Source organism: Pituophis catenifer, unplaced genomic scaffold (assembly GCF_029215685.1).
Source record: "Pituophis catenifer annectens isolate HBS135680 unplaced genomic scaffold, rPitCat1.0.hap2 SCAF_3, whole genome shotgun sequence".
Lineage (NCBI taxonomy): Eukaryota > Metazoa > Chordata > Lepidosauria > Squamata > Colubridae > Pituophis > Pituophis catenifer.
This window is the reverse complement of record NW_027256883.1, coordinates 113871350-113943438: the sequence shown is the minus strand read 5'-3', so window position 1 is coordinate 113943438 and position 72089 is coordinate 113871350. Positions and strand designations below refer to the sequence as shown.

Genomic DNA, 72089 nt, shown 5'->3' with positions numbered 1-72089 from the left:
TACATCATGAAACTGTAGCCAATACAGTTTCTGTCCTGACTGAAAAGAGTTTAGATAATCCATTTCCCCCAGAATCCTTTGTAGCTACCACAACATCATCTTCTCAACCACTTTCCTTATAAAAAAGAACTTGGAGACTGGGCAGTAGCTGTCGGATATATCTGGATTCAAGGTCAGAACCTTAAGAAGGGTTTGGCAGGCCAAAGCCTTTTTCAGGGTTTCCAGCATCTTCCATTCCCTCAGTGAAATATCCACTACAGTCTGGATCCAGGCCTCCGTCCCATATCTGGCAGATCATGCAAGCTCAATAATAAGACTGAAACTTATTAATATGTCTACTTGTAGATGGTGTTTCTTCAAGACAGGACTTCATAAAAGATGGAAATGCAACGCTGATACATGATTGTCTCCATGCTGGTGTACTTTCTCTTCCCTTTCCACTTCTGCCAAGAATAGAAATTCATCCATATTCATCCAATTTTGGTCTACAAATAAATCAGTATTGCAAACCATGATCAAAAATCCAAATAGCTTGATATACACCTAGTCTTCAAGCATGTACCATGTTTTCCCCAAAATAAGACATCCCCTGATATTAAGCCCAATTAGGTTTTTGAGCACATGGCAATAAGGCCAAGCACTTATTTCAGGGTTCAAAAAAATATAAGACAGGGTCTTATTTTCAGGGAAACACGGCACCTAGCAGAACGGAGGGAGGAGAAAAATACTGAAAAATAAATGGAGAAAAAAAGCTGACATTCTCAAAAGGAGGGACTGTGGGATGCAAACCATAAATTTACTCTGGTCCATATTTATCTTAAACCAGTACTTGAAACAGAACATATCCCCTGGGTGACTCTTTCACTAGATCACCATTTTGGCTGAAACATTTATGGCGCCCAGTTTATGCCAATCCTGCTTTGTTATTGCCATTGCAAAATGATCCTAGCTCTGATCCACATGCACACACATTTATTATGATGACATCACATTATGCAGTAACCGCTAATATTATCATGCTTTCCAGCCTGTCTGTTTTCTCCCTCTTCTCCTTATCAGTGATTGATTTCATTGGTCAAGGGAATTTTTTAAAAGAGAGGGTTTACGCAAAGCACAAGGGTAAAATATAGTTGACTAATTCATGCAGAGGTGGTATTCAGCAGGTTCTGAACAATTCTGGAGAACCGGTAGCGGAACTTTTGAGTAGTTGGGAGAACTGGTAAATACCACCTCTGACTGGCCCTGCCCCCATCTATTCTCTGCCTCCTGAGTCCCAGCTGATCAGGAGGAAATGGGGATTTTGCAGTAACTTTCCCCTGGAGTGAGGAGGGAATGGAGATTTTACAGTATCTTTCCCCTGGAGTGGGGTGGGAAAGGAGATTTTGCAGTATCCTTCCCCTGTCACACCAACCAAGTCATGCCCACCAAGCCATGTCACGCCCACCAAGCCACGCCCACAGAACTGGTAATAAAAAAAAATTGAATTCCACCACTGAAGTCATGGCATAGTGTCTTTGCAAACTTAGTACATAATTCAATAAATCATGATTGCATTATCCATGACTTAGTATATTGCACAAATATAACAAAATGTATAAGATTATGGGGAGAAAGCATCAATATATTTACTTACAGGTTTCATATTTGTCTCCTGCTTTTCCCTCATGAAATCCATATAATAATGCATATTTCTTTCTTGCCCACTTTTATACTCGCAATAACTCTTATGAGGTAGACTGGCCTGAGGTAAAAAAATGTCCGGACCAAGAGAAGCTTTTGCCACCCTTCACCAAGGGAATGGGATTGTTACATGTTTAAACTTCTCTTCTTAGATGTATGTAGGAGAAAGTGACTGAAATGCATAAAATTTAGGAAGTCTTCAGGCTGCAAAAGAATTGTAATAAGTGCTAAGATGATTATATTAGAGTTCTGCCATTCTTCCAGAAGAAAAGTGTTGCTCCTCTTCACCATTTTCTTTTCCCAAATTACTCTCTGATGTAACTTAGATTGAAAGATGGCAATTAGCCCAAGATCTTCAAAGTAGTTACACAGCTCAGGAAAGAGTTTAAAACCAGATTTTACTTTCCAGCGGAAGTCCAAGTAGGCCTTCTTCAATCTGGTGCTCTTCTCTGATGTTGGATCGTAGAGCACTGCACACCAGAACAACTAGACACAAGAACAGTTTTTTCCCGAACCCCATCACTCTGCTAAACAAATAATTCCCTCAACACTGTCAAACTAGTTATTAAGTCTGCATTACTATTAATCTTCTCATCGTTCCTGTCACCCATCTCCTCCCACTTATGACTGTATGACTGTAACCTTGTTGCTGGTATCCTTACGATTTATATTGACTGTTTCCTAATATGATTTGATTGCTTATTTGTTCCCTATGACTATCAATAAGTGTTGTACCTTATGATTCTTGACAAATGTATCTTTTCTTTTATGTACACTGAGAGTGTATGCACCAAGACAAATTCCTTGTGTGTTCAATCACATTTGGCCAATAAAGAATTCTATTTTATTCTATTCTAAACAAGCCCCCATTTACCTCCCAGTCATCATGACCTAATATTGTTGGCACAAATGTAGAAGGTTCACTTCAGTCAGAGCAGAGTGATTAGGACATTATCTAGTCCTTATCACAGTTTTAGGAAAACTACTATACATGGAACTTTGATAAGCTCTCTCTCCCTCTCTCTCTCTCTCTCTCTCTCTCTCTCTCTCTCTCTCTCTCTCTCTCTCTCTCTCTCTCTCTCTCTCTCTCTCTCTCTCACACACACACACACACACACACACACACAGAGAGAGAGGGGGGGAAACTTTTAGGTTTAGGATGGGTGGTGTTTGCTTGTGTGAAATGACTCTTGGATTCTTGCATGGGCCAAGTTTAGATAGGGTGGCATGTACCCCTAAGTACCAGGTTGACCATCTTCACCCCTGAATTTAAAAGGTAGAAGGGAGGGAAACTGCAGAAGTGAATAAATCAAGATCATTACAATACCCATCAGGCAAAGCTTCACCCCACGGAATAAAATGCTGATCTCCTGTTTCCAGGACACACCACTGGGCCCCAGCTTGAGCCATTAACCTCAAGATTTTACAGCCTCCCATTTACTCACTAGAGAATAGCAAAATGCAATTAGGCAGACCAATGTCCCACTACCTTTTAGCGGGTAACCTTTTCACCTCATTACCTATTGGTGCTATTTATTTTTACAGCATTGCCTCCTAGGAACTCTTGAGGTCTATCCTTCCCCCTTCCCCCAAGGCGCCTCTATTGGATGATGCATCAAATATTATTATGACCTCAACTCCTTTACAAGAATGTCTCCCAGCTTTCTCTTTTGCACTAATCCACCTTAATTGGCTTTTTGCCACCACCACCACCACCCGTTCCTCAAATCAAGGATGCATCACCGTGCATCAATCAGTTCCAGACAATGTGTCATTGCATCCCCATCTGAACACCAGAATAGGAAGGGAGGGACAAAAAAGACATTTATTCATCAGCTGCATCCATCCAGGAGGGCCATTTTGAGATAAACTGCATTCCCAAAGAATGATCCATTTGAAATGTCGCAGACAGACAGAAACATAATTAACAGAAGTACAAATATTAACCTGATATACCAGGAATATAACATAACACAAATTCTGCACCAGCAATATTTTAATCCATGCCCATGGTGTTTAATTTTATTAGCATTATGCTAATAAGACATTAAGCCCATATCACCAAAGGGCTCTTTGTAGGACACAATAATGAAAAAACAGTCCAATTTATGCTTTCAGTCTTCCTATAGTCTTTTCCTGAAGTTTTCTCAGGAAACCTCAACATTCTGAAATTATCTGATTTTCCCACAAAGTCATTCTGAAAAGTCATCAACCCACCTGAACAGAACAGAGTTGGAAGGAATCTCAGAGATCTTCTAGTCCAACCCCCTGCTTAAGCAGGAAACCCTACACCATTTCAGCCTTTTTAATTTTTTGCAACTCTCTCTTATGCTGTTGGAAATTAAGGTTCTAATAAAAATTATATAGGCCTGAAGGCTCCTCTCACCTGCTCCAAAGTTGATAATCCTCCACAGAAATATGCATAGCTTTAAAAAGTGGGAACTATTCCTTTATCTAACCTCTTTAGTAGAAATTTCCCATAACAGAAGTTTGATGGTGGCTCCAAGAGGCACAGTCTACTTATTTAGGTTTGCAAATATACATGCATGGTTTTGATGTTTCCGGCCTGATTTTTTAAAAGGAATGTGTTGGAGAAAGCAGTGTCATTTTAAAAAATGTAATTACTTAAATTCAATCCAGTTTCTAATCCAGTTTTGGGAAGGAAAATTTCTTAGTTGCCCTCCTAAACATCTTAAGCCAGAGGACTAGATGCAATGGTGGGATTCAAATAATTTAACAACCGGTTTGCCCAAGGTCAGTTTGACATCCTGGGGGGTGTGGCCCATCCCCGTCCTCCAGGTCCGCCACATATTTGGGATAAGCCTCCCGCGACGGCCAACCTGACCCCGGCCGAACAGGTTGTTAAATTACCCACCCACCCATTCACCCTCCGCTATCAAAGTGGATCCTGGGCGCTGCGCTTCAATTGAGAAACAGGAAATGGAGCGGTCGGCACGAGGGAAGGAGGAGGAGCAGGCAGAAGAAAGAGGGAAAGCAAACTCCTTCACTCCCGCTGGCCTCTCCATTGTCCGTTTCTCCAATGCAGCGGAGTGCCACACTGTGGAGCTTGCCCCACCCACCACCTCCCAGATGCCCTCACTTCCCCCAAGCATTTCTTTGCCTACCTGATTTCCAGGTCCCTCACATTTCTCCGTCGCATTTCTCGCCGTTGTGTGCAGAATTGATTAATTGAATTTTTTTTTTTAGTCCCACAAACTTTTGTTTCCCTGCACACGACAGCGAGAAATGCAACGGACCTGGAAATCAGGTAGACAAAGAAATGTTTGGGGGAAGCGAGGGCAACTGGGTGCCAGGTGCTGAAACAGGCCCATCCCTCTACAGCAGTTGCCCAGGCCCACACTTAAAGACAGCGGCATTCCAGCTCTGCCCGGGAAGTGGCAGCCGGCATGGGTGCAGCAGGCAGGACACTGCTTGTTTCAACACCCTCCCCGACCCTCTGGCACTCTGCCAGTGGTTTGGCCCTGGGCTGCCGCCTTATGCGCAGGCCCTGCCCCCGCCACCTGCTGTAAAATAAGACAGTTTTCACCTGAGTGAGGTGATTGAAGGTTTCCGTCACTCCTTTCTCGGACTTTTGGGGAGAAGTTTTTTTTTCCCTGCCTGGAAGGAAGTTGAATAAAAACCAAACGTGTTCCAGAAAACACAGATTTTCCAGAACACGTCTAACTGGTTCGCTGAACTCAGCAAAAAATTAGCTATTGGTTCTACCGAACCGGTGCGAACCGGCTGAATCCTACCACTGACTAGATGTATGGAGTGTAAACTCAACTGATTCTTGTAGATTAGCAGTTTTCAATATCTGTGACTCTGATGTTCTTCTAGACTGCTATGCCATCTGGAAGTCATGGCTTATAGGTAGTCCTCAAGGCCAGAATTGGGACCAGAATTTCCACTACAGTTGTTAAGTAAGTTGCACCCAATTTTATTAACTTTTTTTTTTTGCCATGGTTTTAAGAGAATCACTACAGTTGCTAATCAGAGAGCAAAGATCTTTAAGTTGTTAAGTGAATCCAGCTTCTCCCATTAACTTTGCTTGTTGTAAGCTGGCTAGCAAGGCCACAAATTAAGATCACATGACACTAGGATGCTGAAACTGTAATAAATACATGTTGCTTCCCAGGTGCCTAAATTTTGTTCATGTGACTGTAGGGATGCTGCAAAGGTCGTAAATGTGAGAATCGGTCATAAGTCATTTTCTTTAGTGCCATTGTAACCTTGAAGAGTTGGTAAAGTAATGGTTTTAAGCTGAGGACTATCTGTAGTTAGCCTTCAGATGTTCTGGGGTGATTTGCTTCAGAAAGTGATATTCTGAAGCTTTTACTTACTGCAATCTGATCTCAAGTTTATTTCTTGAACTCTGTGTTATATAATATCTGTATGCAATAATTGTAGGAATAAGTCATGCAGGAGTTTGGACTACAGTATGTTGATACCAGTGTACACTGCAAACAACATTTTGTTCTGAACATAAAAGTATTTGAACATACTTTTCTACCTGAAAATTCTGGGTATCTGAATAGTTTGGGGAGAATAAGAATATACATTCTAAAACTTAAAACAAGATGGCTGATACGTATGGAAATTGCACTATTAGTTCATAGCTTGGATTTTTTTTTATGGTCTTGTTGCTTTAGGGCAAGATACAATTGCAGTCAATTGCATTGACTTATAAATAAATTAAGAACCTATGACTGAGTAATCAGATCTCCTTTACTCAGTATCTGTTCATCTCCCGGTTCAAAGATACGTCACCTCATACACAACACAACCATCTCTGGGGCCAGATGATCAGGCATGTAACTCTAAGTTGCCCTGAGTACCAGTATATTTTCAAGCTGAATTCAAGAAATTCTCCCTAAATTACAAAGCTTTAAATCGTCTGTAATCTGATCCATAAGCATGTATAGAATCATAGGACTGCACTCTACAATTTGCTGAAAAACCAATTAATCATCCATAAGGGTTTCTTCAAAATCTCAGCTAATAAGTGCACCATGTAGAGTTGCAGGCTAATCTTAACACACTTGATGGCTGGTAGACCATAATTACTATAAAGTAGTGAACAGGTCTTGATGGCTAGCTAATAAGTCTGATAAACTGCTGGAGAGGAATATAATGGTTGGTATTTCACTGCCAATAGTAGTGGGAAATTTCCACCATACATCTTGAAGAAAGTTTTAAGTCTCTTTACTTCCTTTTCTCTTAGTAAACTTGCCTGCTGGTTTCCCACTGCCTTTGCTGAGAGTGGAACTCAGCTTCACACCTATCTTCAAAAGACTCTGCTTAAAATTGATAATTTCCCATAAGAATCAAACTGCAATCTGGGAAATGCTCAGTGTTTCCTATTACTCTCAGCCAGTGCAATGGAATAGTGTGGCAAATGTGTGAAGTGTGTGTGTGTGGGACGGGGGGAGGGGGGGAGGGAGAACAGTGAACATATCATAAGTGACTCCCGATTATGACCTAAGAATAAAGCCCTACTGAACTTAGAGGAACATACTGTATTTTAAGTAAATATGACTGGAATCACCAAAGCAAACTGTTGGAGAGTGTAGCATGACAGAAGCCATGAAATCTTTGAAATGTTTCCATATATTTATCTACATGGATTTGAAAGCGAATACAATGAATTCTTGAAAATCCAGGTTATCTAGAATTAGCTTTAAGATATTAAATGCCAACTGTCATCTGTTTCCTTCCTTCCTTCCTTCCTTCCTTCCTTCCTTCCTTCCTTCCTTCCTTTCCTTCCTTGCAGCAACCTAAAGAAATATGTCCTTTCTATCACAGAATTAAGCCTTCTGCTATACTGGTTCTTGCATCTCCCCTGCACTACTCACCATCCTTATGGACAAAATTATCATGGGATGCTTCTGTGACTTTGGGGGGGAGGGACATTAGTGCAAGGACTCTTACACAAAGTGGGAAACTGAATGTATTTATTAATCAAATTTACATGGCCACCAGTGGTGGGTTTCAAAATTGTTTACTACCAGTTCTGTTGGTGTGGCTTGGTGGGCGTAACATGGCTTGGTGGGTGTGGCAGGGGAAGGATACTATAAAATCTCCATTTTCACCCCACTCCAGGGAAAGGATACAGCAAAATCCCCATTTCCTCCTGATCAGCTGGGACTCGGGAGGCAGAGAATAGATGGGGGCGGGGGTCAGAATTTTTACTACCAGTTCTCTGAACTACTCAAAATTTCCGCTACCGGTTCTCCAGAACTGGTCAGAACCTGCTGCAACCCACCTCTGATGGCTACCCATCTCAGAAAAGGTGACTCTGGACAGTATACAACAATAAAACAATAAATAAGTAATTTTGAATAAATACATAAAACAATCATGCCCTAAAACCATTGTACAACAATTATAAAAAGAGCATTAAAACTATAAAACCAGAACTAAAACAGGGAAAGAAAATAATAGACAGAAGGATGATCGTAATAACAGAATCACCTCATGAGTTCACCCATCCCCCGAGGTCCCCGACCTGCTGGCATAACCGGGTCTTGAGGGACCTTCGAAAGCTCAGGAGTGATGAGGCTGACCTTACATATGACGGGAAAGGCAAGCAGCTAGAATCCATACAGGAGTAGTAATAGAGAGGGAAGGAGGATCTGTGGAGCTGGTTTTTTCTTTCCTTTCCTAAAATGAAAGATACTGAAGGAATAGCTTTGCTGCCCTTAGGTGATGTTGTCTTGGGAACAGGAAGGTTCATACAGGAGAGGATAAGGGGAGAACTGTCTCCTGAACATATGATCCAGAGAGTAAAAGCTCTATAGATTTGTACTAAGAGGTGCTGCTACTGTATATAATTTCACCTTGGGGAACCATTAAGACAGTGAAATGGGGAAATGAGAGTTGAGGCTGCGGCTGCCACTCCTTGCTTCTCAATTCAACAAAAACAACAAAAAATGTTCCCAAGGTACTACCCTGGACAAAAAGGGGGAAGATTTAATCAAGTCGAAAGTAGGGCTGGATACAGGTATTTTCCTGTGCTTTGGGAAAACATTAAAATATTTCCTTTTGTACAGGCATCATGATTGATACTGTCCTTTGAGGGCAAAGAAGATGGTAACTTACAGCCCTTTTGTCTGCTCCATTTAAATAAATGAAAGAAAGATTTGGAGGTGCTGAGAGAGATATGAAAATGTGTCTCCCCCTTTGTAATCCAAAAAAACATACCATATTTTTCAGACAATAAGACGCTCCAAAGTATAAGACGTACCAAGCTTTTGGGGAGGAAAACAAGAAAAAAAATCTCCCTCTGCCACCCAGCAATTTGCCTCCTTGCAGCAAACAGCAAACAGTGTGGTCAGCCGCTGCCGCCTATCCCAGCTGTCTGGAAAGGGCCAAAAATGGGACATGCAGAGGCTGAAAATGGGGCATGCGGAGGCGGCGATAGGTGACAGTGGCGATGGGTGGCGGCAGCGGCGATGGGCTGAAGACCCACCCTGCCTTTTACTCCGCTTCTGTCTGCCACCTCTGGCGAAAGAAGCATTTCATGATTTCCTCTCTGCCCACTGCTGCTTCTCTTGCTGGGGATGGTAGGAGAAGTAAGTGGCAAGAAAACGGTCCATTTCTGATGTTCCATTCCTGCAATCTCACCCAGTGATCAACTTCGTGGATCACAGAAGATCTACTCTACTGGTTTTCTGTTCCCAGGTCTTTGCTGGTCTTACCATGCTTCTCTCTCTCCTTTTCATGCAGACAGAATCTCGATTTTGTGTCATCAATGAAGCAGAACAGGGCTATAGAGATTCTCAGCCGTCCAGGTCACAGTTGTCCCAAAGGTGCTTTTTCAAGAGGCAACTGGACTTTCTGGTTTTTCTTTGAAGACATTTCACTCATGGGTGGGTTCTACTTACCTTTACTACTGGTTCGCAACAGGGCTTCGTGCATGCGCTCGCTTCGCTCACACACACGCGCGCTCTTCTTTGCAAGCGCAGAAGCTTCTGCGCATGCAGAAACATTTTGATGACATCAGGGTCAGTGGGCGGAGCCTCCCACCGGTTTTACTCCTGGTTCTATCGAACCGGGGGCAACCCACCACTGATTTCTCTTCTCATTCAAGAAGCTTCTTAGTGAAACGTCTTCAAAGAAAAACCAGAAAGTCCAGTTGCCTCTTGAAAAAGCACTTTGGGACAAGAGCTCAGGCTGTAATTCTAATGTTCAGACTTGTATTGCTGCTATTGCTAAATCAAATCAGTTCAGTAAAGCCCTTGGGTGGAATAATGATTTGATAGTATCCTATCACAAATCATTATGCAGAAAAAAAATTTCTCTTCCAGCCTTCCCCTCTACCCAGGGAGAGAAAAGAGGAAAAATATTTCTGAAACCATACAAACACCTGATTTCCACATATCCTAAAATTTGATTTTGATTTAATTTACTAAATCCCGTCCTCTCCATCTCCCCAGCGTGCAAGTATAAACATAGCCATCAACCATCCAGCAAATGAGAAAAGACTAACACGGATTCCTGCTCAGTTTAACTCTTCCTCCTCTTTATCATGTTTGTCTTTACCTCAAAGATACTAAGCCATCTTTTGTTGGTTTGTTTGTCCTGTTTCTTAACCGCTCATTTCCCTTATCACAACAAGCCAGGCCAAGCAATCAAGCACTGCTGGAAAGGCAACTCTTTTTTGTTTTGCTTTAATTTTGTTTTCACCTTCCTAAACCAGAAAATCTTTCTCAACAAGAAAGAAAAGGGCTTTTTTATTTTTGTTTTATTCTCAGGCTAAACTCGGCACAGTACTTCTCAGTAAGCACATCAGTCTATGCATGCGTGAATCAGGGGTGGGTTCCACTTACCTTCACTACCAGTTCGCTCTCGTGAACATGCGCGCGCTTTGCACGCAAGCATCGCTTCTACACATGCACAGATCATCTGTGATGACGTCCAGGCGGGTGAGTGGAGTCTCTCACCACCGTCACTAACAGGGGTGAACCAGTAGTAACCCACCACTGGTATGAATGCATAAATGTTATATTTTAAAAATATCTCAGTACAATGTTAGTTTTATATCTCTGCTCTCTTTCTGTAGCTGAACTCTATGTATGCACAGAGAAACACTTCTCAAAAGGTACTGCTTCCCTGCCTTTTTTAAACAACACTAGCTGTCTTTCATTTTATTGACTGAATTGCAATTTATAGCGTTGATACTGCTAGTAATCCTAATTATAGACTATTACTTGATTAAGAGTCCAGTGTAATTGCCAACAGTAAATACTGAATGTCAAGTGATTGTTTTATTGCCTTGTATCCATTAGCCTCAAATATTATTTAATAAATTGTATTCATGGGCTATTAATTATACTTTCACTGTTGGACTTCCAGAACACATAAACCTGTTTAATAACCTGTTTAATAAAGAGTTGGTGATTGGGGAAAAAAGTTTCTTTTTTACTTTGTTTGGCACACAGTGCTAGTGCTTGCAAAACTGGGAATTTTTAGTGTGATGGAATGCAGTCGGATTCCCACCTGGAGGGAGGGAGTGCATTCCAGAAGAACAAAAGACAGTGAAGTTTAGATAGTTTGTGTAGGAGAAAGAGAGTCAGAACAGCTGCTCCCTAGGAGTTCTAAGAACTCCTCGGCTTATGACCACAACTGAGCCAAAATTTCTTGTTCAGTTGTATACGCGAGTTTTGCCCCATTTTATGATCTTTCTTGCCACAGTTGTTAAGTGCATCGCTGCAATTGTTAATAACGGGGTTGTTAAGTCTCCGGAGAAGGGCGGCATATAAATTAAAGCAAAAAAAAAAAAAGTGAATCTGGCTTCCCCGTTGACTTTGCTTGTCAAAAGGTCGCAAAAGGTGATCACAGGACCTTGGAACACTACCGTCATAAATATGAGTCAGATTCCCAGCTTCTGAATTTTGATTATGTGACCATGGGGATGCTGCCATGGTCATAAGTCACTTTTATCGGTACTGTTGTAGCTTTGAACAGTCACTAAATGAACTGTTATAAATTGAGGATTACCTGTAGCCTGCTTTAATTTGGGAAGATTTCTGTTTATAGGTGAAGAACAATAAAGGAATCTGCTAGAAGAACCTCAGTGTGTCTTTCTTGGATTTTGGAGCCTGACATTACATGCTGCCACTCAGCTGTTGGGTTCTCTGAGATCTGAAAATTATTTCAAGGTCCAATCTGGGTCGGTCACCAGGACCTGAGTTTTAATTTTCCAAGCTTTCAGACTCATGTTGGAGCCCATCCTCAGAGACCTTCTCACTACTAGAATGTGTAAGATTATTTCAACGCTTTCATGAGGTAAAAAGTTTGAGAAAGATTGACTTGTAGTACAGTATTCAAGATCCTGACAGAATCCTGACTGCGGGAAGTTCAAGTTTGTAACAGCTAACAAGAAACCATACATTAGTATCACTGAATGTGCGATGGAAAAGTTTACTACAATTAAGTGGTTGGTGTGGCCAAATAGTGATCAAACCAGTGGTGGTATTCAGCCGGTTCAATCCAGTTCAGGCAAACTGGTAGCGACGGCTGCGGGAGGCTCTGCCCACTTGCCCGGATGTCATCACGTCCCGTTTTTGATGCTCTGTGCCTATGCAGAAGGTCCTGCGCATGTGCGGAGCTGGCGCATGCACTCCCATTTGCGAACTGGTAGCAAACGTACTGTATGTGAATACCACCCCCGGATCAAATAGTTTAGTTCTGATCTCTTAGCTAGTAATGCGTGTAAACTGGAGTGTGCAAAATGGCATAAGAGTAAGGAAAAAAGTCCCATTCCCCCCGTCACATTCCTGCCTTGTAACTAGCTTTAAAGCAAACATGATAAAGTATAGCCATGTGAAATCTTTTGTTAGCAGAAGCAGAAACCTGCAATGCAATAATTTAGCCTCGAAGCAGCAGCCCACAGCTGAAAGGACATGACTTTTCCCCATTTAAATCTATTTCGTAAAAAGCAGAATTTAAAATGAAGGCCTTGTGCTGTTTCAGAAGAGAACTAAACCCATAAGAAAATCACATAATGTCCAGCCACCATTTTATAAAGAGTTTGCCGGCAGCTGCCACTTCAGAAGTCAGGGCACCAGTCTCTCCTGAAGACCAAGCCAAATAGCCATGGAGGGCAACGTCCAGCAGCTAGCAGGGAATAATATTGCCTACAGCAGCTTGAAGTGGCCAATAGAAGCCTATGCCCCCTACCTTTGCTGTGGCCTAAGAATGAGATGAAGGCAAGATCACGCTGAAATATCTTTTAAAAACACATCACAGGGCATCTTCATGTTGTAGATAGAGTGACATGAGGATGAGTCTATAGTCACATTCATTGTAACTCCTGATGCTGGCCTAGACTAAGGAGGGCAAATCCACCAATGCTTGGTTCTGCTATGTAAGATCCCCTTGAAGTCTGGCTCTTAACCTCAAAAATTCTCCATTTTTAAAATTAGCAGTAGATTGTCCCTTTGTTTGGTTTTTCCTAAATACATGGTCAGTCCAGGCCTTTCTCTTCTAAAACTTATCCAAAGTCACATGTTTTGAGGGCCACTAAAAAACTGAAAGGGATTGGGTGGCTCAGTGGCTAAGATGCTGAACTTGTCGATCAAAAGTTCGGCAGTTCAGCAGTTCGAATCCCTAGTGCCGCATAACAGGGTGAGCTCCCGTTAGTTGTCCCAGCTTCTGCCAACCTAGCAGTTCAAAAGCACGTAAAAAATGCAAGTAGAAAAATAGGGACCACCTTTGGTGGAAAGGTAACAGCGTTCCGTGCACCTTTGGTGTTTAGTCATGCCGGCCACATGACCACAGAGACATCTTCGGACAGCGCTGGCTCTTCGGCTTTGAAATGGAGATGAGCACCGCCCCCTAGAATCGGGAACGACTAGCACATATGTGCAAGGGGAACCTTAAACTTTACCTAAAATACTGGCCAAAGCCTACCAATCATTTGGTCTGCCTACATCTTTACTCTTCCTTATTCAGCCAGACTGGATGAAGGGATCGAAGAACATTAAAGGATTGAGGATGGGAACTTTGGGGAAGTATGAAGAACGAAATAAATCTCTGTTCCATACCCACTTCCAAATTCTGCTTCTCTTATCCAAGGATCCTTAAGCCTGGTCCTTATGTGCAAAAGAATGAGAAGAAAATAGAATGCTTTAATGGTAGACAATAAATTACATAATAAAGTGAGATCCCAGTATAATATGTATATCCAAAAGAATCCAGAAGAACAAAGGGGGTTAATTGGGGAGAGTAAGCAATGCATAAACTAACTTTGAATTGTTTAACTGAAAATCTCTGTTACTATACCAGACCACAAACTGAGCGTCACATTTTTTAATTCATCAGTACAAAACAGCAGCATGGGAGATGCAATTTTTCTCCCCTGTTGTGCTAGTCATCTATCTACAAGAAGGATAGTTGGTAAAGCTGGCTTTTAATATAGAAGAGTGTTTACCTGCTTTGGTGGAATTCATTTATCACCTCAGGATGCCACCATCCATGTATTACAAAACATTTTTTTGCTACCTTGCTTGGCTTTCTGGGATCTCATTCAAACGGTATTTTTCTCAGAACACTTAGTGATAATCCTGGGTTCACTTCATAGGAAGCAGCCACCCATTTTAGTTCTGAGTTGCAAAGATGTAGCCCAAATTAACAAAGGCTGATTATTCTTTGTTCCCTTTGAGGCTCTTTTCTTTAGTGGCTTCAGCTGCCGGTTTGGAGAGGTTCTGGGTTCCTCCCTGCCTCGGAGAGATGCTTAGTCCTAGGCCATGCCTGGCACTTCTCCCAACCCTATGTTGCCTTCCCACAGCAACAGTACCCAGACAAAACAACAGCTCCTCCTTTTCCACACCCGGCCAGCCTGGCGGGCCAGCCCTAATCTCCTCTTCCTGCATGCCTTGACCTGCTCTGATCTGTTTCAAAAGTCTGGCTCCCAGGTTTCCCTGGTAATAGGCTGTCAGCAGCCAGCGAGGGAAACTGGAAATGGAAAATAGAGGACCATGGTGAATGACACCAAAGAAGCAGTCCCTGAGGCCTAGCACTGGAGCCAAAAGCCAGGAAGGGCAAGACAAGGCGCCACGTGGGATGTGGACAGGAAATTCTACTCTTGGGCCAATTCACGGCTGCAGGGTGCCAGAGCAACCGAGGGAGACAGTTGGAATAATATTATTTCTTCCAGCAGCTGTACCTCATCCTTCCTCTCAAGCCTGCGTGAAAACCAAAGGCCAAGATAAGCTGTGGCCAAGGGTGCTCAAAGCTATCTTGGGCTGCATATGAGCTTTTCAAGCCAGGTTAATTTGTCCAGAATAACATTTTCCTATAGTGGCATTACTACTCATACTGCATTCAAGCCACTAAACTGTTTTTTTTTTTTTCCCAACACGCACTCAGCACTGAATGAGTGTTCAGATTCATATCGGTCACACTGGATTTGCCCCAGCATAACTTTATTAGCATGTTATTAGCTTTATTTTTTTTGACCTGGGGTACCTGTTTTGTAACCAGACTAAATTACTGTGCTCTTATATTGGTGACTTTATGACAATAATATACAATATATCATCCTCATGTATTTAGTTTGGATGTCACAAGATTTCTAAGAGTTAGTAATTCTGTCTTTCTTTCATAAGTTAGAGCATGCTGTAGCAAAACTACCATATGTATTATTTTCAAAAATTAGCAATTTACTATCAGTTATTTTGGAAGTTGCTTGAATGCACAAGTTGGAGATCTATAATAGTAGACTTCAGCGACTCCCTGGGCAAGTGCCTGCAGTTTCTTGGCAAGATTTCAGAAGTGGTTTGTTATTGCTTGCTTCCCAGGTCTGAAAAAGGGTGACTGGCCCAACTAGCTTTATGCTTAAGGCAGAACTAGAATTCACAGTCTCCCAGTTTCTAGCCTGTGGTTCTGCCTTAGCCACATCCTCAAAATTTAAGTAGGGTGAAATTAACATACAACATTCATCCATAATCTATAGCTACTCAGGCCCCTAAACCAGGAGAAAAGGATTAAGCATTACGGAGTTGTCATATAATTTAAATGAAGAATTCCCATTGTGGAGTCCAAAAGCCTCAGGCAGAAAGAAACTCACCATCCAAGTCTCTCACATTTACTCAGAGTAAATCCCACTGAAGTCATTGGTGCTTACTCCTGGCTTAGGGTGAATAAAATTAGATCAATCTGTCCCAAAGACATGTGGCTTCTTCCAGTAAATCTCATCTAGGAAAAGTTGTCTGCTATAGCCCAGCCTTGGGAGGCTTTTGGAAGAATGCCAGTCACACTACTGTACATCCATCTGACTATGAGAGACTGGAAAATTAATTTGCCTGCTGGAAATTCAAATGGAATTTGAGCTGCACCCTTCAGGCAAAGGAGCTCTGCTTCATATTCCAGTGCTCCAGTGCAGAAAATACAGACTCTTCCAATCAGCTGGAAAACTAGGGAAAAAACAACTAGCAAGGCAAAGGAATAGAGAGAGAGGCATAAGGAGGTGGCAAAGAAAGTATTTCTTCCTTTAAGTGGAATCATAGGCCACTTTTCCATTAGGGACTTATAGCAATTTCAAGTGTCATTTCTCTCTCTCGCTCCCTCTCATCAGTGTGTATGGTCACCAAGCAACTCACCAAGCAACTCTGGACCACTAACAAGAGCATCCAACACAAGGATAACAATAATAAAACCTAATAATGCAAAACACTCTGCACCAGCAACCAAATGCACAACTCGGTATTCTACAGACAACTCATCCAATTTCCTGGCCCAGAGCCTGAGGGAAGAATCAGATTTCCAGAGCCTTGTTAAAGGCCAGCAGGGACAAGGCCAACTACATTACAAGGAAGAGGTTCTTCATAGGGAGGTACTTTGACAGAGAAGGCATACTCACTCGGTCTCATAAGGTTAGTGTTTAATTGAGCACCCCAATCCTGTCACATCATATTAGAAGAGTAGAGACTATTGAAATCTAATGGTGCCACAAATAACTAGGGTCACTGATGGTCTATAGAGATGCTCACCAGCACCTTGAATGATAACAGAAGCCCATCAGTAACCAATGTAGCTCATTCAGAATTGGTATCACATGGACATTTAAATATGTGTCCATAACTACTCACGCCACTGCATTCTGGACCAGCTACAGCTTCTGAGTGGGCTTCAAAGGCAGTCCTATGTTCAGCATATTGCACTAATCCAGGCCCAAGTTGACTAAAATATGAGTAACTATGCATAGCCCGCCCACCCACAATCCAGGAATGGCTGTAATTGGTGCAAAAGATTTAACAGATTAACAGAGTTGGAAAAGACCTTCCAGGTCATCTAGTCCAACCCCCCACTCAAGCAGGAGATCCTACACCATTTCTGACAAATGGCAGTCCAATCTTTTCTTGAAAGTCTTAAGTGATGAAGTTCCCACAACTTCTGAAGGCAAGCTGTTCCATTGGTTGATTGTTCTCACTGTCAGAAAATTGAGCAGAAAACAAAATACCACCTCTTCAAGGATGAATTTGCCCCCATTTGAACAAAGATAGCTGAAATAGGACAATTCCTGAACACATTCTTAGGATTATAAAACTTGGTTGATGTTCCTGCCCTAAGATCCTGGGCTCATAGGGAGCGTTAAATCACTCCAGGGCAATTATGGTCTAAGTCCTCTAAAGACATGGTTCCTTTGAAATCCGAAGGTCTCAAATCATTAATTGCTGGAAACCAAGAGAGGTTTTTTTTCTGCCTGGGATCATGAGAAGCATATGTAGAAAATATGCTTTCCAAGGAGCCATGGGAGCTGGCAACCTTAGCAAGAAGCTGGAGAAGCAAGTAGAAAGCTACTGCCAGCGTAGTTTGTGCACCAAATCAAGCTCCTTGTATATATGCTAGTTCTGGCCAATCTCAGCAGTCACAAAGTCCTTCCATGTGAAGACTCAAAAGCAGCTCCATACAACTGGGACCCCATGCCAGTGGCTTCCAACTGCAAGGTAATACAATGTTATATTTGAAAAGGTGAAGCAGTGCAAAATTTCTGGGCAACCCCTTTTCCTTGAGCCTCTACCTTCTAGTTTGATATTGAAAAGAATTCCCTCCCCTCTTCTCCTCCCCACCTTGGTGTGTGTGTGTGTGTGTGTGTGTGTGTGTGTGTGTGTGTGTGTGTATTTGCTTCTTTTCTTCTGTAGTGCAGGTGCAAAGCTCCCAGCTGCATGTGTATTTTCTATCATTTTAATGTATGTGTATTTATTTCCCTTCATTTTGTGTGGAGTGAAAGGATTGGGGTTACCTCCAGAGTCTAAGAGTGCTTTTACAATAAGTTCTAATTTCTGTGCCATCCAAAAAAAAATATGCATTTTGTTTAGCACTTGCCCATTCTTCCCCATTTCAGTTACTCCTCCAATCTGCAGCTATGGTTAAAGGCACTAGGGACAATGCCTGGTGCAGAACTGTGGACTCATTATCATACCACCTTCAGGTCTTGGGAGCCAGACAGCTTCATCCTGCTCCAAATTTTCAGGGGGGTGGTGTTGTTGTTAAATGAATACACCAGAAAGGTACTGAAAACCTGGACTGAGGCAAGGTACCAATTTATTTCATTTCTTTTCTGGATGGAGCTAGGGGACTGTTGTTGTTGCTGCTGCTGCTGTTGCAAATACACAGGTCAGGGCACTGACCAAATGCCCTTTTTTGCAAGCTTCTATTGGCCAACTGGAGAGCGAACACTGATTGGCCCACTGCATTACCAGTGTTTTGAAGTCTGCAAGAGAGACAGGTCTGTTTCAAACTGTCTGAAAAGGATCAATAATCAGGAAAGAAGTGACCATCATGGCTGTTCTTGCACATCCTTATCTTTTCTTTTACCCACAGAGGGGTCCTGCTATCCAAAAAATATCTGGTTTGGGAATCTCATTTCCAAACAAGCACCCAGTTCTGGCAGTGGCTGATGCACACCAGACAAGAAGATTGAATTTTGAATTAGGCTTAGCCCCAGAAATCTTATGCATTCTTTTATTTCTAAGTATGAGCACAGACACCTCTGAATGTTCAAAGGTCTAAGAATTAATTGCAGAGAATATAATGCAGATGTTCTTTGTCGGTAACTCTGGGCTGCTTGTCCTACCCTGCCCTTGAAGATGTCACTAAGGGATATGTGTGCTGATAAACAAGACATTACAGGCGCAGGCAGTAGCATAATCTTCACTGTCCCCTTTTCCAAACATGCAAAGCATCTGAACAGGACCCTCACACCTGCAGGGTTTTGCAAAGAATTCACACATTTTTCAAAATATCAACTTATGTAATGCATTTCCACCTATCAACACTTACACTATAATCCTTTTTTTAAAAACACATTGTGGCAGGCAAAGATTATTATCTACATATTGCAAGGGGAGAAGGGGAAATTGAGGACCAAAAGAATAATGCCTGCACCTTCAGGTTTGTTAAGAATTCATCTCCCAGAATTCCCAGCCATGATGGCTAGGCATTCTGGAAGTCTAACATCTAAGACACGGAGTTGAAAAAGATATTAAAGCACCTGGCCTATGAAACAAGACAGCTCTAGCTAACAATAGGACATATTCTTAAACCCGGATGGGCACCAATGGTTTCAATGAATGCTGGGATAGCTGTTTTTAACAAACCAATGGAACCACAACAAATTCATGCTAAATCCTTTCCTGAATTGTAGCTTCCCTCCCCCAAGTTCCCTATTTGGATATTTGACTCTCAGAATAATTCCGGTACTGTTGCTGCTTGGCTAGGAGAAAAGTGCTTGGGAATGAAGCTATCTACAGACAAACGAGAGAGCCAGCTGGTGTAGAGGTTAAAACACCAGGCTAGAAACTGGGAGACCCTGAGTTCTAGTCTTGCCTTAGGCACAAAACCAGTTGGGTGACTTTGGGCTAGTCACTTTCTGTCTCTCAGCTCTAGGAAGGAGGAAATGGCAAACCACTTCTGAAATCTTGCTAAGAAAATTGCAAGGACTTGTCCAAGTACTTATCCAGAGTCGAGACTGATTTGAAGGCAATCACGCACCTTCAAAGGGAAATAAGCTTGGTGAGGGACAAAACTACAGCCTTTTCCTGTTCTCAGGAACATCCTTTTTAATTTCCTTTTTAAGGAAGAATCCTCCTTTTTAATTTTTTACCTTCATATGCAGTTCCACACTTAACTGTTGAAGAGTAGATTTAACTATAAAGATCTGCTTAAGAGCCTTGCTATACTTGCAACTGTCTGATCTGAGAGCCAAAGCTACACATTTGCGTCAAGGACTTTCTAGCCCACACGACGTCTCATCACCCATATATCCCTTTGCTGACAGCAGTTTTATTGCAGTTGCAATAAAAGCTCCATTGTTCTTCCAATCCTAGCAGTCTTTTCTTTGCATTAGACATGTCCGAACCTATCCTTAGGCTCAAGATTAATCCCCTCCAAAAACAAAGATGACAGCTGAGGTCAGACAATGTTGGCAGAAAGCGCATGTGTGCAGTGTGGATGAAGAAGGGGGGAAAAAATCCCCAGGAAGCTTCACGTGTTCCCCAAGCTAGAACGATTGCTGCAAAGAGCAGATGGCTGGGTGTTTTTTTTTTTTATGGCTGCATTAATAACTGTTGGCAACAGAACCAAAACCTCACTCGGCCCCAGCACACATGTGAAGGCAGGGAATACACAGTGCTAGTGTGTGCCAAAATGCAGTATATTTGATTTTGAACAAAAAAAGGGGGGAAGTGGGGGACTACAGAACTATTGTTTGCTTGGCATCTGAGGTCACTTTGAGAGCTGGAAAGAAACCTGCCAGGAGTACCCCATGGGTGGCATTACTTGAGGGTTAAAATCCTCACTGTTGGCAATAACAAACAGGTCACTATGTAGATGGATGCTGCCGAGTATTAAAACTGTTTGCTTGACAAAGATTAAAACTGTAGACAGGAGCTAAAGTGTTTCTTTCTGAGATATAAGCAGTGTAACCTGGAATACTGCAAAAATACAATTTCTCACTATTTATTATATCTGAAGAGCTCATGTTTTGTTGTACAACAGAAAATAACGCAAGTTTCCGGAGTGTTGAGGTTAGCGTGTGTGTTTCAACTATTTTAATAGGAATTCAATTGGCCCTGCTATGTGACTGTTCCTATCTGTTCTTTGTCAACTAATGGGATTTTTGCTTGTATGCATTATTTGTTTCTAAAGTGGAACTACGGTATGTACTGCAGGATTATGCCGCTGAAACGGAGTGGAAAAAAATGGCAATTTCGGTGGCACAATTTTTCTGATAATGAAATAGTCTACCGCTATTTATTTCATTATCAGCTGCTTTGTTTGATGCAATACACTCCTGGATTAAATGACAGTCTACTTGAAAAAAAAAATCCCAATAACTCAACTTTTGGGTTAGCAAGTCACAACCATTGCAGGTATCTGCAAGGAGAGTCCCAGAGGTCCAGGGCCAAGGGCTTTGTTAAAGCTGACAGATGCCTCCCATGCATTTTCATCAAAGGGAAACTTGGCTCCCTTTTAGAGCTCCTCCCTTTTCCATTTCTGATTCCAGCTGTTTCCAGGCTAAAATCTGGCACATGCTCTCCAAAGAAAGGAGGGAACTTGCTTTGGGATTCCAAATGTGCAATGCTCCATGTACTAAAAACAAACAAACCCAACATCCCCAACATTGTTGAGCAATTTTTGAGAAGTTTACTCCATCTGGTTCATATAGAATTGGAACCGACATAGGAACTATGGCAAAATGCAGATTGCTTGTTTAGCAAAATCAGAGTCAATCTCATTCTGTTCTCAAACAATGTCCTGGAAAAATAAGCACTTCCTTCCATTTCTCTCTACTCTACTCCATTCTACCTGACTCCCTCCCTCCCTGATTCATGGTTCTTAAGCACCTGATCTCATCTCACTCTGCTTCCATCTGAGCCTCTTTACAGTTCAATCTTAGATTTCAATTCAGAATAAGTCCTGCTGAGTTTAACAAGTATCACTCCCTCCCAGAGAAATCCGTGGAGGATTTCATCCTTACTTGCCATATTTAGTAAATTGCCTTTTTGCAAATGAACAGCAGCTGGTTAGACAGAGGGGAAGATGGAAACATTTTGACCTGCTCAGATTTCTGTTTCTCATTACGTTGCTTTGCAGCAGAGGATGGGTTCTTCTAAACTGTGAGAATAGGACTGAGATTACCAATCAGAAGCAAGGCGCCATTTTCTTACCATGCTCAATCAGGGATCCCGTTACTCTTTCCTAGATTGGTTCACACACTGGCCCTGTTTGTCTGACAGGAGCTTAATCCAGCATTCAAGTTCAAAAGAAGAAAAGACTCCCACACCAGTGGTGGGTTCCTCCCAGTTCGCGAGAACCGGTAGCGGTGACGATATGACGTAACCGAACCGGTTCTCTGTCTTCGGGAGCTGGGCCCTCCCACCTGCCCCTGCGTTATTCTGACCTTATATTTCTTCTTTTTTCGCCCAGCTGAGAGGTGCGGCAGAGCGGATTGCTGTACCTCAGCTGGGCAGATTCGCAACGCACTTGTGCAAAGCACAAGTTTGGTGTACCTGTGAGCGAACGAGCATGCGCACGGCAGTCACGCACAAAGCGCGCAACCGAAGAGGTGATCACGCGCAAAGCGCGCACACAAAGAGAACCGGTAGTAAAGCCGGTTAGAACCCACCCCTGTCCCACACCCTGAATTGTTGTAGAAAAGGAGAAATTCAGTTACAGAACTTGGAAGCTACTCCCTAATATTCTGAAAGCAGAGGGGTCAGGAAAAATCTTCCATGACTACACTTAAGAGTGCTACTCAAAGTACAAACATGTCCCTTAAATATGGCAGATTAGTTCTATAATAAATACCACCTCCTCTTCAGTAGTGAAGCCGAGCCAGGGATAGATAATGTCAAATCCTAAAGTACTCTGAATTTATCTGATCTCACAGGGAACTCAAATATATGTCCCATTGATAATAATGCAAAATAATTGCCACAAATTAGCATTCCTTGAGCAGGAAGGCAAACAGCATTAAGTTAATGAGTCAACATAATGATGGGTAACTCTATGGATGTAGCATGTAGATGTCTAGTACTTCTGGAAATCCCAGTGTGCCTTTAGCTAATTGGTTAGGTAAAATTCCCTAACCCTATTTTTTTTTTTTTTTTTGTATAAAATTGCCCTCAAGGTGATTAATAATAGTAACATGCAAAATAAAAGAAAAATTAAGAAGACTATAGAATAAATACATTTGGAGCATATTTACCACAGCTAACATAAATTACTTAATGAAATCAAGAACCCTTACTGCAAATAGAATTCATCAGTTACAGACCTTCCATGGTAGGGAGTTCCAGGTCCTAGGAAGTTCCTTGAACTTTACTTAATAATTACACAGAAGTAAGAGTCTTCTAAAAGTCTTAAAATCTGGCTTGTATAGGAGAATATAGTATGATCTCAGGTTGAATAAAGTTAAGCATTCAGGTCAAGGCTAATCAATAGGGCTGAAATCAAATCCAGATAGAACTATATTGATCAGAGACATTTCTATTTTATGTGACTTAAGTTTCAGTTTGCTGGTATTCGACCAAAGGCACAAATTCAAACTTAAAACTTAAATTCTTTGCATTTACCTAGAAAGAAGAAACAGCATGTTCCTGACATTTTGGAAATACTGCAAACACAGGCATTAACTGAACAATTTCAGAAGATGGAATGGATTTGATGACACCTTTATATATTACAGTGTGATAGACATGGAAAATACTACTAATGGATTTCACATCATGGGATTAAAAACCTACTTTCCCTTTTTCTCTACCCAGAAAATGTTTTGCTTTGAGGAACAAAAGGGATGCTAAAGAGCAAAGTGACAATATGCTAGCATTCCAACTTGATGTCCTTCAAATGTATTAGCCCACAAAACAGACTGCCTGGGACTTTCATTCTTTGGAAGGGTTTAAACAAAGGCTGGGTGGCAATCTGTTGGGGTTTTGCATTCCTCCAAGGTCCCTTCCACCATTTACATTTTATGATTCTAGAAACATCTGTTATCCTCAACCAGTACTGTGCCTGGATGATATCAGGCTGGGGAACTCCCATTTATAACATGTCAAGTACAGCGTACATTAACCCTGATGCAGGCGCATGTAGCACACTGTACATTTCTGCAGAAGGGTATTTCTTTCCCTCTCATTGCTACATACCACTACAAAGCTCTTGTGCCAAGCTAGCTGAAACCCCAAAGAGAAGCAACTATACTGCAAAATAGAGCTACGCCCCAAAATTTTATTGTCAGATCAGATTTAATCTCTTTCTTTAGAATGGCCAAAGAACCAAATTGAATCCTGTCCAGACAACCACTGACTCCCCATCTCACCAGTCATTCTGAAAGTGGCAGCAACTTAGCATTTAACCACGGCCATAGATATGGCCACCACCTTAACCCATCCACAGCTTTACTGTCATTCTGATACCCTTAGTGGATAGCCTGCTCTTTTTCAGTAAACTGCAGAAAGATTGCATTAAGGAATGCAGGCCCCTGAATTTTTTTTTCTCTTCAAGAGACTCACAAAATTCCAGGCTGCTGAGATAAGCCAGAGATTTATATAGATAATGTTTGTATTTTCCCAAGCTGGTCATCCAAGGTCATGTCTTTCCCAATAATTGTCTCTAAACACAGCTTAACTACATTAATTCCTTGCTAATTTTCTAGCTTTGAGCTGTGGGGAAATTTGTGGGAGGGGAATGTTTATTCATAACAGCTCTTTAGAGATACACTGCTTCTGAACATGGAAGTTCTGCCTGTGTAAATTTGATACAGGGAAACTTTTTTCTTAAGGTAGGCTGTTGATTCATGGAGGGAGGGAGGTAGAAGGCCACGGCAAAAGCAAACCAAGAACCATTGGACCACTTATGAAAAATCTATGGTTCCCCTCCATGCCAGTTTCTCCACTTGAAAACTCAAAAAGCATTGCAGTGTCTCCCACAATAACAGTATAACATGGGGAGTCTTCCCTTGTTCACACATAAAAGGAAGACTGCTCAGTTACCAGGGCCCTTGATGACTATATGGACACATCCATGGGTTTTTCTTGGTAACAGAGCCAGTTTGGTCTAGTGGTTAGGGCATCAGGCTAGAAAGCTGGAGATCATGAGTTCACACATCGCCTTAGCCATAAAAGCCAGCTGGGTGACTTTGGGCCAGTCACTCATTCCCAACCCAATCCACTTCACAAAATAGGAAGAGGAAGATATGTTGGATGTTTGCTACCTTGGGCTGATTTTAAAAATAAAGATGGGCTATAAGTAAACAAACAAACAGCATGGAAACAATTTGCTTCTGTCATCTTTAGGGATATTTGCAGCTACTCATTTGAGTTTGTAAACAGGTATGTCTTACTGGATTCCCAAGCACTAACCAGGATCTGCCCCTGTTTAGCACTCACCTGATCACAGGTCTGTGCATAGTACACTTATTTTGTTCCTCAAAAGTATTTTTAATCTATCTCTGCATTAGGCATTCAGGTCTTTTTGTAGTGAATAAGTAAGGTCTAGTTCAAAGATTTGAAACTCTTTAAGTAGAAGCTGTCGTCAATTTTCTTGATATCAGAGATACTTAGGGTACTTCCAGGCACAAAACCGCCATAGTAGAGAAGCTGAAATGGAAGAAATCACTCAGTCCAAGCTATTTTAGCCTTCAGTCACAAACTTTCTTAAAGAAATATAGGCAGGGGCCTTTTAATATGAGGACATTTTTCTTAGTCTAACAGCACTCTTATTTCTCAGAAAAGTAGGCTTGCTGTAATTAACCTGGAAGACAGTCATAATTTATTATTGTCATTTTAATTTTACCCACTCTAAGAGACTTTCTTTGTTCAGTTGCAATTCTGTTGATTTACTTCTCATGTGGAAGTAGTTTCTAGGTCATATTGTAATTAAAGATTCCTTTGCTGCTCTCCTTATACTTTATTCATAACAACCCAACTTTGATCTTAATCCAAATCAGTAACTTTTAAACCAGGGGTGTCCTACCTTGGGAACGTTAAGACCTGTGGACTTCAACTCCCAGAATTCCCCAGCCAGACATACTGGAAGACATTCTGGAAGTAGAAGTTGACAAGTCTTAAAGTTGCCAAGATTGGACACCCCTGGTTTAGATGAAAACTATAGGTCACAGCATTCCCACCCATAACCAGGGATATTTTGGTGGTGGTGTCCAACATAACTGGAAGATAGCAGATTAGGAAATCCTTCTCTGCCTTACAAAAAGAAATGTTTTATTCCACAGTTGAAGGGAAATGTTCAAATCAAAGATAATCTTCATCCAGGTGTTTTCTAAGCATATTGTATTATAGATCATCCGCAACCAGCAGAATCATGAATCTGGGAGTGACAACTAAGGTAGCCATTTGTCATAGGCAGATGAAGATAAAACTGAAAGCAGTTTGGGGGGCAAAGGAGGGTTGAAATGCTCCCAGTTCGGACTGGATCACCCGATCCGGTAGTGATGGAGGCAGGTGGTTCGGAGAACCGATAGCAAAAATCCCTGCCCCACCCCCCCATGCCCAGCTGAGCCACACAATCATCAGAGGCTTTTTTTTTTACTTTTAAAAGCATTTTTTCTACAACCTCTTCGGCCCAAAAAATGCTTTTAAAAGTAAAAAAAAAGCCTCTGATGATCGCGTGGCTCAGCTGGGATTGTCAAAGGTTTTTAAAAGAAAAAAACCCTTTTTTTCTTTTAAATGCCTCTGACGATCAGGCAACTCAGCTGGGATCATCAGAGCCTTTTGAAAGTATTTTTTTTACAACCTCTTCGCTGAAAAGGTTGTAGAAAAAAATAGTTTTAAAAGTTTTAAAAAATTGGCCACACCCACAGTCACATTACCCCCCCCAAGCCACGCCCACAGAACCAGTAGTAACAAATTTTAGATTTCACCACTGGGGCAAAGTCTAATATTAGCATTATTAGTGCCGTTTAGCTTTAACAATTTACATCCCCAGATTCCAGCACACAGACATACAAATCAGAAAGTCAATTATAGCAAGAATAGCTAAACCTATTTTGGTGGAATGACATTTACTCTTAGCAATTGGGTGGACCCTTTTATTTCCTCAGTATCCTTGGTCATTTCCATAGAAGAGACTCCACCTTTCCCATAGTTGTTAGCCTCTTTTTTCCCATATTCACAGTTGAATATGAAACCTGGCTGAGAATTCTTACTATAGCAGCTTAGCTCACTTCTCATTGAGGTGATTAACTAATATTCTACTACAGATGGGACCCTGCATGAAGTTCCAGATCTCAACATTTTTAACTAGGCAATAAGGCATTCCTGAGAAATCCAGCTAATCTCTCCTACACCACTATTAAATAAGACAATAACACAAAAGCAGAACATTAGAAGCAAACCATTGTACTGCAAACCATTTTCTTTTCTCTTCCTAAAACAAGAATGGGACTAAAGATGTCCCGAGATGTAAATTACCTACAAGTGTCCTTTCATTCAATCCTCCCTGTTTCAAAGCTAGTAAAATGGCAAATGGTCACATTAAAACATCTTGCATTTACCTAATTATGCACGTTTTTTTAAAGTAAACCTCCACAATATCAAACTCTTAGTACAGCTTTCCCCATACAGGTGCTGCCCAGATGTTTTGGATTACAAACTCAATTCCCAGCCAATCTGTCTATTAGCATGGTGGAATAAAATTATTTCTGGACATGATCTGGGATCCCGCGTGGTTTCCATGATATTCTTCCTTTAACCGAAGCAGCAACCATCCAACTTTTCTTTCTTTCCTGCTGTTAGGGAAGAGTGTAAGCAAATCACTAGCTCAATTTATAAGAGAAAACATTTTGCTTCTATTAAATTACTCCTCCTTTCCATTAAGATATTTCATCAATAGATTGCTAGAATGAAAAATACGCAATACCACTTTCTTTTTCTACCTAACACCAAAGGCAGCAATTAAAGATACATAGCAGTTTACTTATAACTTTTTGTTCTATACAGATAGAAATTATTTTACAAACATGACATAAACAGCCAGCTACACATACTCAATATTGTAAGGCAGGGGTGGGTTCCACTTACCTTTGCTACCAATGGGAGCTCGCGCACGGCGCTTCTGCGCATGCACAGAGCGTCCGTGATGACATCTGGGTGGAGCCTCCTGCCACTGTTACTACTGGTTCACAAGATCCGGACTGAACCGGTAGCAACCCACCACTAAGGCTTGAAATTTCTTCTGTTCTTATGGTTGCCACTCATTTTTCAATCTAATTGCACCTTTAATGGTGGTCTGGCATATAAAGATGCAGAAAAGGGAAGCTTGGGAAGGAAAATAGCAAAGCTAAAATGTTATTTTGTAATTAATGTCTAGTTTCAGGTTAGAAGCTATGAAGAGGGGAAAGCAAAATTATACAGGGCTAACTTACCTTAACTGTCAGTCAAAATTATTACTCTCTCTCAAATCTGAGTTAGTTTCAATGGCACATATTACATTGAAATAAGTGAGTCTTGGGCCATGGCTAACTTAAAACCCTATTAGTCTCTGCATTTTTTCATCATCATTTTTACTGAAAGTTTTTACTTTATTTGTTTATAGAAAAAAACAAATACAAACTAAATTCAGATAGAGAATGAGTGCAAAGAAAAAGTATATAAAGAAGTGGCTTCCGATCTTCATCACAACTATAAACGAATTTGAAAATTCTTTACTCCCCCCATAAGACAAATCATTCTTGCCTTAATTCATCCCTTATTTCTATATAGTTCCATAAATCACCAACTTTTCAGTCAGTCTCAGCAAAAAGTCAATAAATGGTTAGTCTACACTTCTACTCATCTCTCCAGTCCCTGTGCCCAACTATAGTAAAACATAAGTGTTTTTACAGACTTTTTAGGCAGTTGTTGAATTGTCTTTTTTTGTGACCTTAGATGTTAAGGGGTCAAGGAAACACAGCCAAGAATAACCTACATCTGACATAACTTCAAAGTTGCAATGGCAATGTGACACTGTGTTAGTCTAGGCCACCATTTCAGGTGGAGGTTCACATGAAAAGATATTTCCCTCAGATATATTTCTGCTCAAAAGAAAAATGCTAGAAAGCATGCCTAATTTTCTAAGAGTTCTGCTTTTATTCTTTGTAATAAATATTAAATAAATAAAAATGGAATGTTCCTGAGGTACTTCCAAACTAGTCAGTTTGCCTATTTTTTCTATAAAGCAAGCCTACTCAAAACAAACACTCATTTCAAGGTACATGGTTCAGGGAAGTATAAAACTTTCCTAAGATGTGAGAACGGATTTCCTTTGGAATTTATGTCACTGAGGAAGCTTAGGAGGTAGTTTTACAAGCTTCAAATCCCTCAAGCAGAGATGAAGATTAGTTTGAACAGTATTCACCTTTCAGCTTACAGACAAGACAAAGCTTCTTCATTAGCCACATTTAGGATGATGCTGACAGCCTGCCCTGTGCCTGGTCAAAAGAGCTGTTCTAAGTTTGCAACTCTCAGACAGGCTTCCTCAGGTATCCTAAGTGGGAGATACTTATGCTTTCCTTTGAGTAAAGCTGTCCATGGTACCAACCTGGCCTTCATCCATGTTATGCCACAGATCAAGAAAGGGTAGCCATTCTCTTGATATAAGTGAGAAACTGGCACTGATTAAAACAGCAATCCCATAAGGGACTTTTGAGCAGTGGATGGGGAATTCTGGGAATTGAAGTCCACATATTTTCAGGCTGCCAGGATTGCAAAACATTACTTTGGAATACTAGACTCTTCATGGACAGAGGTATCCAAAATAGCTTCTAATCAAAGTCAGATATAATTCCATCACATGAGGTGATCACTTGCATGTAATGAAGGCTTACCAGCAAAGAAATTTATCACATTACACTGATGTAGGCAATTCAGTCAGTTTCAATTATGGCTCCTGAAACATAATTCACATGTTAAGTTTTCCCTTTGTCAGATTTGCAAAATGGGTAAGTCAAGGACTATCCTTTTCCAACTCCCATCCTAAATTATCCTTTATCCTAGATTGCCCTTTCCTAGCTTGATGCTCTCTCCTGATACATGGGTGTCATCAATCCAATCAGCACGGAGAAATATATTCTACACATCTGCTCCCAATCCTTGCCCAACTCCCCATCCCAGAAATTACAGGAACACGTGTAATGTTAACAATGTCAAAATATTTTAATACGTGTCACACACGCAGTTACATTTTCATACAAAACACAACCAGAGAAAAGAGCTTACTGTACAAAACATCCATTAAGACCCACTTTTCCTTCAAGGGCCTTTATATAACAAAGACCAGGAGCAATAAAAGTCCCAGAGAACTCCAAACCATAGATTTGTTAACACATCTCAGCAGCACCCATCATCAACACAGCCTTATAGCAGGGTGAGAAAGCTCTCCCCTTGGGTCCCAAATGTCGTTTGAAGACTTTATGAACTCACAGAACATGCTCGGCGTGGTAGGATAACAAGAGGTCTACTCTAACCTTCCCAAAAGCTTGGAGGTGGAGAGAAGAAAGGGGGAAAAGGGAATTTCTGAGCAGGTGGAAACGAGCTGGAATACTTTCATGCAGAATGAGACACTAGCCACCAAGGGCATCCAGAAAAGAAGTGTGAAGGGCAGCTGGGGTTGCTCTGATTGAGTCCCATCACCAAACACAGCTTCTCCTTAAGGAGGACATGTCCCCCATTCCTATCAGACGGGGCCCTAGCTGCCTACTCCCTCCAGCGTCTGAATCAAAGCTGTCCCATATTGTGTCACTGGGATCAGTTGGGGAGGAAGGAAAAGTTCAGAAAGCCACAATCGCCGTACTCCAAGGGTTGAGGTTTCGTAGCACCGATTCGTCGCAACAGATTTGCCCGGGCTCTGCCTCAGCCCCTCTTGCCTCCTCCTCGTTCTCTTGCCGCCTTCCCCGCTGATTGCTGCCCTCCCTCTCGCCCCCGCAGGACTTTTTGCTGAGTAGTCCCGAGAAACTGGAGCCGAAGATGCTGATGAGATTGGCCACATTGCCCGTCTCCATGTCCTCTTCTTTCTCCTCCTCTTCCTCCCTGCGGACCTTTTTCAGCGGAGAGCTGCCGGGAGACGTTTCCTCGGTCCCGCCATCGGGATGCAGAGCAGCGTTCCGCTTTCTGGAGCAGTCGAGGGCAGGAGCAGCCTCGGCCGGCCGTTTGCCAGCCTCGCTCACGAAAGAGGTGGAGCAGCAGCAGTCGCAGCAGCAGCAGCAGCGTGGCAACCGCTGAACTTCCCAGTCCGACGGCGATGGGAGTTTCCGGCACCACGGAGAAGTCCGGGGATCAGACGGCAACATCGCCCGGGCCGGCGGCAGAAAGGCGCGAGGAGGAGGAGGAGGAGAGAAGAAAGGCAGCGGCGGGCGTCCTCCTTCCTCCCCACCATCTCGGAGAGGATTCAGCGCAGCGGCTGCCGGCGAGGGAGCAGCAGCGAGAGGAGGCGAAGGGGAGCAGTCGAGTTCACTCAGGTAGGCTTGCCGGGCGCTGCGCAGGACAAGCGACACGAGAAGATTTTTGTGCAATTTCACGCCGCCGCGTTGACCTCGCGCGCTGTACATCTTGCCTAGCGAGATGCTGACGATACGGTGAGCTTCCAGCTTGCACTCCATGCCGCCTTTCTGCCGGTGCGTGGTAGGCAACTTCACGGGGAATCGCCGCCGGCGGACACCCACTTCGACGGAGAGGCGAAGCAAAGCCTCCCCCGAAAATACGTTGTGCTCTTGCACCCGCACGAAACTCGGCGGTGTTTCTTGTTTTTAAAAATTAGCCGGAGCAAATCACGGCAACATCGCGACGCAGAATCAACCCGCCTGCATTCCACCGCCGCCGAATGCAAGCCTGTTCGGGACGCGCGCTTTTTATATCACCCCTCTGCGTTCCGACCAATCAGAAGCCCCGGCCGTACCCGCCGCGCTTGAATCGTCTCTCCGCCAACCCCAGCGTGCCTTTTTGCGCGCGCCTATCCCCGACCTTCGGCCAATGAGGAAGGTTGCAAGGAAAAGGTTCCAGCGCCGTCTGGCTGCTTTTAAAAGAGCAACGCTGAAACCCTCGTGGGTTCTTGAGAGACGTTGCGGTTCGCTTCTGTAGGGAATTGTGACGAAACCGGGGGTTTAGCTGGACACGAGGGTTCCGACCTTTATTTTGGCGACAAAGACAAAAATATTCGTAAATCCCGCGGCCGTCACTTTTAAGAGTTATTTAATTAAGATTTCATGCATTGATTTGCACGGTTTTTTTTTCCAATTAGGCATAAACACACTGAACGTGATCCAGAGTTTGTTTACCAATAAAGCGGCATGGACGGACAGTTTAGGACAAAACTGTAATAATTGCAGAATGATTACTGAAGAGTCTGCCACGAAGCTAGCAAAATATTCCTTTATTTTAAATACGCAGCGCTGCTTACTTCTTTTTCTTGTTAGTCCAACCGTCAACGGCTTTCCTCGTCTCCCAGGTTTTCGCTCTAAAGCCGCCAATATGGAAATGGCAAGTTAACCCTTTACTCTCACTGTAACACAAAAATAATAATTCCTTTCCACAGAAATTATTCAGAAGAATAATAGTGGTTTCGCATCATTCTAGGAAGAGCTTATTCAAAAAGCTTTGAGCAGATTTTGTTACCTAGTTAGGGTAACGAAGCGTCTGCAAGAAAATAAGCTCAGAGAGCACCAAGAACCTCTCATTTGTAATAATTGGACAAGCAAAATATGAATAATAAAGTTGGTTATATTTAACAATACATTCTCAATAAATCTACTAAAGAGTCAAGAATATTTGGAAATCAATACATTCCTGGTTGCTTCACTTGTTTTTGCTTGATTTCTTTTTGGATTGCCTCACTTAAGCTTGTGGGTGGAGGAGGAGGTTCTAGAATGTTTGTCTGGAACCTAAGTAGCAGAGAGCATTGGATGACCATTTTCTCTCTAATGCTATTCTAATTTCTATGGAGCCTCCAAAGCAGATTTGGATCACTTTGTGATGATAATATAGATAGTCTTCGAATTACAACAGTTCAGTGACTGTTCGAAGTTACAACGGCACTGAAGAAAGTGACTTATGACCATTTTTCACACTTAATGATTCTTGCAGCATCTCCATGGTCACATGAACAAAATTCAGATACTTGGCAACTGACTCGTGACAGTTGCAGTGTCCTGGGATCATGCAATGGCCTTTTGTGACCTCCTGACAAGCAAAGTCAATGGGGAAGCCAGATTCACCTAATAACCATGTTACTAACTCAACAACTGCAGTGATTCACTTAACAACTCTGGCAAGAAAGGTCGTAAAATGGGGCAAAATTGATTTAACAAATGTCTCATTTAGCAACAGAAATTTTGGGCCCAATTGTGGTCATAAGTCAAGGACTACCTGTACTGTGCCCAGCTTTTTCTATTACATTTAGGAAAAGGCTGCATACTCCTAGATAGTTTCTGAATGCAGTTATAAGGGGTGGATCTGTAGGATATTAGTTCCAAGAACGAAGAAATCAGAGCTTTAACTTGTCCTTGATTGCAATCTTCTTTAAAGGAGTAAAAATGGAGTTTGGAGTTTATTGTCCCTAAAAAACCAAGTGCCATAATGATAAAGAACACACTTTACTAGGTTCAGCTGAATCACCAGGACAAGAGTAACTTAACTCTTTTTTAAAAATTAAAAACTTTTTATTAAAAAAAAATAGCTTAGCTCAAGGATCCCAGACAGTGATAACATCATGCCTCTATTATTATCGTGTATATTGCATGATGCTAGCCTTATATTTGGTCTGCAAAGCATAGTTACTGCAAAATGCAGCAGCAATACTGAGGCAATATGGTAAAACTGAATTTCATATCAATTTTGTACATTGTCTAGGGAAGCACTTCATGATCAAATTATACACACATATTCAAACAAGTTTGATAAACTTTCCCTGTTTCAATAATAAAGCAAACAATTTGCCAATGACTTAATGGACTTTACACCCAAACTTCCTCACAAAAGCCAGATCTTAATCTATTTTTAAAAAGTGGTTTTAAGCAGAATTTCTGCTTTTATCTGGAGGTATGTTTCAATGAAATCATATAACTAATTTTTTTCTTATTAAATATTCCAATGCCATTTATAAAGTGCAGCCTAACTGCTTGCTGTCCAGATAATTCATTGCAAAAACCTATATGTATTTACCCAGAGGTTCAGTGTCAATTAAATCCAAATATGTGAGCATCGAATTACACTCTAAATGGGGTTAGTATTTGTCTTGCTGACCAATACCACATTTCCTTACACATCTTGTTTTTTTAGTCACAACATTGATTTATTTTTCTAGTCAGATTATTTCTGATTTGACAAACGTACATAAACAACAGTAATGAAGCTACAGTAGTGAAGTAGTGATTTGAAAATAAGAACATAACTGAAGTCACTTCTGAGAAGAAATGCCACCTTAAGTTATTTATAAAAATAATAAAGATTCATTTTAAAGCTTCCATTTAAATCCCTTCACCCACACTCAGAAGAATAATCATAAAAGGATACCAGGCTAGAAAGCAGGAAACTATAAATTCTAGTAATGAAAGCTAGCTGGGTGACTAGGCAGTCACTCTCAGTTCAATCCACCTCACAGGGTTGTTGTGGGGAAAACGAGGAGGAGGAAGGAGTATTAAGTGTGTTCACTACTTTAAGTTACTTATAAAAATAATAAGAATGGGATAAAAATCTAATAAATTTCATTGGATTCATGAACCTGACATTAGAGAAGGAAGTAGAGCATTGCAATGTTGATCGATTAGCAAGGATTGTTTCTCCATAACTTGTTGGTACAGATGTCTGCATTCTGAATAGTTCAAAATAAACATAAGCCATGAGAAATATTTATTTTAAGGTGCAGTACTTCTTTTCCCAAACCAGATTCTGGATTCTTTGCATTAAACAGGGCATAGACCCTTTCTCACGAAAGCATGGAAATAACCCATCATGATATTTTCTACTGAATAAAAAACAAAACCAATTCACTAAGAAAACTGAATAGAGATTTCTTTGTCAATATAGCAGTTTATAAGATAAATAAACTTAATGGGAAAATTTAATGACAGAATGTGTTGTATTACATCAAATGTATTCAGGCTGTGTTTTTATATGTACTGTATGTATCTTAAAAAACCATAGTAGTAATCAAGAAACAAATACAATAAAAATGGCAAAAAGGAAACAGGTAACATTGAAAAGACAGAAATGCCCCTATATTGGTTCATTGTTTTCTTTGAAGCAATTGTAAATGGGAAAATGTTAAAAATTGATTGATGGAACAAGATCCCAGCTTGAATTTGATCTACACATAATCAGGGAAGACAGATAGATTGCATCCTAAAATAAAAGAGGAAAGTTGTTGGACCTAATGTTGTTGGAGAATGAGTAACATAGCCTATCTTGTGCCTAGAGATAGCAAATATTTCTTTCTTCAAAAATTGGGGAGGGAAGGAAATGCTTGGGAGTTGTAGAATACTCAATTTGGGTCCATAATGGGGAAGATTCTACAAGAGGTAGATCTGTAAGCATAGGGGAGGGAATGCAGTTATTACGAGAAATAATCAATTTGAAAAGAACAATTCTTGCCAAATTAATATTTCTAAATAAATAGTATGAAAGCTATTTGCCTAATTTATTTTATATTATAAATCACATATGTTGATTTTAGCAAACATGTAGGTACCCTGATTTGCAAAATAATTAAATCCAGTAGGTTGATTTGCATGTCTAGGTGAGTTTAGATCTGATTGGAAATTTATGCTCCACTCATGAAAGTGGAGTGATATGTCACAGGGTTTGGTTGTGGGCCCAGTATGCTTCAATATTTTTATCAGTGACTTGGATGAAGAGCTGTAGGCAATGTTTATCAGATCAGCAGATGAAATGAACCTGAAGGGTACCAAATATTCTAGAAAACAAAAGCATAATTTGAAGTAGCATTGACAGATTTAGAAAAATAAGCTAAAAATAACAGATAAATATAAATGTTCTTCATTCAGGTAAAGGAAATAAAAGGCTCAGATATAGCCTGAGTATAACTGATTTGATAATAGTATATGGGGAAAAGAATTTTGGAACTGTAGTTGATCACAACCAAAATATAAATTAGCAATAACGCACCTGCCAAAAAGGACATGCAATTTCAAACTGTATCGCTATAACTAAAAGAGTTCAAATCATTGGAAGGAATATTTCATTTAATTCTATAGTGGTCAGAGTGCATCACAAGTGATGTGTCCAGTAAGGAGCTCCATATTATAATAAAGATTCAGACATACTTGAATAAGTGCAAAGAATGACAAGATGTTTAGGGGACTGAAAACGTTTTGCAAGAAGACAGTGAGCTAAGTTGTTAACTTTAGCTTTGAGAAAAAATGGCTCTCACAAGGCCTATGATAGCTCTTTCCAAGTACCTGAAAGAATATGATACAGATGGTGGTCAACATCTGTTCTCTTTCATTCCATTATGCAGGACTCAGAATAATGGTCTTTAAGTTATAGAAGATGGATGTTGGTTGAATATTAGGAACGCTTCTAATTAGCACCAAGAACAGTTAAACAGTGGGTCCAATTACTAAAAAGAGAGGTGAGTTCACTGATTATGTTCAAATAGAGAATAGAAAAACATCTGTCAGGGATACTTTAATTTGGATTCCAGTATGCACCAGGGGTTAGGCAAAAAGGCCCAATTACTATGTTCTTCCAGCTTTGCTATTCTTTTCTTCTCAATAAATATGCCTAAGAATGCATTACAATACAGAAAAAAAAATGTTAATAGTGGAATCCAAAAGTCAAAAACAAAGCAAAAAATGCAAAAAGTCAGTGACATCATACAATGTTTAAGTTTAAGCAATAAACCCTGTAGAAAGGCTTAGCTGCTTTAAGGAGTTACATCCAGGTAGTCCCGCAGTCCCCAAATATGTAAGTTTCTGCTTCTTGTTCATCCCGTCATTGTAACAATCAGCCTTGTTTTCTAAGACTAAGGGACAATAGGCAAACGATTGTGACGTATGCCAATGCGGCACCTTTCAGATGCGTTAAAACTGAAATTCCCTCTGGAAGGAAGTATGTTAAATATCTGACAGACATTAAGTGCTCTGAATAGCCAAGGTTGGAGAAAGCAATAAAAAGAGAAGATAAATATTGCAGAAAACAGGCAATGACATTACCCTTTTAAGAAGACAAATGTTTTTGTTCTAGATCCCTCTCCTCTCCCCTGTGATTTCATCCTCCTCCTTCCTCCTCCCCTCCCCTTCCCAGACTGATGTAATTCTTTAGTAAATTTCAAACAGAGGCAGTCAGTCACATGGCTGCTTGTGAGGCCAACATTAGGTAGCTGCACTGCCTTCCTGCTTTCTTGCCCCTGTGTGAGAGCGATAACCTGCTTTGATTTCCACGGTGTGCAAGAAAGGGTTGTGGTTGCAGGCACACATGTGCCAGTGTTGCTCTTACACAGCGGCTATGATTGGTTGTGGACTGTTTATGTCTCTGTACCACGATTGGTTAGGATGGCTTACCACACACAGACCCAGAGGGGAATGTTGGAGACGAGTTACCAGGCTGTTAATGTCATATTCTTCTCTTCCTGGTTGCTTTTTTTTAATTCTATGGTCTCTCTGGATTTCTGTATTTTGCCATAAAAATGGCTCCCACCCATCGCCGTTGCTCAGGTGGGGGTCACAGAGGGACATGACATGGGTGTAAGAAAGGATGTACGTGTGTGCTAATCTGGCTGGTCTGGAAAGATTTGACAACAATAAACAACAGTCTTTCTCTCCAGCAGCTCATTCCGAAGACAACTCCTTGGCAGAGTGGGGAAGGCAAATCAAAGCTGACTTAAGGGGTGGCTTTTTTATGTATTCATTTTTCAATTCCATTTGATTTTTAGGGGGTGACTGCAGAACAGGTGATGATGGAAAAGGGAAAACCTTTTCACAGATGGGCTACACCAAATCTGCAGAGAGCCATTCCCTGCTAGGAAGAGAAAACAGACAGCCTTGCAAAAAACCAGGGAACAGGAAACAGCTTGTGAAAGTCATTTACAATTGTCAAAGATGTGCCTGTTGCCCATGAATGATTTGTTGTTCTGAATTTATATTTATCTGACACTGGGAAAGTCCTGAGTGTAACTATTAGGGAGTTGATATGGCTTAGTAGGACTGTGCAGGATCATATCTTGGCTACTCAATAGCCAATGTTCATGGATAAAGCCTGTGGATTAAAGCAAATGGGTGGATGCACACTATAATTCAAAATGGCCAGTTATAATCAGCAATCTGTGGAGTGCTTTATATACAAAGCTTCCACAATCATGTACTTATACTGTTAGGACTAGGTTCAAATTTCCACACTGATGAAGCCCAACAACATACTGCTCCATCTACTTACAAATCAAACCTACAGGTTTACGAAGGTCAGATCTCTGAATTAAGGTAGTTGCTTTGGCCATGTAGCTCTCTTGGCAACAATACATAAATGATTTCACATAAAGTGTAAGTATAAATAACTTTATTGTCATTGTACATGTATACACAGTATACTCATACAATGAAATTCACTTAACACCCAAAGACCAGGTCCAACACACATAACAATCCCCAAACACACTCCCACCCACCACAATTCTCCACCCCTAAATCACCCAAACATCTACACAACAGATCAAGTAATACTGTCCAACAGGTCACTGATGGTGGTCCTTTAGTTCATTGTTGAGTGCAATTATAGCTCTGGGATAAAAACTATTCAGACAATGTGTGGTCCGAGTTTTAATTGTTCTATATCTTCTGCCAGAAGGCAACAGTCCTTCTGGGGTATCTTTTCAATTTCCCTGTGTAGTTTATAATGTTGATATTTCTTAGTAATCTCTCTCTTTCACAGGTCCTTTTACCTATACTCAATTTAGTGGGCTCAGGTTTGGCCATGTCCTGGGCAGTCTGCTCTCTCATACTCTTCAAATTAGACCCTAATTCAGCTTGTTGAGATCAACCAAAGTTGGCCAAGTGCTGCTATAAAGATAAAAAGAGTGATTATAAGAGTCTTATAAGAATAAATTTTAAGTAGCTCTCCCAATGAGAGTGAGAGGAGAGAGGAGGACCATCACTGACCAAAATAGTTTAGAATTCTAAGATATTGCATGGAACTTCCTTAATCTAAATTGGCCCTTCTCAAATATTTCTCCCTTTGCAGACATACAGGCACATATCTGTCTTGTGGGAAAGTCCCAGTTATCAGCAGTGCTCTGCCTACAGTTTATAAAGCAGCTTTGGGATGGATAAGATGCAGCTCCATTGTATCCAGACTTCTTGAATGTGGTTGGATGATCTTTGGTGGGCCCAAGGGTATTCTGGGGTTTAGATGTCCTCATACTCATTTGTCTGAATTTTGAGCCTTTGTGTTGTGGCTACCAATGCCAACATCTAGGAAAAGCTTGTTTATGCACAGGACAAAGCCCTATTACATCAAAGATAGTTGGCTGGATTTATGAATGTACAGGATGATTTGGGATGGCCCAATGGTTGGACAGCTCAGCTACAGTACTTCATCTATACAGACAACAAAATAATATGATCTTCAAGATACAGTGTGAAACTCATTGTTAATTTAAGTTGCTTTTAAAAATGGATTAAACTAGTTTGGATTTGCCAATAGTTATTTTGCATGGATGATTGTCAGATTTACATGGGCAGGGGTGGGATTTAGCCAGTTTGGACCAGTTCGGGCGAACCAGATGTTAATTTTAATGTGGTTCACCAAACTGGTGGTTGCAAGGACTGGCTGACCCTGCCCACCCTACCCCTCCCAGGAGTCTCCACGGGGCCCATTTTGGATGCCAGGTAAGTGCAGTGCCCACACGGAGGCTCTGGGTGGGCAAAAAATGAGCCTCCTGGAGGTTCTGGAAGTCCAGAAACAAGCCTGTTTCCAGCCTCTGGAGGGCCTCCGGAGTTCAGGGAAGGCTGTTTTTACCCTCCCAGAGGCTCAAGGAACACCTCCAGAGCCTGGGGAGGGTGAAAAATAGGTCTTCTGGAAGTCCGGAAATGGGCCTGTTTCCGGCCTCCAGAGGGCCTCCGTAGCCCAGAGGAGGCTGTTTTCACCCTCCCAGAGGCTCAAGGAACACCTCCAGAGCCTGGGGAGGGCAAAAAATGGGCCTACCGGAAGTCCAGAAACTGGCCTGTTTCCGGCCTACGGAGCCTGGGGAGGGCGAAAACGACCCCCTCATGTCCACCATGGCCATACCCATCCAGCAACCAGGCAGAGAACCAGTTGCTAAAATTTTTGAATCCCACCCCTGTTTACATGTATTCTTAAATCTGTTTCACCTTGTTTCTACCTCAAGCTTCAAAGTTTCATTTAAAAAAAAAAGATACTTAAATTCTGCATTAAAATACAAAACACATAGGACATATTTTATCCTAAAATAAACATTTTTATGAGGGTGATCCTTAAACATGAATTTTTGTATGCCATTTTGCATTCTCTTCCATATATTAGTCAAGGAAACATAAATCAGATCAATCTACTTAGCAATGAGTCCTAAATGAATTATTGAAATTCTACACTCATAATAGCAACATGGAAAGTATTCTTTTATTGTTTACTAAAGCTGAGAGCAACATCAGTTCTTGCTTTTTTGCATTTTTCAGAGGCTTCTTCTTGGCTGCTGTCGATGGCAGAATATTATACTAGAGCACCTAACAGTTGAGCAGAATGAAATTTTATGTCTGCAGGGGTTCATTCTTGCACTAAGATATCATGTTCTATCAGGACTAGACCTACAACAGCAATATTGTATCCAAGGAGTGTCAGTGATGTATTGATGTCCACAAGGCCCAGAACAAAATCTTCTTATAAATCTTCTCTCAAGGCTTGCACCACAGGTTTTATGGTTATTTGGTCAGTGGTTTTGAAGTTTCAATTTATTGATGTTGCTGAAAAAATAGATCCTTCACTTCTCTCTATAAAAGCCATTAGAACCAACCAGAAATTAAATATGTCTTAAAATCAGCATGAACTGCATAACACCACAATGTTAGTAGTCTAGATATATTGGATTTCAGTTCCTATAATTGCTGTCCTGCAGTCTTGTGGTTATTAAAAAATAAACCATGATTTATTGTATTTGTTTTTGATATGTTGAGCTTATATAGATCAAAATTTTGAGAATTTGGAATCTTAACAAAGGGGATCCATCACCAAATGATTCTCTTAGGAGCTGACTTCACAAATTCACTGTTGCAAATCCCAAAAGCTGCATTCACTTCTCTGAGCCCATGATTCTTTTTCCTCTTACATGTAGAGCACACAAGTCTTATTCAGAAACATTGCTGGTAGTTGAAATCCATGTCAGTCTGAGGCACTTCAGTCTATCTAAAAAAATAATAATGAATCCTTAGTTTCTATGAGACAGATAGGTAGGAAGTGTTTAGAAGCACATGGCCTAATCCTGATTTATTAACTTCCATATTCTGCAACTGGCATAGTATAGTATAGTTTATTGAATAGCTCGAAGGCCTTTTCAAACAAAACAGAAAAGAAAAAGGGAAAAAGGGAAAACGGTTAGAAAAATAGCAATCTAAAAATGTATGATAGATGACGTTAAAATTTTACAATATCAATTTTCAATAGCTAAGTTGCCAAGACTAGATAACCCAAATAGGATAGCTCCTCTCTAACTGAGCTCATCTTCCTTACAATCGATAAAATGTTTTTTGATATAACTGGCTCATATTGCTGTCATTCTTTTAAGATATCGAGTGATCGCTCTTACCAGGGGAGGAGAGTCAGCCCTCAACAGAAATGCTAGTTTTTGGCTTATATTCCAGTGGGGAAATTTATTTATAATTGGGGACAGATATTTTTTTCTTACTTCTTGATAGAGACTACATTCGAATATTATATGTGCCGTGTCCTCCACGACGTTTACCCCACATATGCATATTCTTTTATCATACGGGATTTTCCGATAACGGCCGAATCTAACGTTTGTATCTAGAAGTTCGAATCTAAACTTAACAAATAACTGTCTCTCCACTGATGGCATTTCTAAATGTAAATACTTTACCAGAGTGAAAGTTGTTTTAACTGCTGTCAGCAGTTTAAAGGAATGATTAGTTGAAAGGGTTGCCATGTCCATTTGCCCATGTATATCTTTAATCCGTTGTTTAACTTGGTTCAGTGTGTCACACAACGGGAACCCCACGCCATATCGGTTCAATATTTCTGACAGCCGGGTTAGCCAGGAATACCTTTGAGGATTTGAAATCTGCTGTTCCTCTAGACATATTTTGGGGAGTCTGCTGGCATCCATCTGGGTCATTTTTAGCCAGTAGGCTACCGCCCTAGTGATTGTATAGGTGTACAGTGAGAAATGTCCCAATTCAGCTCTGACGGCTGCAGCTGAAGTGGAATTGTTTACCCCAAGCATCCTCCTTAACAAATTATTTTGAGTTCTCTCTAATATGGGGGCCTCTGTAAGACCCCAAATTTCAGCACCATAGAGCATGATCGGGACAAGTTTAGCCTGAAAGACTTTACGAAGAGGTAAAATGGAGGTTGGTTGGATTCGTTTACTTAATTTGGATACAAGGCTTGCTCATGCTCTGACCTTTTGAGAAAGGTATTGATGGTGCGGAGTCCAACCTCCTGCACTGGAAAAAACAATTCCAAGATAAGTATATTGGGTAACTTGCTCAATTTTTGTGTCATTAATCTGCCAATTGTGCCTTTTATTCTTATTGCCAAAGACTAAAACTTTTGATTTAGCTACATTTATAGTCAAGTGGTTTGCAGTACAGTAACGTGTGAGCTTGTCAAGAAGTCTCTTCATTCCTATTTGGGTTCTAGAAAACAACACTAAGTCATCGGCATACATTAATACGTTAATAAATCTAGAGCCTATTTGGGGGCTGTGCGTCAGAAGATCATCCAGCTGTGCTGGGATATCATTTATATAAAGGTTAAAAAGAGTAGGGCCCAGCAGGCAGCCCTGCCTCACTCCTCTAGTTGTCGGTATGCTGTTTGTTGAGGCCCCATTTGCTGCATATCTGACTCTAATTGCCGTATTAGTATAGAGAATCCTGATCAACAAAATAAGTCTGAGGTCCATCCCCATAACTTGTAGTTTCCTCCACAAGTGGTTCCTATCTATAGAATCAAAAGCAGCAGTAAGGTCAATAAAGGCGGTATACAGCTTTTTCCCCTGGGTCTTGTATTTATTAGTTAAGTGGGAAAGGACAAACAATTGTCTATGGTAGACCTACCTGATCTAAAACCTGCCTGCTCATTTGCCAGAATTTCCTTATCCAAGCACCAGTCCTCTATTTTATTTAGGAGATGTTTCGTATACATTTTTGAAATTATATTAAGAAGACTGATGGGTCGGTAGTTGGATGGGGCAGCTCTGTCACCTTTCTTAAAAATTGGAAAAACTATAGCTAACCTCCACCCCTCAGGGATTATCCCTACTTTATCGATATAAGTAAACAGTGCTACCAGCACCGGTACCCAAAAATCAATGTTGGACCTAAAGAGTTCAGGAGGCAACAAGTCCTCTCCAGGGGCCTTCCCGGCTTTTAAGGATTGAATTATATGCTTAACTTCGGTAGGGGTAACTGGTGTCCATTCCGGACATTTCCTTAATTCTTGCTGGAGGATATCCAATTGCAAGACATTTGTTGTATTGTTACCATCAAATAAAGCAAGATAGTGCTTCTCCCATTTTACTGCTGATATATCAGTGTCCATAAGTGGGGAACGTTGCTTTAATATACCGGCTATCTTATGCCAAAAGATCATAGGGAATTGGGATTTTGCTGCCATTTCTACCTCTTTCCACATCCTGGTGTTATAGCTACTTTTCTTGTTTTTCAGTAGGGATTTGTATGCTCTCCTGAGTTGAACCATATTTGAATAATCACCATCCTGTCTGGATCGGTTAACTTTCTTAACTGCGGCTCTTAGATTTGACCTCAAGTTATGGCAATCATCATCAAACCACTTTCTAGAGATCCCATCTACTTTTCTATCGTTCTGGATCATTAAGTTCCTAAGAGTAGAAGTTAGCTCTGTATAAGCTGGCATTGGGGTGTTGTCTCCGGGCTTAGATTGGGAGATTTCCCTTGCTAGGTGTCTGGCTTCGTCTGAGCCCAAATAAGTGGTGACAGATTTGACATCAAGTCTGTGCCAATATAGCCTTTTATAGTTATAAACCCGGGCGTTTGCTAAGGTGTCAATTTCCTCTCTTGAATGAGGCCTAACTTCTGAAGAGAGTGAAACCAGAGCCGTGATGGGAAAGTGGTCACTTTCCTCTCTAAATATAGCTCTTACTTCTGAAAAATGGTGTACTAAAGTAGAGGAAGTGCAGATATAATCGATAGAGGTTGAGGTTTTGTTGGACGAGAAAGTATAGGGATATATATAGCCATCACTCGAGCCACTAAGTACTTGCATATCATTCATAAACAGGAGGGAAATTAACCTCTGGGCATATTTATTGGTCCTCTTGTCCATTGAGGACCAAGTGAACTCATTATATAAGTAACCAGTTGGTACCAGGCCTCGGTTAGCATAGCTCTTCATTGAGGGACCTAGTCTTGCATTAGTATCTCCAGCTAATATAATTTTTGCTTGGGGAAAGCGTCCCTTTAAGGTAGCTAATACTGAATCTAATTCATCCCACAAATCCCTTCCTAAAAGGTGGAATGAAAATGGAGCGATATATACATTAATTAAGATTAAGTCCATCCCCCTGAATGTACATCTAATAGGCAGAATATATTGGAATTGAGGATCTAAAGAAATTTCTTCACCTTTCCATCCCATATCCCTTTTGACCAACGTGGTTAAGCCCCCAATTGCCCTCCCTCTTAAATTGACTTTGCCTGCCGGTTTATGCCATGAGGCAAAACCCGGTAAACTGATCTGTGGATCATTAGTAGTCAGCCAGGTTTCTTGAAGGAGGATGAGATGATGTGTTGAAATCAATTTTATAAAATCCATCTGGTTTGCAATGCCTTTCCAGCCCGCTATATTCCAGGACAGGAGGGAAAGGCTGGGGATATAAGATACCCTAGTTGTTGGCCATTTGTTGTTTAGTCAGTCACCCTGAGGCACTACTATTCTGCAACTGGCATAGTGACCCTGATGATGTCCTAATGTTATTAATATTAAAGTTTTCTCCATTTTGTCTCTTATAGTAATGAACTCTGGGTCTGCAAATAGAAGGGCAGAATTGGCATGAAAGGCACCCATCAGCAGAGTAGTATAATAATATGGGCAAGGTGAAATTTTTATCCCTATGCTGGGACAATTCTCTTTTTCCACAAAGGCAAAGAAAGTCTTTGCTGCCTAAAGAAACCTTGCAAAGAGGAGAGGCTGCCTCAGGGCTCAATGCAAAAAAATCTGTACAACCAGTTTTATTCAGCTGATAGAAGGTATTGCTTTGCAGGTCAAAAGCCTTCTAGCAAGCATCTTTGGTTGATCAAGTCTGATTGCATGAGCTTGTATGGACTCCCATGGTGCTTGTACATCTCTGAGAAGATGAAATAATTATTTCTGGCAATATGTCAACAACCAAGATCTTTCTTACCAAATCCTTTCTGTAATGGGGAAAAAAGTTTTAGAACCAGATCAGAGCAGTGAATACGATGCTCTTCTTGAACTGCTGCTGGGTTTTGTTGTCTCTCTCACAAATGAGAAGAATCCTATTGCTCTGCAGCTTTACAGTCTTGTCATCCCTTGAAAGCGTATTGCAGTAATGAGCAGAAGCCCAGACAGAGGAGACGGATTTTGGAAGATAAAGAGAGGAAGGAGGCGGACAGTCCCCCTCTCTTTCAACTTTTACTAGGGAGGAAAAAGCCTTAGTAACAGTTTCTCTACTGCTAACAACCTAGTCCTGGGTGACAGTGGAATACCTGAGGGAGACGACAGTGGGGCCCAAGCCTTGGGAATTCCGCTTCAATTCACATCAAAAGCAAATAGGTCAGGCAAAAATGTAACAAAAGAAGCTAACAGAATAGACAGTGCCCTGTAAAACAAAGGAAAGTCCAGCAATTTTTGACCATTTTTATTTGAAAAACAAAAAAGGCACGAAGACCATTTTTGTTTTATGTCTCAAAATGCAATGACAGTGTAGCCTCCTAGTAAAAGTAGGAACTTCATTCAGAAATCAGAGCTGCTTAATGGGAGTGTGAGCAGGGCAGGGTGGGGGTGGAAACACAGAAGAAAGTGAGTGAGAGGATCTTGGGAACTTCCCCTTGGTATGAACAAGAAACTGGGGCAGCCTTGATGCTGTATGGTGGAACTGCTCCCTGATGCAGGTTTAATGACTGAAAAATGCCTTTGATGTCAAGAGAGTGTATTCCGTGCATTGGTAAAAGACGGATATACAATCAAGACTGTATGCTGACCTCCTTGATAAATGAGAGTAACAACATCTAGCAAGATACATCCCACTGTGTAACAGTTTGGTCCTTATCCTTTTATTGATAACAGAGAGATTGTAATATTAATTTTAGCAGACTAGATGTATTTTGACGGTGGAAAAGAGCTATGAAGCCCTGAGGCAGATTGCATTGTGCCACTGGGTTGGAGTGGATTCAGTATGGAGATACAATTGGATAAAACAGATTTTTATAATTTCATAGGTAGAGCAGTTAATCTTCTTTTTCCCTGAAGTACATTTTATTTAGAGAGCCAGTCTGGTATAGTGGTTAAGGCGCCAGGCTAGAAACTAGGAGACTGTGAGTTCCAATCTTAAATACAAAATCAGCCAAGAAGGCATTGGTAAGCCACTTCTGAACTGTTGCGAAGAAAACTACAGGAATGAGCCATCACCAGAAGCCAAAAACTGACTCAAAAGTGTGTGTGTGCATATGCATGGAAGGAGGGAGAGAGAGAGAGAATTTGTATGGCTTACCACAAAGAATAAGCTGCAGTATCTTGATGGTATGAACTAGCTCTCATTATTGATAAGATGAATGTAGGAAATGGCTGTCTGATTCTGAATTGGAATTCTCCTCCCCCCACCCAGCTCTAAAGCAGCAATAGAGATGGTTCAGTTTAGAGGTCTCCTGGTCTTCATTTCTGTCTCAATGTCCAAGTAGCATTGGAATGCATTTGGCTAGCTATAATTTACCTGCTACCTCTCTGAGGTAAGTTGAACAGGCTAAAAGAAATCCATGTTTTGGTTCAATTAAGTTTCTGCACTGTTCTGGATGCTGCTTAAACTTAAACTTATATACCGCTTCACAGTGCTTTACAGCCACAGTGCTTTATTCTCTAAGCGGTTTACAGAGTCAGCATATTGCCCCCAACAATTTGGGTCCTCATTTTACCCACCTCGGAAGCAGGGGGGCTCCTGGGGGTTCGGCAGGGTTCGGGCAATCCTCTAGCCAAGGATCGCTGAGGTTCGGTGAACCCCCAAATGCCATCCCTGGCTGGCCATGCCCATCCCTCCCCTCCCAGGAGTCTCCACATGGCCTGTTCATCATTCCAGGTAAGTGCAGGGGCCATGTGGATGGTCTGGGAGGGCAAAAAACGGGCCTACTGGAGGTTCCGGAACTCTGGAAATGGGCCTGTTTCCGGCCTCCGGAGGGCCTCTGGCCTCCGGGGGAAGCAGTTTTCGCCCCCCCCAGAGGCTCAAGGAAAGCTTCTGGTGCCTGGGGAGAATGAAAAATGCCTTCCCCCGCCATGGTGCAGGTAGCCGACTAGGCCACACCCACCATGGCCATGCCACCTAGCAATGGAGCAGCGAACCCATTGCTAAAGGATCTGAAGCCCACCCCTTCTCGGAAGGATGGAAGGCTGAGTCAATCTTGAGCCTGGTGAGATTTGAACTGCCAAATTGCACTCAGCTGGCAGTCAGCACAAGTAGCCTGCAGTACTGCATTCTAACCACTGCACCACTGTGGCTCATATTGGCTAAGTTTGCATAATATTTTAAGTCAAAATATGTTGGAGTGTGTTGTGCAAGCTTGGCCATTGTAGTTTGTAAAGTAAAGTTTGTTTAATTGTATGAATCAGATGATTGTGATTTATTCAATAAACCATACTTAAATATACCATGGCTTTAGTCCATACAGGGATGTTGTCCTCCTAACCACAAAACTGGAAGAAGTGTTTTATTAAATGTGGAAAAGTGAGATATTAATGCAATAAATAATAACAACAACAATAACAACAGTTGTCAATAAGAAAGACAAAAAAGTCTGGATAGTGGATGTGGCAGTGCAGACAGCAGAATAGAAGAGAAAGAACTGGAGAAGATAAGAAACTACAAAGATCTACAACTAGAAACAGAATAATTGTGGCAAAGGCAAGCAACGGTAGTACCAATAGACGCCTTGGGTGCATTCCCACAACAACTTGAACACCATTGGCATTGTCAAATTCGACATCAGTCAATTGCAGAAAGCAGCTTTCCTTGGAACAGCTTTTATCCTGCAACGATATCTGTAACACCGTCAAACATCCAGATCTGCCTATCCCAGGTTCTTGGCAAGGACGCGATAGGTAGACAAAAATGCCAAAACCAGTCTGAACATCTGGCTGACTGTGCGATGATCAATCTTCATCATCATCATCTATTTTATTCATTAAACATGAAACTCAGTCAACTGGACATTTAAAAATGTGTTCCAAATACCATTGACTAGTGCTAATGGCTGATATGGGTTGCTGGCAGCGTCCTAAGTATCACCCAAGTATCTTCTTAAAATATACGATGTTCTGAGGTGCACAGTTTTTTGCAGTACCGCTGATGTTATTGCAGGAAGCTGCAATTTCTTGATGTATTTTATAAAATTCTTGGACATTGTACCAAGTGCCCTGATGACAATGGGTATCACTGTTGCATGTTAACATGCTATAATTATTATTATTTACTATATTCATTAAACATGAAACTCAGTCAACTGAACATTCAAAAATGCAATCATTATTATTATTATTATTATTATTATTATTATTATTATTATTATTATTATTTATTGGTTAATCTTTAGTGAGATTCACAGCCTTTGAGGCTGGTTAATAGCTCAGCAGCTCGAGTCCTAACCAAGGACCTAGGAACTGTTAAGGTATCGTCGGAGGATGTAAGCTGTTCCGAGTAAGGTGGTTTTTTGTAGAGTCAAAATGTTCAAGTCCGGCAAATTTAGAATTTCTAAATAGCGGGGTAGCCCTTTGGGTATTGCTCCAAGGGCTCCAATTACAATCGGGACAACACACAATTTCTTTTTCCACAGTCGCTCAACTTCAATTTGTAAGTCCCGGTACTTTGTGATTTTTTCTTGCTGCTTATCTTCAATTCGTGCATCACCAGGTATTGCAATGTCAATGAACCATACTTTTTTCTTTTCAACTATTGTTATGTCAGGTGTGTTGTGGACCAAGTGCCTGTCAGTCTGAATCCTAAAGTCCCACAAGATCTTGAGTTTCTCATTCTCTAAAACTTTCTCAACCTGATGTTCCCAGTGGTTTTTGCTGTACTCAAATCCAAACTTCTGGCACAATTTCCAGTGAATGATTTTAGCAACACGGTCATGGCGTTGTAGGTAGTCAGTTTGTGAAATTTTGCTGCACCCACTGATCAGGTGGTCAACTGTCTCTTCTTTTTCATTGCAGAGGCGGCATTTGCTGTTGGTGGTAACATGTTGAATTTTTGCCTTCATACAGTTTGTGGCTAGGGCTTGTTCTTGAGCTGCCAAAATAAAGCTTTCTGTTTCTTTTTTCAGTACTCCTGATCTTAACCTGATATTATTATTATTATTATTATTATTATTATTATTATTATTATTATTATTATTATTATTATTATTATTATTATTATCCTCCTCCTCCTCCTCCTCCTCCTCCTTTGGGCATGTAAAAATTCTTTTGGAAAGAGAACTTTTAGAAGCCTGCCTGCATGCCACAGAAACTCCTTAAACTGAGATTAAAACAAATATCCCCCCCCCGCCTCCGTTAGATTATTGACAAAGCCCCTCCCTTCCCCGGCGCATTTGATTTGGCCGAGCGCTCAGACAGGAAGGCGGGGCCTCCCGTGTTACCTCGTCACGTGGGGCGAGGTGGACGTCCTTCTGCTCCAATGGGGAGTGCCGCTCTTCCCTTCTCACGTGAACGGGGGCTCCTCCGGCCAAGGGCGCTGAAACCCGCTGAGTGGGAAGAAGAGCGAGCGGGGCGGAGAGGCGTCGCTGCTGCTGCTTCAGCCCGTAGGGGGAAAGGGGGCGAGCGGAGGGTTGCAACAAGCCTCGGAAGCGAACGGGCGGCCCAGGCTGGGAAGCGCTGGGCACGGCGTGGGGGGACCAACTTGGAACCAAGCCCGCACGGCGACGGACACCAGGCGTCATGTCCATGGAGGACCCCTTCTTTGTGGTGAAAGGGTGGGTGGACAGCCCGCAAGGAGGAGGTGGCGGAGGAGGAAGAAGAGGAGGAGGCATTGCCCAGGGTGTGGGTGGTATTCCCGGCCTAGTCCTCCTTGGGATGGTCAGCCCGTCTCTGCCCTGGAAGAAAGACCGGCCCTCTTCTTTGAAATGGTGCCACTTCTGGACCTGAACCCATTTATTTCTTTATTTCTCGGGGTTTTTTCCTTCTCCCTCTCCCTGCTCGTTCTTGGACGGGATAATCTTCCCTGCTGTCTGCTGGGTTCCCCCCCCACCTTCCATGTTTTGTTACATTGTTGCGGTGTAATGTGCGGCTAGTTAAAAGGGGTGGGGGAAATGTTGTAAAAAATGGCACAGGCGGGTTGTAAGGTGTCGTTTCCTTTTCGGTGGATCATTCGGATCCCTAGGAGAAGCAGATCTTGGCCCTGTCTAAGCCAGCTTCCCATGCCTATCTGGCAATATCTTGGTAAAGTTAACAGGCACCAACTTGTCTGCAGCAGTGGTAGCTAAAATCCGAAAAGGAGCTGGAGGGGGGTTGGCTCCGTTTTTCTTGATCTGTTGGTCTGCATTATGAAGGGTGGAGGTGCGTACAGGTAACTTATCTTAATGCGAGATTTAAACAAGGAAATGGAATGGTGGAAACTGGGGAAAAAAATCTAAAATGGGTGAGTTCTCTCAGTGAAACTGGGTAATAGTTGATCCAGGATGTATCAAGTTATTTTATTCAGTTTGATATAGCGGTTTATTTTCCTAAAGAAAGGAGTTGGGTGTATGCAAGAAAGTTTTAGCAAATATCTATTAGAGGTAATAGTTAAATGGCAGTGCTATATCTGGAGACAATATTTCAAGATGCCACACTATGGAATAGGGTGGTACCAGGACTTCATATGCCCTCTCACTCCCTATTTTGTACCACTTTTCTAATAAGGTTGCCAAAAATCAAAGAATAATTTCCTAACATTTTGATGTGTAATGTATACAAGTATAATGTATAAATTGATTTAAGAGAATTAAAAATAACCAATACACCTCCTCCCAAATCTCCCTTAACTCCCAGAAAGAAAATCATGTTCCTGTCTCTGTATCATTATCATTCTACCCTTTGGAGGGTAGAGCCGAGGATTTTGTTCAATATCTGTATGACAAAATCACTCAGATTCGGGAAGATCTGGACTCCGACTGGGTAGTCTCAGGAGGAGGGACAGGGGCAGGTCTTGAGAATGTTATCTGGGATGAGTTTGATCCTGTGACCCCTGAGGATGTGGACAGGATTCTGGGTAGACTGAACGCGACCACTTGTTTATTGGACCCGTGTCCCTCCTGGTTAGTGCTGGCTTCTCGGGAGGTGACACGAGGCTGGTTCCAGGGGATTATAAATGCTTCGTTGGGTGAGGGTGTCTTTCCTGCCGCCTTGAAAGAGGCGGTGGTGAGGCCTCTCCTCAAGAAGCCATCCCTGGACCCGGCAATGTTGGTAAATTATCGTCCGGTCTCCAACCTTCGTTTTGTGGCGAAGGTTGTTGAGAGTGTGGTCGCGAAACAGTTCCCCCAGCACCTGGATGAAACAACGTATCTGGATCCGTTCCAGTCGGGCTTCAGGCCCGGGTACAGCACGGAAACGGCATTGGTCGCGTTGGTTGATGATCTCTGGAGGGCTCGGGACAGGGGGTGCTCCTCTGTCCTGGTCCTGTTAGATCTCTCAGCGGCTTTTGATACCATCGACCATGGTATCATGCTGCACCGGTTGGAAGAGTTAGGAGTGGGAGGCACTGTGTTGCGGTGGTTCTCCTCCTTTCTCTCTGACCGGTTGCAGTCTGTGTTGACAGGGGGACAGAGGTCGACCCCGAGGCCCCTCATATGTGGGGTGCCGCAAGGGTCGGTCCTCTCGCCTCTCCTGTTCAACATTTATGTGAAGCCGCTGGGCGAGATCATCCGTGGTTTCGGGGTGGAGTACCATCAGTACGCTGACGATACCCAGCTGTACATCTCCACCCCGGATCACCCCAACGATGCCCTTGAAGTGATGTCCCGGTGCCTGGAGGCCGTACGGATCTGGATGGGGAGGAACAGGCTCAGGCTCAACCCATCCAAGACCGAGTGGCTGTGGTTTCCGACGTCCCGATATAGTCAGTTGACGCCATCTCTGACTATTGGGGGCGAATCACTGGTCCCCACGGAGAGGGCTCGCAACTTGGGCGTCCTCCTGGATTCACGGCTGTCTTTAGAAGAGCACTTGACGGCCGTGACCGGGAGGATTTTCTATCAGGTTCGCCTGATTCGCCAGTTGCGTCCCTTTCTGGATCGGGACTCGTTACGCACAGTCACTCATGCCCTCGTCACCTCCCGCCTGGACTATTGTAATGCTCTCTACATGGGGCTCCCCTTGAGGAGCACCCGGAGGCTCCAACTGGCGCAGAGTGCGGCCGCGCGGGTGGTAATGGGAGCGTCATGGCGCTCCCATGTGACACCTCTCCTGTGCGAGCTGCACTGGCTCCCGGTGGTCTTCCGGGTGCGCTTCAAGGTTTTGGTTACCACCTTTAAAGCGCTCCATGGCTTAGGACCTGGTTATTTACGGGACCGCCTACTACCACCAATAGCCTCCCACCGGCCAGTACGCTCTCATAGAGAGGGACTCCTCCGGGTGCCGTCAGCCAAACAATGCCGGCTGGCGACCCCTAGGGGGAGAGCCTTCTCTGTGGGGGCACCTACCGTCTGGAATGAGCTCCCCCCAGAGATACGGAGGATCCCGGATCTGCGCACCTTCCGCCGCGCTGTGAAGACTCTTTTATTCCATCAAGCAGGCTTGGCCTAATCTCCTCCCTCTTTTAATATATAAATTTTAAATCTGTTCTTAAATTATTGGGGTGTTTTAATTTGTCTGGGCCAAAAAATGATTTAATTCGATTTTAACTGGTTTTTTAAATTTTTGTATTTATGTATCTTATTGCTTGGCTGTTCACCGCCCTGAGTCCTTCGGGAGTAGGGCGGTATACAAATCAAATAAATAAAATAAAATAAATAAATAAATAAATCATTCCACTATGACTCTTGTTCTCATCCTACAACATTGTTTGGCTTCTGTTCATCATTACTGATCGTTGTGCTACAATATTGTCTTTAGGCCAGGATTATGAGCTTTCCATTTGCACAGCCAGATACTTTTATACCCTGATCATTTTCGATAGTATAAACAACTTTAATACATATATATTTAAATATACATATAAATATTTTTGCCTTAGAATGCTGTTATAGCTGAAGCATGCATACAAGCTACTGTAAGAAAAAGAATATAGGTACATTTAGAATGCATTAAATAGAGAGTACAGTATGCGCACACGTGGATAGGCAGGAAGATTGCATATTGTTCAGTTTTAATCAAACTTTCAAATATTTCTATTTTCTGTTACTATATTAAGCTTTCTTGACCTGATCCTCTCCAGATGTGTTGGATAGCAGCCCTCACCATCCCCAGCCAACATCAGCGTGTTGGTTGGGAATAATAAAAGTTATAACTTAACACGTCTGAAAGATATTAGGTTGAGGGAAAGCTAATCAAAAGCTTATGTGCAAGAATATATTAAGAGAAATAATATTTGGTAGCATGATCGTCATGTGTCTCCTAAGCACCAAAATCTGCCCTCTCATGAAATAAAGCAGCTTTTGTGCTGAAGTAGAGGATGTGCTTTACATATAGGCTAACATGCTGCGCATTCTTTGAAATTAAAATAATGTCATAATATAAATATACAGTTAACATGTTTTTATTGCCTCTTGAAATTTAATTTAGCAAATGCTACTTTCTCTGTCCATATTTTGAAATGATGTATTGATTTTCAATAGAATAATATTTTTTTCAGGGGGAACTTTTTATGGTGCAGTAAAATATAGTAATTAGTGATTTGTTGTAGGTTCATCTCTCTTTTGCGCAAGTTATAATTGGTTGTGAAATTTTATTATTGTCCCATATTGAATGCACTATCATTTTGTTACTAAAAGATACTGTATTTTGTTTACTTATTTCACATGCTGAATTCATTACAGTATGTGCATAACAGCCATAGCCTACTGTGTAAGTGGCATTCTCTGAACATTTTGCTAATTTTGAATGAGTCCTTGTGGAACTAAAGGCCCTGTGTTATAAACTGTTTGAAAAAGCCTTTTTTTCCTAATTTGTTACCAAGGTCTCTCTAGTCAAAGACATAAAGAAGGGGGGGGGATGAGAAAAGTTTATTTTGTTGATGTGGAGGGAAAAAGACGTCCTTTACTGTTACTTTCTTTTTCCTGAAATCAAGATAATTGAGACTGATGAGAGTATTTAACAGTGCCAAGTAATGAGCCCCCTCTTGGGTCTTGTGTGTTCTCAAAATTTCTTCCATAGGATTGAATTAATATGACCAAGTCCTTTCCTGGCATTCCTCTAGATTGTGGCATTATTTCTAAGAAGGGACTTCCATGAGACCCTTCCAACACACTGATGGCAACTGAAAAAGTATATTTAACTTTTTAATAGTGTTCAGTGAAATCTTATACAAAAATGTTCAACAAAATCTTATACAATAAAATTAGTACTGGGAATTTTCACCATGTAAAGTTTTGCTTCTTTAGATAAACCATTACTTAGAAGATCAATGAAAATGAAACATTAGTTGCAGAACAGGGCTGGATATTTTTTTTTTGAAAGATACCTCAAAAGTTTAAGACAGACTCAGTTGAACATTTTTCAATAAGTGAACACTTAATACGATAGATAACCTTAAATGCTGGAACTAGATGAGATGGCAAGTTTGACTGCTTTCCTTAGAAACAATAACCTGACTAAATTGCTTGTTATGGAAGACCACTGTTAGATTTCATACAACATGAAGAGAAAAATCATATTTGGGTTTGAGGATTAAATCTGATTTGACTAGATGGATGTGTTTTTTTAAAATATATGGTAATTCATATTTAGTATGCATTAGATTAAAATTAAGAGGATGTGATGTGAATATTGATCTTTTAGAGTATTTATTAGTATTTAAGACAGTTTAAATATTGATTATTGACTTGTTTAAATTACAATTGTTGAATTGTATTATTTGTGTACTGAAATAAATTGGAGGTCACTTTTGTTATATATTTGATTTTATTTTTTTTGGGTCACTTTTTAACCTGTCCTGTTACTCTCCTCCCTTTTTTATCCTTTATATTATTTCGTATTTTAATGTTTGTTTTTTAAATTTAAAAAGATGTTTCTAAATAAGAAAGGAAAGGAGATGAATAGGAAATCCATCATATAGAGGAATGGGTACAGCTAGAGCGTCCTCTGAAGCGCCCCTTTCCCTTTCTATGCCCTTTCTGGAGAAGTGAAGATATGGAAACTTTGTCCTCCTAAATCCAGATTTGATGCTTCAGCTGCTGTGTTATGGAAAGTTAACAGTGTATGGTCTGATTTAACTGTGTAAAACACTGTGTACCATTTGAGTTTTCTGACACAAATTTGTCTAAAATTGGCCCTTCTGGTATTGAATCACCAACATGTCAAGTCAATCTTTATTACTGTCAGAGATCAGTATAGTCGTCAACATGTTATTTGCAATCAGAAATATTCATTGTGGTCTTTGGATTGCCATATCCTGGTCTACCTGATATCAATGCATTCCTAACCCTTCCACCCCATCCCTTCCTTGCAACAAATATTTAAGTTACTACCAATCTGGTTTTCAAACAACATTTTTAAAGCCACTTTAGAAACCTCAGTAGCATTATAGGAGTTTAAAATAGTGAATGATAAATTCTTCAAATCATTTCCCTCCACCAAAAAGATCATGGGGATAATTTGTACCCACTCAGCACTGCTATCTTTTGTCTAGTAGAGAGAGAGAGAAGAATAAAATATCATTCCTCTTTGATTCTTAGCTATGATTTAATCTTACCCTTCATATATAGGAAAAATATATATACAAATTGAACCTAGAAATGCACCATTATATAGATGAGCTACTGTAATTCCCATATATATTATTTTATGTATATGACAAATGGCTATATGCATGTATTTCACTTTCAGGCTAAAGGATGAGGGGTTTTTGAGTGATATACTAGTCTATAAAGTGAAGTTTTAGTGGAGACATATAGTCCCATAATGATACTTACAATTTATATGATGATACCTTCTATGTGAATACTCATGAGGATTTCCCTCCTTCTTTCACTTCCAGGGAAGTTCAGAAGGCAGTGAATACTGCTCAGGGGCTGTTCCAGAGATGGACAGAACTCCTACAAGATCCGTCAACAGCTACAAGAGAAGAAATCGACTGGACCACAAATGAGCTAAGGAACAACTTAAGGAGTATTGAGTGGGATCTTGAAGATTTAGATGAAACAATTAATATCCTTTTTGTTCTTGGGGTAAATAGTTAAATAAATTCACATAGTATCTAGGCAAGCAGCCAAATGGTTTTTCCATAAAATTAATAATATAATACAATGTATATAAATATTATATTTATATACATTATACTTTTATGTATATAATATAAATATTATATACATAAATAAAAGTTCTCACCCAACTTATTTTGGAGCAATTGTTGAACTCAGAAATATATAACTACTGTCCTTTATAAAAGTATAAGACATACACTCTATAAATGGACATTTGTACATTTACAGAGTATAAAGTTGTTATATACATGTTTGCTTCCCTTTACACAGTCTGTAGTCACAAATAGAACATTGTTAGAGGAAGATAACATTTAATAGTGTATCTCTAAGAAGCACTTAGCCAGCAAAAGACAATCAGAATTGAATTCTGAGATGGTGTTGATAATGGTTTTAGCCCCAGATCTCACAAAACAGGAAACAAGAAAGCAAGTCATAAGAGCATAGCAGTTCTAAAAATGCTGATAGAATAGTTTTTCCTTGTCGTCGTTATTTTTGTATTCCTTGTTTTTCCTTGTGCACTATTAATTTTTAAAGGTTTCATGAAAATATATAAGTAAAAATTGCATTTGAAATGTAATCCCTTAACTGATTATTCTCAACGCATTGTTGAAGCAAATCCTCGGAAATTCAACCTTGATGCCACAGAACTAGGTGTGAGAAAAGCCTTCATCACAAGCACTCGGCAAGTGGTCAGGGTAAGACGCTTGAGTTGCTTGAGGAGGCAACGCTATGATATATCGCAAAAGAAGTTTTACCTATTTATTATAGCATAAACAGTTTCTAATTCACCATGAAATTAAACAGAAATTGAAGATATCTCTCAAAATTGCTATTCATGAACAAAAACATAATTCTGGTCATGCAATGCAATGTTTCTGATGGCAAGTCATAAAAATACCTTACAATATTTATCTCTATTTTAATAAAACACAGGACTTTGTTTTATTAAAATAGAAATGTAGAAAATTGATTTTCTACAATGGCAATCCATCACTTCCGTCAAAACTATAAGTCAGAATTTATGAAAATATCAAACGCAAAATGCCTTTATACCAGATAAGAATATTTTGGAGCACATTTTAGGTCTCCAGATTGCGGCATTACAGTAGTTCTCAAGATGCCTGCTTTAAGTATTTTTTTAAAGTATTTTATTTCTGGGTTCCCATATTTGTGGTGGTTTGCTCATTTGTTAGTCATTTCTAACTCTTTATGTCATCGTGAACATTATTTCTCCAAGATTGTTTTTAATGCTCCTTCGAGTTCTTGTCAACAAAAAGTATCAGTGATAATAACTGGCCAGCTTGCTTTTTGTCAACCTTTTTTTAAACCTGGCTATGAGAACCTTAAGAAGCCATGTCAGGATAGAGATACCACAAGAAATACTAGTATTTTACTTTATTGATTTAAGCCATAATAACAGAATCTTGAAAGCCTGAGAGTGTTTCCCCTTTTTCCCCTTTAAATTAAAGGGAGTCAAAAGGAAGGGGTGGGGGGTTGAGTTCCTCTCCATTAGTTCCTTGTTTTCCTGGCTCAACTCTTTTTGTAACAGTTACTGAATGTTGTAAACTATTGTTGTGTGACACTGCAAATGGCTATAAATGCAGGCCAGTTTCTAAGTGCCCCAAATGCAGTGACTTGGTGGTGGCAGCATGTTGGAACTTTGGAACTGGATCATAAGAACCTTTTGGGGAATCTGTCATAACTTTGATCAATCACTAAGCAACCAGTTATAAGTCAAGGACTATCTGTACTAATTGTATGTAGTATTTTATCTGTATCTTTATCATGTTGTAAGATGTTGAACAGTTCTGTTTATATTTCATTGACTTTAGCTACAGCTTTAGCATTAGAAATAGTCTTTAGAGTTCATTTAACTTTATTGACAAGAATTTCTGGCTCTAGTTCCATGATCAAACCTTTAGACATATCAACTTCAAGGTTCCTTTTGTAGAATTTTTCTGTTTATTTATATTACCTCTTTTCTATGAATTTTATCTTTAGCTTTTTATTCTGTTTCTGGCTTTGTTTTATACACCAAGGCCAAATTTTCCCATTATTTCATACTGTATGTTACTTCATTTCCAACTTCAGCATTTTAGTCTCCTATAACTACTATGATGTCTCTTTTTAGTAGTTTTTTTTTTCATCAAGATGTTGCCAAACATATAAAACTGTTGAACTTACATTTCCTTTGCATCTATGGCTGGAACATAAATTTAGAATTATAATATTTGATACTGATGTGCAGTGCATTCCAAGTTGCCAATTCCTACATTGTCAGTATTCAATCCTAACTTTGCTTTGACAGTATCAAGTTTAGTTTGACTATAAATTTGGCAGTATTCCATAAACCAGTGATATATGTATCTTTGCAGCATCAAACTTTTATTTTTCCTCTTGCCACATCAGCAACTTGGCATTGTTTCAGCTTTAATCCAGCCACATCATAAACACTGGCACTCCTTGTACTTGTCCTCCGCTGTTCTGCAGTGCTTCTTAAAACAATTTCCTACCTAAATACCATCTTCCAATACCATGTTGACACTGTCCAGTTCATGAATGTCCATTTGGTTTTCTTGGCAAAATAGTGGGATTGCATCACCATTTCCTTTTCAGGATTATATTTAGTCTGACTTCTGAAATAAATATGCAAATGAATATCAGCTTTGCAGCCCTTAAAAGGCTTTTTGTTACTGAAACATTCCCAAAGAAAACAAAGCAAGGAAAAGACAATGGAGTTGGGTATGTCACATAAACTATTTTATGGTAAATGAACTACTGTATGAGTCAATTACATTAACATATATTTTTTTAAAAAACAATAGGATATGAAGGATCAAATGTCAAATACTTCTGTTCAAGCACTGGCTGAAAAGAAAAACAGGCAGGTCAGTATTGATACTGGATTACCTTGTATCTTGGATGCCAACTTTGTTAGTTGTGACTGGAGTGTTTCTATTAAGTGTTTAGTTATAACATTAGCTACTCACCTAAAAGGGAAGTTCCCTTAGTTCAGGAAGCATACTGGACTTGGTTCATGCTTTCCCCCTAAATTAATGGAAAGGACGGAATTATTGTTAAACTCACATTGATAATCCACCAGGAAGTGAATGTTGGGGTGCTGAAGACAGAAACCATGAATTTTCAAATATAGACACAGCTTTGGTGGAAAGTGAGTTTGTGTGGCGCAGCACATCTTTGTCTTGCTATGGGGAAGAGATGCCAGTCAGTTCCCTGATCCTTTCCTGGACATATTAAGAGCTCAAGACTGATTGGATTTCAAGTGAACAGAACTATTTGTGTGCCCTTTAAAGCTATACAAACAAAATCTTATTCTTAAATATTGCCTGTACATGTTAAACTGTGCAGATATAAGCTTTTCTGAAAATTAATAGCTAAATCTTGTAGGTTCACATTGTTCTGGGTCTGACATAGCTGTGAAACAGCAAAGTTAAGTTCTAAACGTAGATTAAAATAAGTAGAGGTTTCTTCTTGATCATTTGTCATCACTATAGTTCAGCCTCTCTTTAACTACTTAGTTTCAAACTAATACATTTTTTTCTGTTGCCACTGTTCCTTTTATATAGGAAGAAGTGGATTGTTCCTTAATAACCTGCTTGGAAACTGAGCTGTAGCAGCAGCTTTGAAAATAGAAAATTACTGAGTCTTAAAAATCTGATTTTGGAAATGTGATGAGATCAGTCTGAGTCATGAGATTTATATTGTTGTATTTGTCCATTTGCTTTACAGTTGTTGCATGCCACCATAATCAAGTATACATTCTGGAGGTTTCCGAATTAAAAACATATAATCAGAATAATTAATAAACAGTTTAAAATAAGAGAGTGGGTTTGTTTGTTTGTTTGTTTACAGTATTAATATTCCATCCCTCTTAGTAGAGACTGTATGGAATACAACAGTAAAACAACAACAACAACCCCACACAATTGAGAATGACTAAAAAGTGTCAGTAAACCAGCCAACAGCACTCCCCACTGATACCCGATGCTGATGGTCATAAGCCAAAATTTCTGTTAAGCAATGCTGTTTTAATGGCTTTCTAAAAGAAAGCTAGGCGGGTGCCAATGAAGTATTTTCTGGAAAATGTTATTCCAAAGGAAAGTGGCTGCACAGAGAAACACTGTTTCTGTTTCTCTTCTGTTTCTTAGATGGGGAGAATGTTGAAAATCCCTTCTTGGAATATGTGGATGATACTCCACATATGGTATCTATAGGAGAAACTCCTATAGATACCCGAGAGGCATCTTATGTTTTATGTTAATGCTTCATGTTATTAAAAGCAGCACTTTGAATTGTACCAAGAAGCCAATTGAAAGCCAGTGCAGTTTCTGTTGTGCAGCTGTAGGTATTACTCTCATTTGTCAGTATGAGCCACCACCTTTTGCACCAGTTGCAGATTATAGATACTATTAAAAAGCATCCCTATTAAAGCATGTTGCAGTATAACCTAGAGGTGGTGAAAGCCTGAGTTACTGTCACCAAGACCTCCCACTCAAGATTGGACCAGTGCATCAGTCAAAGCTGAGCAAGAGACCCCCTCATCTTAGTCTCTTCCTGCAAATCCAGCAGTAGGTGTGAATTCAGGAGAACCCTCAAATATCACATTATCTGCTTCAAACAAGTACCAGCCCATTTAAAATCAAATCCTGAGATGACAAAACAGCATCTACATCTTGCAAGGGTCCAATTTCAACATCATGCAATAACTGACCATGCATTTCCTATGCAGGTGCTTCTGGGAGAAAGTAGAACTCACAGCTGGAGCTCCGGGACGGATAAATACAGCCGCTTGGATCGAGAAATGCAGTCTGCAAATTCACACTTCATTGAAGATCAGCAAGCACAGCAGCAGGTAGTCTGGATCTGTCTGTCTGTGCAAAGATTCCAACTAGCCACTTATAGAATGGGATTTCTAGATGAGGCTTTCACCCACAAATCTCACAGACTCTTAATATAATAGGTGAGATTCATATGCAACCTCAGGATACATTCGCATTTGTATTTCAGATTGGGGGAGTCAGGAGGCGACAGTGAACATCATGCCTCCAAGGTGATAAGAGCATTTCTTTCTCAAAGTGTATCTGGGAGTGTATATTGTATATTCATCCCACATACACAATCTGATACAGTATCCAAATGAAGAACAAGGGAAATCCAGGGAGACGCATATATTTGGTACCAGTAGCAAGTATGAATGAACCTTTTCTACTTTGTACGAAGACACAGAAATCAGGATGCTCCTCTTCCCACATAAATACACATTCTCAGGGTTAAAGGTACCCATGAACCAGGCTTTGAGTCAAGGAAGCCCCTTCTCTGAATGTTGGCATGTCATTCTCCAGTTCATCAGTAACTCACACCCATTTAAATTAAAAAGTATTATTGAGAGTCTAGCTAGACAAATCATAGTTGAAGGAATTCAGTTTTCCTTTTCAGATCTGGGCAGACATATAAGGTGGGATTTTTTTTCTTTATGAAAAAAAAAAGTTTCAAAGGGGGGATTTAAGTATAACTTTTGTTCCCCCCTTTCAATCATTTTAATGGCAAGATGAACTTTTTCTTCAAGGCAGTATCTGGATGCTCAAGAAGCCAGAGCATTTTGCAGTTTGTAGCCAATGACCTTTTCAGTGCATAATTTGAACTACATAATTCTTTCATTTCTTCCTGTCCCCTCATCCAACTCTATTCTGTGTTCCAGTTAATCATTGATCAGCAGGATGAACAGTTGGAGCTGGTCTCTGGCAGTATTGGAGTACTAAAGAATATGTCCCAACGCATTGGAGGGGAATTGGATGAACAAGCTGTGTGAGTATTAAGCAAATTGAATCCCTGTGTGCATAATATAAATTTATTATTAGCAACCTTCTTGGCAGCTAAATCCCACTACTGTATTGACTTCTTCATGAACAATCATCCCTAGGATGTGTGAGAGTCAGAAAGAAAGTTATTGAGTATGTGCATGATAGTATCTTTGATGCAATTTATAAATATTTTCTCACCCAGCAGCAGAAATAATTGGCCTAACTTAGCTTGGCTTGGTTCAGCAATGGTTAAATGGGGTGAAATGGAGTTTGAGCTTAAAAAAGAGCCTCAGAAATGATTAGCTTGATTATGTAGAATGCAATGGTGTATAAAATGCACCAAGATTTTGAAGAAGTAAGTAAGGAAAAAAAGGTTTTTTCCCTCCCTGGCTCCCAGGAGCAACCTGCAGGCCTCCCAAACCCTCTGCGCACCCCATTTTTTTTGAAAAACAGGCCCATTTTTTGCAAAAATGGAACGAGCGGGGCGGGGCTTCAGGAGGCCAAAAATGGTTATATTCGCTGTATAAGACACACCAACATTTCCACCCTCTTTTAGGTGGGAAAAAAGTGTGTCTTATACTCAGAAAAATACGGTACATAAGATATTCGTCTTTGTCTCCTAACAGTATTAGTAATGGTAAGGATTTCAGCCATCTGTCTGTTCATTACTGTGGGGTAAGGTGTGTTCAAAAATATTTTGTCTTCCTGATGAATAAAAGAGCAACAGGGTAGGGATAATTTCAAGTGGGAAATAATTTCTTAGTTCATACTGGCATCTTCTTATCCCATAATTATTTTTATTTTCTAAAAATTCTTTATATACTTAATATCTAATTTGGAAAATAACTGGCATTACAAAAATACAAATTGAGGAGTAGTATACATGTTTTGTTTTCAAACATTTTTTCAGATGAAATAGAAAAGCAGCAATCTTGTTTTTTAAGCTTAAAGTTAACTGAACAGCTTTGGGAGAATCGCAATGAACTACTGAAACTCTTTTTTTTTTTTTTTTATTGAAAAAGTTTTCAAATACAAATTTTTCCCCCTTTTTTCCTTCCCCCCCTCCTCCCTAACCCCCCCTCGCCACCCATCCCCCCCCGTGACTTCTTCACACCAAAAACCTAATTCATAACAGATTACATAATATTTTACCATCGCCTTACTCTCTCCTCTATATACTGACCCTTACTTACTAAAAATATTATTAATATTGTTACTTTCCCCTTTTACCATACATTTCAAAAAAAAAAAAAAAAAAAAACAGTCTGCTATAACATTGTATGATAACTTCTAGTTTAGCATAATATTATTATAACTCCCAATTTAGCAATAATCTACCCTTTTTGTCCTCCCCAAAACTTATATCTATGTATTGTTACAACATTTCAAAGCAACCTTCCACTTTAAGACTGTATAATAAATCCTACTTTAACATTTATTCTTTGTGTATATTAATATAACATTTCAAAGCAGCCTTCCAACTACTGAAACTCTTTAAGAAGCAAACAAGCTGATTGCTTGAGTGTTATTTGTGAGAAACAGTATTTCTAGAAATAAAATAATTTATCATTCTAAATGGAAGATTCTATTCCCCCCTTTATCTGAATTGCTACTTTTCCATCAATGTTTACCACATTGAATGAATAGGTTTTTTTTGAGTTCCATTTGTTCATTCCAAAATGTGTTTTAACGCTGAAAGTCAAATCAAAACGACTTTGCTTTTATGTTTTGGTTTGTACAGATGAGGATGCATGCTGCTGATTCCATTTCATAAACCCATAAAGTAAATGAGACTAAATACTTAGCATTTCCAGGAAATGCCAAATAATTTGTAGCATTCAGTTTTATAGTCCCAAAAATACGGTAACTTCTAGTTAGTTGATTTGGAAGGCTCTGATGTAAGAAAATTTATATATAAGTGAAAGATCGTATGAGCTTTGTGTGAGAGAGATAAAATGAATAAATGAAGAAGGGAAAATTGTGGGGAAGGTAATGATTGAAAGAGGGAAAAGAGATGATACCTACAATCAAGTTTTATTGTTTTTAATGTGTTGACATGAGGAAGTAGACTCCAAGACTCTTCCAAATTATATCTACTTCTCTGTTAGGTAAAACTTTTTGTAACAAACTCTTGCCTAACCTTTCTTACGTGAAATTTCAGTGCATAGGCCATTGCATCATAGGGACCTCAGTCTTCTTAGAGACAGTTCATGTTTGTGCCACTATATCAGTAATGAACACGGGAACAGTGTTAGGCAATGCTATAAAATGCTAATGAAGAAACAACAATCGTCCAGAGCATAATCGATGCCCTCTTCCTGTGCTTGCAGCATGTTGGACGACTTCTCTCATGAGGTGGACAGCACCCAGTCCCGACTAGATAATGTTATGAAGAAACTTGCAAAAGTATCCCATATGACTAATGGTAAGTAGCCTGAAATCTAACAAAAATGTAACAAAATGTCATTTTTTCCGGTCATGAAAGGCAAGCCAGTCTTCAGCAGCTGTAGCCTCTATATCAGTAGAGTGTCTCAAACCACTTGTTTCAGACCTGCTAAATGCACTGTTTGAGAAAACAAAAGTGCAACCTTAAAGTCAGAAGATAGAAAATTAAAATAATAAAAAAGAGATTAATTTGGCACCTGACACTTTTGCCAAGCATGGAAGACCTTTATGTCCTTCAGAGAATAGGGGGTCCTAGGTTTAGATGGTCCAAGCCTTGCCTACTGACTTTAGATTTATTCTTGATATCCATTATAGGTTTTTAGGTTTTGTTGATAATGTTTATTATTGTTTTTAATGTGTTGACAGCTGCCCAGTTGCATCTGTGAGATGGGTGGCCATATAAAATGTGTAATAAACAAAGTACAGTTAATAAAAATGCTAGTAAAAAGTAATATGCTGCTATTGATTGAGGGAATTGATATATCAAGGAGTGAGTTGTTTGTGGTGCATACCATATTGATTGCTATGTCCCAATATCTAAGGAATTGTTCTGCAAAAAGTCTCCCTTAACCCCATGGTTTTTCTTATTTCTGTCTCTCTCTCCCTGCCCCCCCCAAACTTAACTCTAGCATTGTTCTCAGTGAAAAGAGCTAGCATCTCTGGAAAGTTTCCCGCTAATTTTTCTTCCTCTTGATTTTGTTTTTACTGGCAGATCGAAGACAGTGGTGTGCAATTATCATCCTCGTTGTTATCCTTGTGGTGGTGCTTATTCTGTTTTTTGTGCTGTGATAGTTTGGGGCTCGGATTCTTTTACGGGCTCCTTTTGTGCAGACATTTTAGCGCTGTTCCTGTCCACCAGAGAAAACTCTTTATCGAAAACACTCTAGGAGAGTTTGATACTGTGTTCTGCTGTGGATAGCTCTCAGTGACATAACTCTCTGTCCTCATGGTTCTTCTTCTCGTGATCCTCATTATCCTGCTCAAGGAAGAAACGGACCATTCACACACACACACAAATACTGTTTACACTGGAAGTTTTTACCCTGGGCTGAAACATTGGACTCTGCCAATGCTCTACTGTGGGACAGGTGGTTTAGACTGGAAGAAACCACTTTTGTGATCATTTCCATCATGTCGCAGATATAAGCCACCAGATGCCTTTTGTTTGCTTATCATAACAGGACTCTTGCCAATGTTAAACAAGCATACGTATATGTGTGGATTCACATAACAAGCAGATCTTGCAGAAATGATTCCATTGTCTACAAGATTCCTTTCACAGGTCATTTACACAGCCAAGTCTGCCAAATAATCATGGATCTTTAAAGGAGGAAAACGGCCAGTAAGAGCAACCACTGAACTCATACTGTGAATATTTGTTTTCCTCCAGAACAGAATTGTGCACTTGAAAATGTCAAGGGTACGTAGTTTTGTACCCACTGTTGTAAGACTAACTAATGTTAAATAGAACAATAGAACATTACACACAGAAAGCTGCAGGCCTGCATCTAAACTAAAGTCGGTCTGAAAGTAGGGGAAATGGCAAATAGAGTCATAGCAAGTCTGGGCATTGGACTGGAATTCAGTATTGCTTCAGGGAGGCAGACTGGCCCTAACAGGCTAATACAGGCCGTAAGCAAAATATGTGCATGTTTGTGTTGTACATCAGACAGCTGTAGTGACTCTACTTTTCAGACCTGTAATCTCAGTTTTACTGCAGTGTAGACAAAGACAAAGTCAGTAGACATACTGTGGTTGCTAAAACCTTGTGATTTTGTGGTTTTGATTATCAGTTTTCTGAAAAGAGAATTTTATATTTGAGTTCTGCTAATTTAAGAGATGCTTCTGTTGGATAGGTGTCAAGATTTAAATGCAGGAATGGGAAATGGCAATCTGCCTCTTCCTTCTGTCTTGTGTTTACATTTTGGGGAGAATATGGACTCCCCTAGATGCACAAGCACAGAAGGAAACAAAATTGTTAAACAACTCCTCTAATGTTTTCAGAACTTAAAAGTGGTATGCAAAATGCACTCCAAAAGAATATGGAAGCATTCCAGTCCTTTTATGATAAAATAATTTTGCCATTATTTTACTGTTTTGATAGTTTGGTGGAATTAACTGCAGACTAATAAATAGGTGGGATCATGGTTGCTTCTGGATCTTACCTCTGGACATTTTCCCACTAACGCCTAGTAACAGAGGAAGCTCCATTTCCCTTGATTCTGTCATAAGGTGGTTTACTTGAACTCTACAAGATTATAACTTACTTTCTAAAATGTATCTAGTATGAAATTTTGGGATGTTCTGTCTAGACATCATGGTGACAAAAAAGGAATATTTTGGATGGTAATGTGTATTTCTTTGTTAACTTGGAAGTGTGGTAAGCCTGCCCTGCTGCTCTTGATGGTTCCCTTGTACTTATTCTGCTGGGAGTAGAGATTTTGGATTTCACCAAAGCTCCTTTAAGCATTAATATGTCTCATTTGGACTCCTTGTCTATTAAGAAACCTCATGCTAAAAGTTGTTAAGGCCCAGCACAATGATTGCTGTCAAAAACTCAGTTTCATTTGCATCCAGTTCCCTACTACCAATGCGATTCAGATATTGCATTTCTATTATTACATCTGTAAGATCTTAATTATCTGAAGATTTTTATCTGAGCATGTAGAGCCTGTAGGTTCTTGTTTTTCTGTTTCGATCTGTTGTTGTGTTAGGCTAATTAGGAATGGGCACTTGTATGAAGTTTTGCTGATTACATTTCTAACAGAACTTCAGTATTGCAATTGCTAAATTGACTTTGAGTGGGGATACATGGATTGAAAATATGCTTCTTCCAGCATTTGAGTGGGAGAGGTTTCTGATCTCCCTATGTATTTCCCAATTTGAAAGCCTTCAAATCATGATGTGCATTGGTCTTCAGCTAAGGAGCATTGTAGAACCAGTTTTCCATCTCTTATTGACCTGGTGTCCAGAAGCATGTGAAGAAGCCCAGCATTGTGAGGTTTAGTTAATGTCCATATTCTGATGAGGTAACCAGGGAGTTAATTGAGGCTAATCTCTTAATCATCTCTGCTCCCAGAAATTATCAGTAAAAAGAACAAAATATTCTGAGCAGAAAGTTTAAATCATTGTTTCTCAACTTTATCAGTTTTAAGATATGAATTCATTTCCCAGAATTCAAGTTGATTGGAGGAGTTCTGAGAGTTGAAGTCCATATATCTTAAGAGTGCTAATGTTGAAAAGCATTGGTTTAATCCTAGCCAGATGAGATAGCATTTATAGCTTGAAAAAAATAAGATATTTTGAAAGCCAATTGAGACATTTGAATGCAAATTTCTCTATTAATAGAGAAATAAAATCAAAAAAGTATCTGTGACACTGTTCATTGCTGTATGTGCTCCAGAATCTTTTGCAGTATGTTGAAAGAGTACATTACATAGCTGGACACAAAAATCCAAAATTAAGTGATGGCAACAAGTAAAAAACTCCCCCTTCATTGCCAGCTAAGAATCATATGGATTCTTGCAGGACCAAAATAGCCCACTTATTGTCAGGCTTCCCTAGCAGCCATGGAGAGTTTTCTCATTTAAGGAAACACTTTTTAGGGAGGGCTTTCTAAAGAGAGGAAGTCTTGGATTTTATTTATTTGCCATAATTTCCCCTTCACTCACCTCATTCTCAATTGCCCATTAGTTGCAGTAAATCTGTCTGGAAAATAATTCTTTTAGACCTGATCTCTTGAATGTTTTGTAGGGATTGGATGTAAAATCCAAGAGTACTTTCTTAACTATTACTTAAAGATATACAGCTAGTCCTCAATTTACAATAATTGGGACCAGAATTTTAGTTGTAAGCCATTGCGACCATAAATCAAAGCACCATTGACTGACCTGACTTTTTCCCCCATGTAAAAATACCAGAAACTGGCAAAAAAATAAAATAAAATTGCATATTGTGGTCACATGACCATGGGATGCTGCAACTGGTGGTAAATGTGAACCAGTTGCTAAGTGCCCAAAATGTGGTCATGTGATCGCAGGGAGGCATCGCGACATTTCATGATGGCCGGAAATGCTTTACAAGCTGTGAAACATCTCTTCTAAGGCCATGGTAACTTTGAATGGTTGTTACATGACCAGCGATATATTGAGGACTATCTGTGTGTTTACACGCTCACTTTTAGTCAGTATAAGAATTGAACCTAGTTCAAAACTGTGTTTTTAACATTCTGCAGCATGTATCATCAGAATATTTTAATGCTTTTTTTAAAAAAAAAAAATTGTAATGCTTAAGCTCTTAATATTTCCAGTGGAGTGCTGACACTCCATCATTCTGCAATGCTGTGCTTGTGTGAATTATGTGGGTTTTGACTTGAAATCATGCTTGTATGCTCTCTTCTGCCCCACTCCCTTACACTTCTCTAAAGAGGGAAAGCATTGAGCTAACAAAAGTCTCTGTGAATGTCCTCCTTTGAATGGCTACCTTTTCAGTATCGCCATAACAAAGGATATCTTTGTATATCTGGACAATTCTGGCGCGGCTGCTACTTCAGAACAAGCTGGGTTTTTGTTTTGAACTAAATTCCATGAAACGACTATTTTGAGATACGAGACTAGAAGTGCTGCCTTGAGAAACAAAAAGAAGCGTCTTCCCCCGCAGGCCACCTCTACAGGAGGACAAAGCTTCATTGCTCCAGGTGCTTCCAGGCAGAGGATGCAAACTGTTCATCCAGTCTAAAAGATGACAGCATACATGGACCCACTCCGAAGAAAACGATTGTTTTAATTTTCTATGTTTGGAGTTGAACAATGGATTCCACCGGGGAAAAAAGACAACATGCTTCAGAAAGAAGTACTCATTTCCAGGTTGTGTGCCAGGTCATTTAAAGATAACTTGCAATAAGCACTACTAAATTGGAAGAATGACATCATTCCAGGCTTTGTGTGTGCTGGCCTCTTTCATATCGGCTCCCTGGTGATAGGTTTTCGCAAGGTTTTTACTCCAGGTGAGATTGTGTCATTCAGCCCTTTTCATTGCAGAGATGTGCCAGACTCTGCAAAAGTAGCTGCCATCTTCATACCTGCTGAAGGATCTGCTAGGAAAATGCCTTTTTCCATTAAAAATAAGGCATATGAGCGGCCTCTAAGCCTGAAAAGGTGACTGCTTACTAGCTTAAACATGTGAACTTAAGAATTATGTCATGTAATAGAACTTAGGGACAAGCAGGAACATCCCAACAGCTTAATAAAAGTATGTTCGTGCAGGTTTTCCAGAAATGTTAAGGCACAGTTGGTGTATTAACATGCATTAAGCAGTCACTGGATGGGTAGTTGCTTATTTATATTGTTTTCCACCCTCCCCTTCCCATGTTCTCATCATTCATTTAGAACATTGCACCATTGTTTCATTTACTTTATATGTCAAAGGACTCTACTAGCAGTAGTAGACAGCAGCTGCTCATTCTGTGTGCAAGGCCTTTATGTTATATTCTACTAGCAGTAGTAGACAGCAGCTGCTCATTCTGTGTGCAAGGCCTTTATGTTATATTCTTGATTAGAACAGAAAAAGCTTGTTCCTAGTGCCATAAGGCTGAATTGTGACTGAGGTCCTCTTGCAAGGTGAAAGGTGTACAGAGCTGCTTAAACATATTCACTACTCTCCTCTTTGGCTTAAATTGGTAATTATGGTAAGTAAATTCATTACTGCCTTTGAGGATCCCACAGAGGAGAGCAGAATTACCTTCTCATTCAGTTGGATTTAAGAAAAATTGACCAGATGCCAGGAGCAATAGAAGCTGGTGGGGATGTCTTTTCTCTCAGTTGCCTTATTCTAGGTGCAGGGATGGGATTCTCCCGGTTAGGACCCGTTCAGGCAAACTGGTAGCTCCAATGATCATTGGGCCCGCCTCTGCGCTTTACTGACTTATATTTTCTCAGCTGATTCACCTGGCAGAGTGGATTGCCGCACCTCAGCTGTGTTACTCCCCAGCAGTAAAGCGGAAGATAAGTTTTCATAAAACTGCACATGCGCGCATAGCACGCATTCACCGAACCGGTTGTTAAACCGGCAGGATCCCACCACTGTCTCCTCACCTAGCTGGACAGAAAATGTAAATAGAGCAGAGAAAAGATCTCATGAAATTTTCAAGAATTGTTGACAAGTGTGATTCCTTCAGTTTGCCATATGGGAAACAGAAATGTTACACCTCACAAAGTTGACTTAAGAGCTGGTGAAGCACAGCAGGTAAAAGTTTGGAATGCCAGTTTGGGAGGACTCAACTGTGCAATCTTGTAAGGGTTGTGAGTTGCCCCTCAAAGTAAAAGTCAAGATTGAGCTCATTTGCCATTGTTTTCTTCCAGGATGTTTTGCAACCATTCAAATTGTCCTGCGACCCTGGCATGACTTCCCATCCAAGTATTAACAGGCTTTTCCTTGGGGGTGGGGGATGGGAAGGGAATGGGTCAAGGGTGACTAGGTATTACTACTTATATAAGAGGCTTTCAGGGAAAGAAGCCACTCTTTCCTTTTATATACATACACCTCCCTGACAAAAATCAGAATTCAATGGGACCTAAAAAGTTATCTAAATTGACCTCATGCTTAGACCAAGATATACTAAAAACCTTATTGATGGCTGTCCAGGCTCTGAATACCTCCAGCAAACAGCATAATACCACTTCATTAGGCATTCTGTTCTCCTGGTTGGTCACTTGTGTCAGGAAATTCTTCCTAGATGTCTTACATCTGAATCCTCTGTTGTTCCAGCACATTAGGTCTTACCCTCCCCAGTTTTAGGAGAATAAATCCCCTGCTTCTGTATGATAACCATTTATATAACCCTGACAGTGCTATTGCATCTCTTCTGCAGCTCCTTCATTTTTGGAGATTTGGTTTTAGCCCCTTCACCATCTTCACGGCCTTCTTCTAAACTTGCTTTAATTTGTCCATGTCCTTTTACACTGCAGTGCTCAGACCTGGACTTAGTATTCCAAATTAGGTCTGGTTAAAGAGGAGAAAAAAAGAGATGTGTGACTTGAATGCTGTGCTCCTGTTCATGCAGGTAATGTTTGACTTATGATCACAATTGAGACTGGAATTTTTCCAGGTTTCCTGGACTTCTCAAAGATGATAGTTAGCTTTCCTGAGATCTCCTACACTACTTTATTGATGAACGCAAATGGAAGGTAGGTTAGATTCATCTGGTCCTGGAGTCCCTAATTTAAACTAGTGAAGTATTTCTTTTCATCTATTCAGAATTGAAGTTCCTTTCTTTCACAAGTGACACACTCAGCTGGGATTTTGTTTCCTGAGATTAATGTAAAATGTAAAATAAGATA

The 72089-nt window shown here is 40.5% G+C and overlaps 2 protein-coding genes across 2 annotated transcripts; one reads left to right on the top strand and one right to left on the bottom strand.

Annotated features, from left to right (window-relative positions):
* Positions 1-29891: 29891 nt before the first annotated feature.
* Positions 29892-31477, bottom strand: IER5 (immediate early response 5). The gene has a single exon (XM_070939268.1). It carries the CDS (start codon positions 31280-31282, stop codon positions 30455-30457), a length of 828 nt encoding a protein of 275 aa, XP_070795369.1. The 5' UTR covers positions 31283-31477; the 3' UTR covers positions 29892-30454.
* Positions 31478-49869: 18392 nt separating this feature from the next.
* On the top strand, positions 49870-69981 carry STX6 (syntaxin 6). The gene is made up of 8 exons (XM_070940940.1): positions 49870-50059; positions 56260-56429; positions 57086-57180; positions 59311-59373; positions 61236-61358; positions 62205-62311; positions 64638-64732; positions 65465-69981. Exons 1-8 carry the CDS (start codon positions 50025-50027, stop codon positions 65539-65541), a joined length of 765 nt encoding a protein of 254 aa, XP_070797041.1. The 5' UTR covers positions 49870-50024; the 3' UTR covers positions 65542-69981.
* The last annotated feature ends 2108 nt before the right edge of the window (positions 69982-72089 follow it).

Bases quoted from the DNA above. Each gene is read 5' to 3' on its own strand.
- IER5 (XM_070939268.1), bottom strand. From the start codon at position 31,282: ATGGAGTGCAAGCTGGAAGCTCACCGTATCGTCAGCATCTCGCTAGGC.
- STX6 (XM_070940940.1), top strand. From the start codon at position 50,025: ATGTCCATGGAGGACCCCTTCTTTGTGGTGAAAGG. The intron at 57,181-59,310 runs GTAAGACGCTTG...AAAAAACAATAG, and splicing joins GCACTCGGCAAGTGGTCAGG to GATATGAAGGATCAAATGTC. The intron at 62,312-64,637 runs GTGAGTATTAAG...CTGTGCTTGCAG, and splicing joins GAATTGGATGAACAAGCTGT to CATGTTGGACGACTTCTCTC.